Source organism: Dama dama, chromosome 30 (genome assembly GCF_033118175.1).
Source record: "Dama dama isolate Ldn47 chromosome 30, ASM3311817v1, whole genome shotgun sequence".
In the NCBI taxonomy this organism is placed as follows: Eukaryota; Metazoa; Chordata; class Mammalia; order Artiodactyla; family Cervidae; genus Dama; species Dama dama.
The window spans coordinates 82,920,540-82,992,628 of record NC_083710.1 but is presented as its reverse complement, the minus strand read 5'-3'; positions in this window follow the sequence as shown (position 1 = coordinate 82,992,628).

The window sequence follows — 72,089 nt, the reverse complement described above, 5'->3', positions numbered from 1 at the left end:
ACCATTGAGAGAATGAAAAGATTAGATGCAGACAGAGAGAGGAATATGTGCAGACGTCCTTTCATAATATTAAAGTGACAATCCAGAGAACATTCTAAACATTTATGCTTCAAAATGCTTGCCTACACAGTTCAAAAATACCTAAAGTGAAACTGCAAGGAAAAAAGGGATGAATCTACAATTACAGGAGTATATTTCAATATCCATTTAAAATATTTCATAGGACAACTATAAACTATAAAGATATTGATGATTTGAATGAAACTGTCAATCAGCTTTACCAAAGTGACATTTTAGAATAATTCATCAAACAGCAGTAGAAAATGTGCATATTTTTATTGCCCATGAGACATTTACCAAGACAGACCAAACATTAAAATAATACAGGTGATACAACACATGGTTTCTAACCACAGTGGATTTAAATTATATGTCAATCAGCAAAAGGTTTCTAGAAAATTCTCAAACACTTGGTAAGTAAATAAGATACTTCTAAATAGCTCATGAGGCAATACAGAGAAGACAAAGGAGAAATTAAAAAGGATTTGAAACTGAATGAAAATGATAAAACCACATAAGAAATTAGTTGGAAGTCACTGTAGAAGGCTACAAATCTCATCTGATAAATGACTCATATGCCCAAGATTACATAAATAATTTTAAAAACTCAATTACATTTAACAAAATATGGGAAAAAAAGTTTGAGTAGGCATTTTGTGAAAAACACAAAGATGGCAAATAAGCACATGAAAAGATGCTTAACATCTTAGATAGCAGTGAAATGCAAATTACAACCACAACAAGATACAAGTAGATGTCTGCTACAATGACTACATTTTAAAAATTGACCATCATTTTTAGTGATATTTGGGGGACCAGAAATACTCATCTATAGCTGACTTAGATGTTTCTACTGTTTTTGTTTAGATGCTAAGTCGTGTCTGGTTTTTTGTGATCCCGTGGGTCGGAACACACCAGGTTTCCCTGTCCTGCACCGTCTCCCAGAATTTGCTCAGGTTCATGTCCATTGAGCCAGTGATGCTGTCTAACCATCTCACCCTCCGCTGCCCCCTTCTCCTTCTGCCTTCAATCACCTCACAGGGCAGTTTAGCAACTGAGTAAAAAGTAACACATACACTTACCATTACATCACTTCACACCTATATACTTCTGGGAGAGAACATAAGCATATGTCCATACAAAGTTGTAAACTTGAATTTCATAAAGAATTTGCTTGTAATCCCCCAAAACTATATCACTCAAAAAATCCATCAGTAGGATGAATAAACAAATTGTTATTAATCTATATAATATAGTGTTACCTAGAAAATTTTTAAAAAATAAATAATTGACTATTGATGCATGCTAAAACATGGATGACTCTCAAAATAATTATCCCAGTGAAAGATGTCAAACAAGAGTCATTGATGTTTACCATGGCAAACGTTGGGAAGAAGGGCTGGTATACTTACAATTTTTATTATACTGATGCTTCTACAAATGATTATTTATGCCTAAAATAAAATTTTATACTTTCAATATTTTCAATTTCCTATCAATTACGCCTAAATAAAGCTGTCTGAAAGAGAAAAAAAAGTTGAGATTTGTGCTGAAAATCAGTGTTCTAATTGACAGTCTACTGCTTCCTTGACAAATCTGTGACTCTAGTCAAGTGACTTGCTACTCACACACTTCAGTTTTCTCATCCATAGAATAAGCCAAACAGTAGTTATCCTGCATTTGGATATTGTGTAGGGAAAACACTTAATACAGAGTGTTAAGGTTCAAGGTGTACCAGGTTTCACCATCCTAGACATTTAAATCCTTATCCTCTCCATCTCAAACTTCTGGCTAGAAGAAGTGTATCACTTAATTAAGTATGAGATATTTTTAGAGTTGCTTCTATTTTAATGATACCTTCAAATATAAAACACATGGCTTTTTTCAAAATGGGTCTAGGATTACAATCATAATTTTTTAAAATCCTTACACACTAGTGGGAAAAAAATAAATTTTACACAGAAATCTTCTTCATCAAGCCCAAGAGCCAATAGTAGTCATATGTATGCTGATTTTCTATCAATATTTATAAACACGGTGTGCACTTTACATATTAAAAACTCACTAATACATATCTGTTTGCATGCATGAATGAATGACAGCATCATTTTTTTGGTGCTTTTTATCGTGATTTGATCACTAGAAATCAAAACATCCTTAGTAAACAGGGTTCGGCAGAATGTGGCTAATCTAAACATCTTTGAAACCTTTATTGAGCGTGCATGTTGTGAATGTGAAATTTCTGGAAACTGAATCTCTAGCCTGCTGGAGCAATGGTGAGACAGATGGCCAGTGGTTACATAAGGCAGGAGTTGAAGAATTTGCCTCTCAGCAACCATCTTCAAGCTAAGAGTAAGCATCTGGTGGGTATGCACGAGCTATTAAGTGGACCACAGATCTGGGAGGAGAGCCGCTTGGCTGCTCTGAGTTATGCGGGCTTTCTTAAAGACAGCGCCATATGGATCTATATTGGGAGGAGGGTAGCTCAAATGGAAGCTGAAGAGAGAAACAAGCTAAAGCAAATGAGAAACAGAAGTTCAGTAGATTTGTGAAGAGCTAAAAGCAGAGGGCTAAACTTGAGTTCATAGTTTTTTTCCATTTATTACACAACTTACTTCATGACATTTCTCTGCCAAGGCAGTGCCATTTAAGGACTGACATAGTGTGATTCATATATTCCTACACGCGGAGCTATTTTCTGATCGTGTTGCATATCAGGGTCCATTTGTATATTTAGTTCTCTACATACATGTGTCACTCCAAGATCAATCCTGTAGTTTACAGTCTTTCCTTGACAGAAGACGAGGCCCCATTCTTGTTAAGAACAATGCTTGGCAATCAAAATAACATGCTTCGGATGGGCAAGTCATCAAGAAACACATGTAATACTTGGCCTGATTCAAATGTCTGTTTGGAGTTTACTGGAAAGACTGTTTCCACATTCTTTTAATTTCTTCTCCTCGCTAAAGTTTTACTGAGCATGTACTATATTTGGGGCTCTGGGCAAGGAGATGAAAACACGAAATTGAACAAGACGGTTTTAACTCTAGGAGGCACTTAAGATAGAGAAACATCTAAAGACCCTTATCTGACATGGTGGTGGTCAATTCAATAATGATGGCATGTATATAATACTGGAGAAGCAGATTGAGGCCAGTCTTCCTGTTGTAAACCTCTTTCCTCAAGAGATAAACTTCTAAATCTCCTTCTCAAAAGATGTAAGACATTTTTCCTTGTTCTGACTGCCTAACCCACTACAGGCTAGTTTTCTTTATAAACCCTTCTTTAGGAAGAAGTACCATAAAGATGGAGAGGGCCATTGAGAGGAAAGGATTGACTCCTGTTCCCCTCAGTGCACTTGCATCATCCCTGCCCACCCCCAGAACTCACTTCATAGCAACGCTACACAACAGAAATACAATTCAGCCACACAGGAAACTTCAAAGTGTCTAGAAGCCACATTCAGCAAGGAAAAAGAAACAAGCAAAATTAATTCTAATGATATGTTCCATTTAACCCAATATGTCTAAAATGGGGCTTGCCTGGCAGCTCAGTGGTAAAGAATCTGCCTGCCAATGCAGGAGACACGGGTTTGATCCCTGGATCAGGAAGATCCCCTGGAGTAGGGGGACCCACTCCAGTATTCTTGCCTGGGAAATCCCATGGAGAGCGGAGCCTGGTGGGCTATAATCCATGAAAGTGAAAGTGTCAGTCGCTCATTTGTGTCCAATTCTTTGTGACCCCCTGGACTCTAAACTGAGAGTATTCTGAGTATTCACCGGGCAGGGTTGCCATTGCCTTCTCTAAGGGACCTTCCTGACCCAGGGAACAAACCTGTGTCTCCTGCATTGCAGGCAGATTCTTCACCATCTGAATCATCAGGGATCCCATGGACAGAGGAACCTGGTGGGCTACAGTCCACTGGGGTCACAAAAGAGTCAGACACAACTTAGCGACTGAAAGGACAACAATATCTAGAATGGTCTCATTGCAGTACATCTTCAGTACAAAATTATCAGGGAGATATTTTGCCTTCGATTTTTTGTGCTTTATTTAAAATCTGGTGTGGATCTCAAAACTGCAGCCCTTCTCAATTTGGAATCACATCCAGGTGTCCAATATCCATGCTCTCACAGTAAAGAATCCACCTGCAATGCAGGAGATGCCGGAGACGTGAGTTCGATCCCTGGGTCTGGAAGCTCCCCTGGAGGAGGGCATGGTAGTCTTGCAGGAAAATCCCATGGACGGGGGAGTCTGGGAGGCTAAGGTCCATGTAAACTCAAAGAGTTGGACACAACCAGAGCAGCTGAGCACGCACACATACACAGAGGAAAAATAAGCAGGAAGAACATTTTAATAAGCCCTCATAAGCTTTAATAAGCCCCAGTAAGCCCCCATAAAGCTGGGGTTTGCCCAGCTTTACCTCCCACGCTCTTTGTCCCCTCCCAGTGCCCCCCAAGCCTCTCTGAGCCTCTGCCTACAAGTGACATGGGGACATCGTACATCTCCACGGAGGTACACGTGCCAACAGATGCCTACGGCTCCCCCTGCCCTGGTCATTTGCACTTTTAGGGTTTTATGCTTGTAAAGTTCTTAGGAATTGCATTGACCATGTGTTGGTGAGTCATTCATTTTGAAGATTTTCTGAAATCATACCATTTTTTTAACACATTTACTTTAAGTTCAGGTGGGTCTCATTTTGAGAGGGACAGAAGTGGGGAATCTGAACAAACAGCAGGCTCTCTTCGAGTTTGCAGGGTGATCACAAACTCACCCTGGGAAAACGCCAAGCTGAAGATATCGGAGCATCTGCAAAGTCCATATTTTCTCAACTCGCCTTTCACCTCGGAGGTGAGCTGTGCTTTCTGTTCTCTGATGCTTGTTATTGGCATTCAGCACAGGGCTGCCACGTGGGACGTGCCAATGGGAATTAAACTTGAAGATCCACCAGCTACCTGCTCCCTTGGGGCACTTTGAAATTTTCTCTCAGCACAACAAGGCACAAAGAGGGCGGCATTGTCAGCTGAGAATTTATTAACCAGAATTCAAAGCCTCAGTAAACAACGCTCAGCATCCCCCCCTCAGTCAGGACATCCAGAGGGGGAGTTCTGAAGGAACGCACAGGGGCTCCTGTGGGGAAATGGAAGCTTGAGATCTTTCTTCCCACGGTTTGCCCTGCATCTAAGTTTACCTGCTATTCTGAGATGTTCCAGACTAGAAGGAACCCTGAAGTCTCAGCCTGTGAGCCTTTTTAGATGGGAGAAATTTGGACCTAGTATCCTTCACTTTCCTGAAGGGGGTTTTGAAGAGCACATTGCTGTTGCTATTCAGTCACTAAATCATGCCCGACTCTTTGAGACCCCAAGACCGCAGCACACCAGGCTTCCCTGTCCTTCACTATCTCCCAGAGTTTGCTCAAACTCTTGCCCATTAAGGCAGTGATGCCATCCAACCATCTCCTCCTCTGCCACCCCCTTCTCCTCCTGCCCTCAATCTTTCCCAGCATCAAGGTCTTCTCCAATGAGTCAGCTCTTTGCATCAGGTGACCAAAGTATTGGCGCTTCAGCTTCAGGATCAGTCCTTCCAATGAATATTCAGGGTTGACTTTATTTTTTTAGGATGGACTGGTTTGATCTCCTTGCAGTCCAAGGGACTCCCAAGAATCTACTCCAGCACCACAGTTTGAAAGCATCAAGTGTTTGGAGCTCAGCTTTCTTTATGGTCCAATTCTCACATCCATACATGACTACTGGAAAAACCATAGCTTTGACTACATGGATATTATAATTTCCATTCAATATTCAAAGGACCTAGGCAGCCCCACATGTCATTTTGATTTTAGGTACTTAAAGATTTTTTTTTTTTTCATTTTTTGTTTTATATTGGAGGATAGTTGATGTTTTATTGGAGTGTAATTACTTCACACTGTTGTGTTGGTTTCTGCTGGGAAACGTGAATCGGCTCTGTGTACACACATATCCCCTCTCTTGCACCTCCATCCCACTCACCCTTCTCCCACTCTTCTGGGTCATCACAGACAGTGGAGCGAGCAACCTGTGCTATAAGAAGCTTTCCATCCTCTGTCCGTTTTACACACGGTAGTGCATGTGTGTGAGCCCTGCTCTCCAATGTGTCTCACCTCCTCTTTCTCCCACTCCCACTGTGTCCACGTGTCCATTCTCATCTGCATCTGCATCCCTGCCCAGCAAATAGATTCATCCGGAGGTACTTAAGGTGCTTCCCAAGTGGCTCAGAGGTAAAGAATCAGTCTGCCAAAGCAGGAGACCCGGGAGATGCTGTTTCAATCTCTGGGCCCCTCCACGATTGGAATTGGCAACCCACTCCAGGATTCTCGCCTGGAAAATCCCAAGGACAGAGGAGCCTGGAGGGCTACAGTCCATAGGGGTCACCGAGAGTCAGACAAGACTGAGCAACTGAGCATGCATGCATGTAGGTACTTGAAAGTTAATTTTCAAGGAGCATAGCATCCCAGAAGTGAAGAGTATACTGTCTGCTGAATAAGAGTCTTCTAGAATATTTGTATTTGGTTTAGAGAGATGTGGTTTAACTATACTATATTGAACAATTGAAACCCACACCATCTAGAAAGAGACATCAGGCAAAGAGCTTTGGTACTGGTAACAGACTATATTCCAAATAAGACATGCACAGCTACTAAAACTTTACTGTTGAAAAAAAGAGATGTTATAAAGAAAAAGTAGACAAAAAAATCTAATGGTCTATAAGGGTACAGAACTTTCCTCTGTTGCCCTCATACTTGTAACAAAATATGTTTTTAATTTATAATTTTAATAGGAAAGTACAAAGATATCTTTATCATTTACATGCATATATACAAACATATGTTTTGATATATTTAACTGAAGGCTTGTTAGATGTGGGTTAGGAATAGAATGAGTAGTTTATAAAATGTCTGTTTTTCTAAACTGAAGATTAGAAGTGGATTGTCTTAAATCTTTTGCATGAGAAGTCCTATAGGTTTACATACATTGTTCATGGTGGCAAAGGACAATATTTACTTTCTTAACTCTAAGAGAAGTGTAAATACCGTGTCTCCTTCTTAACACCAATGGCCGTTTTTGTAAAGTGATTTTAGAGTAGGAGGATCCAGAAGTCTTAGATGTGAAGGAATTCAGTCCAAGGCTGCATTGTCCTAGCCTCCACTCTGACCAAAATTTTAATCCTTGAAACACTGAGGCATCATCACCAGAGGACTTTAAGCGTTAAAGTGCAATGTGTTGCAGGAATTCAGTAAGACACAGCAAAGCACGGGAGTGAGTGAGGTCAGCATTTCAGAAACGATTGCACACACTGAGAAAATTCATCCGGTGACCTTCCTGAAAGAAGGCGCATGGAGGGACTTGCCTGGTGGCCCAGCAGTTAAGACTCTGTGCTTCCACCGCAGGAGGTGCATGTTCGATCCTTGGTCAGGGAACTAAGATCCTGCATACCACAAGGCACAACCAAATAAAGAACAGAGTTGAGAGTCATCAGAGCATTTTAAATACAAATAAATAAATAAATAAGGAGAAGGCACACAGAATCCCATCATGACTCTTATCCGAGTATCCTGGCTTTAGCTTAACCAGCCTCCGCCTTGGGTAACTCACTTAATGATTGAGAAATTCAATATTTCCTCACATGTAAAGTGATCAGAATAATAGCTTCCACATATTGAATATATTCCATGATTCTTTTCTCATGTTTGATACTTTATGTACCATATCTTTTATTCTTTCACGAACTAGTCACGGCTGTTAACTCAACTTTATAAATCAGATTCACAAAGGTTGAATGATTGATCCAAGTCCAAAGTACTCTAAAGTGGCAGAGCCAGAATTCAAATCTATGTACTTGCAAATTTTCTATATTATATTTAGTTTATTGAATCCAAAAGAGTATCATTGCAACATGGCATGTTAACCAAGCTTCAATTCAAGTACAGATGGCAAGTTACCACAGTACTGAATGTATCATTTTCTTACCATTCTCCAAAAAAGATTTAATCTCCATGACTTTGGTTATTCACACTCCATCTGCTTGAGCATCTAGCATCACCAAATCTAGATTTTTATAGAATCTTACAGATTTTGAAGGACTTTGTTTTTGTGTGTGTGTCTGTGTGGTTAGTTTCTCAGTTGGGTCTAACTCTTTGAACCCTATGGACTGTAGCCCGCCAGCCTCCCATGTCCATGAGAATTCGCCAGGCAAAAAAGCTGGAGGGCTGCCACGCCCTCCTCTAGGGAATCTTCCCAACCCAGGGATCAAACCCAGGTCTCCAGCATTGCAGGTGGATTCTTTACCATCTGAGCCACCAAGGAAGCCCTTTAGCCTCAGTCAAAACTCCACAGGTTACCAATATCCTCTGGTATGAATTTATGCCGTCTACATCATTGTCATTGAATTTTGTAGTTCTTTACCATATTTAACCTAGATTTTTTGCTAATTGGTTTTGCATTCATCAGGGTCACCTACTAGACTGTGAGCTATTGGCAGCCACAGACTGCACCTCACTGATCTATGTTTACTTATACAATCCCCGGTATAACATCATATATAGTGGGTAATCTGTTAACTGTCAAAGGAATCAAATCAAATTGCCAGATAAGGAAAAAACAGTAATGCATATTTGAAAAATGATCCAATTTTAGTATATGCTATTTGTTTGATATTATAATACTTAGATTTAGATGATACTTTAAGGCTGATATCCATGGTGATGCCAAATATTTTCTCATATTTAATATTTATCTTCTAGGACACAATGAGAAGAGGCTACAAATAAAGATATTTAAGGATTCTACTGCTAGTGTCCAAATATGCCTCTGAAAATCCATTATTTATGTGCTTCATAAGTGCCTGTATATTTATTTTGCTAACCTCCTCATAACTTTATCATCTGAAATGACATTTTGTGATGGCTATGTTATGCTAGGTAATAGAAATTACATCTATGGAAGGTAATTTCAAATGGATCAAGCCATCTGCACATTAAGAAATGAATACAGAGATAAGAAGCAACAAACCAGTAAATAGCTTATTCTTCCACCTCACTCAAAGGAATGTCATAATTTTTATGGCCTTTGACTGTAAACATTATGAATAATCACATACAATCCTTGTTATGGAGCCAAAAAAAAAGTAAAAAAGATTTTTCAATCAATAAGAAACAGTGAATCAAGCAAATATAATGACATTTTGATATCAAATGTATCTTAAATTATCTTTTTAGGTAAAACTCACAGCTCTCTTTCCTACAAGCATGCATTGAAGACATACTTTTGTTTATTCATTAAATCAAGATGACTCTTTTATACTAGAATTTGGGCTTGTTTAGGTTAAGAAAGAGAAGCATAAACTATTTTAGAGTTGACCTCTAATCATATAATGGACATCAACAAAATGGAAAAACAGATCCAAACACATTATAATAAAAGCACTTTAATTTTCACATGGTTTTTAATACCATAGATAAAAATAAAACAGAGGTGATAAAATACAAAATACTATTAATGAAACAAAATCTATTACTTTTCCAGTTACAGATGGCCATTGTTATAACTATGGGCATATTTCCATTTTCTTAAATTTGTGTGGTATATGTATTATTTCCAAGCAGCACTGAAAGAAAAGAGTCCTATGGTAATCAGAGTACTATTTAGTATAGCACTCCAGATTTGTAATTTTTTTCATATTTCCAAATTATATTCATAGCATTTTTATAGTAGATTTGAGGAAGTATTTTTAATATATCCATATATTTCTTTAACAATATTTCTAAGTAACTGAACTGTTTTTTAATTTTTGGTGGTATTGGGATTAATTTTATCCTCATGTCCTTCCATTAGTCTTTGTTATCAGGTAAAATAAACAATATTTTGTATATTTTTATGTACTCAATTATTTTACTAAATTTTCTTTTCATGTGCTATTACCTTCCCTTATTTTTTCTTCAATTGTTTGTCACTATTTATTGTTTTAAGTAGACACATAGGCACAGAGCTTTAAAGATCAAATTATTTTACATGATTATGGAGAATCTGCTCTCTCTTCCATCACTTGTACCCACCCACAAAAGTAATCTCTCTGAAGGATTTTCTCACCTGTGTCAGGCATTTAACTCCATAACTCAATACCATTTGTGTACCACTCCTTGATCTTTCAGTTTTGGGCATGACCTAAGGTTTTCAAAGTGTGGAAAGTGAGACTTGGCTCTGTCAAATTTCCGACATGATTAACCCTCTTTTTCTTCTCCCACATCCAAACCAGTTCTCAGTCTGGCTGGACACTCGGCCATGTTTACCTAGTGACTAGCTATGCAGCATCTGAGGCAAGACAGGTGTGTTCTAGGATCACAAGTCTCTTCCATCCCTTTGTTTTCCTTGGACTTAATAACAGTCTAATAATTGTATGTATTTAACTTTTATTTGTGTTCCATTAAATTAACTCCTAGCACTCACCACCTTTGAATAATTTCAGACATGTGGGCATTTTCTTTTTCTTCTGTATAAAATTCTCTGCTAAAGGCATCTCATATCTTCCTCATCCTTTGCTTTCTCCTTTTTTTTTTTTTTAAGATGGACGCCATCTTGAGAAAACAGGTGGAAATTTCAGGAAAGTCATGTATGAAACTATTTTGTGTAGACTCATGCTTAATTGACTGCTCTTGAATCAGTGTTGGGAATTCCTTTTTCTTCTGTAAGACCCTTTCTTTTAAAGGTATTATTTCCTGTCTATTTAGTTTCAAATTTTGATCTTGAGACATTGATTCTTAGTTATGTTAATATTTTTTCCAGAAGCCTGTAGGCATTATCTTTGTTCCCATTGAACTGAAGTTGGGAATAATGGCCCTGTTATAGATCTATTTTCATTAATTGTCTGGGAACGAGGTGACCCTAGTTGTCAGACAATTCATGTCCTTCAATTTGGAGAAATTTCCTGGACTTATTGCTTTGATAATTTCCTCACCTCAATTTTCTCTATCCTTTTTGTGAAGCTCCAATTTGAGATTTGGGGTCTAGTGGAATGATTCTTTAAAAATTTAATCATTTCTTTCTCATTTCATCTTTTTATTATACTCTCTGTATTGTTACTTCAACCTTAAATTCCAGTCATTTTCCTTTTTTTTAAAAAAATGGACTATTGTTATCTTGCAACGGTCATTCTTTATTTTCAAAATGGTCTTTGTATCCTATTTAAAAACACTGATGACTTACTTATCTAAGAATGTTTTCTCTTTTCATCTTACTGTTCCCTCTTGGTTATGCGAATGAGTGTCTGTGTGTATGCATGTGTGTGTATGTATGTGTGTGTATGTCTATGTATTTAGGAAGCTGTGAGGTTGGTTTTTGACATTGTACTCGGTAAACAACAACCACAGTAAAAGAACTGCATGCAATGTTTTTGCATTAATTTTACTTTGCTAAGCAGGAAACCGAGGATAGGCACGAATGAACAGTCCCCTTACCTTGTTTGTATGTAAAATAAAATATTTCTATGCAAAAACTAAAATATGTGAGTAGGTTAATTATTTTCAATAGAGTTTTATAAGCATTGAAATTAGCTGAAATTAATCTAGAAATCGGAAAGTGATTTTTCAAAATGTATCATTTAAAGAGTGCTAGTGGTTTACATTGTAATTTTCAAGCCCATATAGATTTATTTTATTTCATTTCATGTTATTTCCTGAGGAGGGAAAGTCGAAATGTATCATGCACCATTTTGGCTCACACAATCCCTACTCTGAACACGTTTGCTGGTGATTTAAACATAGTTATTTCTTTGAATGTTTCAGCCATATTGTCATAATAGCATTTAATCTTTAGCTTACATTTACTTTCTCTTAACATAGACTGTATTGGTAGCTTCCATTTTCTGTGTATATATTATTAATTACATTTATTTTTCCATGATTATGAAAAACAAAAATTTCCATGTATAATAGTGGAAAGATACAAATCTCTTGTAAGGAAACAGCAAGATAGAAAAGGCATTTAATTACAGGCTAACATTGCTGCTTTAAAGCAGGGGAAGCTTGCTTCAAGTGAAGACATTTTTATTTGGAGAGATTTTTCTATGTATGTTTATAGACTTTAATACAATTATTTTAATATTTCTCATTTGATGATGATTAATGTTTGCTAACAGATATTCTACTTTAAACAGAAAAAAGATCAAAGGGCTTACTGGGTGGCACCTGCCAGTACAGAAGACATGGAGACACAGGTTTGATTCCCTGAAGAAGGAAAGGGCAACCCACTCCAGAATTCTTGCCTGGAAAATTCCAAGGACAGAGGAATCTAGAAGGCTACAGTCCATGGGGTAGTAAAGGGTCAGACATAACTGAAGTGACTGAGAATGCAGAGCATTAAAATTTCTCGTAAGAGAACAACAATTGCAAAAATGTTTTTAAAGATGTCCTATCCACTTGAAACTGGAAACAGAAAGACATTACAATACTATCCATGCTCAAAAACGACCAGAGAAAGGAGTCCCAACCACTTCTCATTATCCTTTAGCATAAAATTTTCTTGATGGCTCAGCATATAATCAGTTTTAGCAAATGACCCAGGTGATCTTGAAAACTGCACATCTCTGATTGGGACTAAATAATCTATTCATGCTCAATGCATTATTAGTGTCATTTCATGGTCTCACAATTTTACCAATCTAATTAGTTTCTGAGGTAGGTGTGATTAAAAATCCCTCACTCCCATATACATTTGCCTAATTCTTTTTACAGTTATTCTATTGCGTGCTTTATCTATATTGAGTCTGTATTATTATGTACATACAAATTATCCATGTTGAATTGCCCCTTCAGCTTCATGACATTCCCCTTTATCTCTAATAAGATTTTTGCCTTAAACCATATTTTTTCTAATTTTCCTAGAGAAATGCCACTTTATTGTTATGTATATATGCTGCATTTTTTTGTCTTTATGATTCCAAAAGTCCTGCATTCTTATGCTGAATATCTGTCTTTTGTAAGCAAAATAGTTGTTTTTGTTTTTGCCCTGTTTTACCTTGCATTTCCCTAATCTGACAATGTTTGCTATTCATTGTAATATTTGGCCCCTTTACATATAAACTAAATATTAACATATTTGGGGTTACATCTACCATCTAATTATTTACTGTCATCTTATTATTTTACTGGAATCGCCTGTTCTGTGTCTTTCCTCTTTTGCCTTTTCAGTTTGAGTAAGCACATAATATTGTATCACATCTTATACATACATTTCATATCTTCTTGATCTTAATTCTCACACTGTTGAAGCAAACAATTTGGCTTCATGCATGTATGACTTGACAGAACCTTGATTCAAAGGTCTGCTTCATTCTTCTTCCTGCCTGGAGACTCAGATATCATGCAAAAACAACCTGGAAACAGGGATTACTTAAACCCCACAGTGGTATGTTTGACAACTGACATAAAATGTCTTCCCAAATGTTCTCTCACGGATGATTATCTTGGTTGTTCTATCAAGCAAACAACACAGACTAGTCAGTTATAGATGTGGGTGAAAAAAAAAATCTACATTGAATGGTGGAAGGTGAGGATAGATTGATATAAATACTTCAAAATTTTGTAGTAGTCAAGACATGGAAACAAGCTAAATGCTCAATGACGGATGAATGGATGAAGAATACATGATACATATTGACAATGGAATACTAATCAGCCAGAAAAAGAATGAAATAACACTGTTTGCAGCAGAATGAATGGATCTAGAGATTATCATACTAAGTAAAGTAAGTCAGACAGACAAAGACAAATATCATGTACTAACACTTGTATGTGGAATCTAAAATAAAAGGTACAAACAAACTTATTTACATAACAGGTATGAGCTCACAGACATAGAGAACAAACTTATGCCTACCAAAGCAGAAAGGAGAGGGACAAATCAGGAGGTTGGGATTAGCAAATACACATAACTATATATAAAGTACATAAACAAGAATCTATGTATAGCACAGGGAACTATACTCATTATTTTATAGTAATCTATAAGAGAAAAAAATCTGAAAAAGAATATGTGTGTATGTATATATACATATATAAATAAAATTTAATTAAAAAACTCTTCTAATAGAAGCTAGTAAATTATAGGTAGTATTGGTAGCAGTCTTATATCCAAAACAGAGAAGAAAAGATTTTACTATATTTTCAATTAGTCAGCAAACCTCTTGACTTTTTTTTTTTCCATAACTTAGGCCTCATATTTTAGGAATTTGAATGAGTATCTGCAGATCTCAGCACCTAATAGTAGATAACTGTAATCTTGTCATTGGGGAAACAGTTGAAGAAAGACAGGGCATCTGACTGAACAAAACAAGACCACAAAAAAAGATTTAGTTAAAGCCAGAACTTCAAACGTCTTATTAATTTCTTAAAGTATATAAAGTGAAAGAGAATGAGTTGTTGTTGTTGTTAAGTTAATAAGTCATGTCCGACTCTTTGCAACCCCTTGAACTGTAGCTATTCTGTTCATAGCATTTCCCAGAGAAGAACACTGGAGTGGGTTGCCATTTTCTTCTCTATGCGATCTTCCAGACCCAAGGATTGAACCTGTCTCTTGCATTCACAAGAGGATTCTTTACTGCTGAGCTAGTCAAACGTTTTATTAGTTTCTTAAACAAAGTATATAAAGTAAAAGAGAATGAATTATTGTATCATAAAAAGTGAAGTCTTTGAAAGGAGGGAGTACAAATGAACTCTTTCTAAATCATCCAATCAAAGCAAATTTGCTTTGACCACTATTTTATATTCACTCTATTATTGCATTTGAAAAGAGATATTAATATTGTTCAAATATTTAATTCTTTAATTAGATGTTGAAATTATCATGGATAGTTTTGTTCCCTATTCTTACTTCTATTCACAGATTGTAGTATTATATTTCGAGTTTGCTGCTGCTAAGTCGCTTCAGTCGTGTCCGACTCTGTGCGACCCCATAGACGGCAGCCCACCAGGCTCCCCAGTCCCTGGGATTCTCCAGGCAAGAACACTGGAGTGGGTTGCTATTTCCTTCTCGAGCGCATGAAAGTGAAAAGTGAAAGTGAAGTCACTCAGTCGTGTCCGACTCTTAGTGACCCCATGGACTGCAGCCTACCAGGCTCCTCCGTCCATGGGGTTTTCCAGGCAAGAGTACTGGAGTGGGGTGCCAGTGCCTTCTCTGATACTTGGAGTTTAGTGCAAACTAAATGAATGCTGGCTGAAGGAACAAATGAACTGATATTCTTAACCAATCAAATATTTTACATCAGATTGATTTTTCACTAAACCTGAAAATTTAATGTTACCTATTACTGAGAAGATAAGGGTGTAAAATATTATGGCTATTATGCATTGAATAAAATAGAAAGCAAAACAAATCTTAAAATGGTAAAGCAAGTAAAAGTGAGGAAAATCTAAACAAAATGGGTCCTAGGAGAATAGCAGGGAAAGAAGAAATACTTGGAGAAAAAAAAAAAAAATTAACATTATTTTGAGGGCTTCCTTGATGGCTCAGTGGTAAAGATTCCACCTTCCAACGCAGGAGACCCAGGTTTGATCCCTAGTCCAGGAAGATCCCACAAACCATGCAGCAACTAAGCTCCATGCCACAACTACTAAGTACGGGCCACAGCTACTGAGTCTGTGCTCTAGAGCCAAGAAGCTGCAATTACTGAAGCCTGCATGCCCTAGAGCCGGTGTTCTGCAGCAAGAGACGCGGCCACAGTGAGAAACCCTTGCACCGAAACTAGAGACGCACCCACTCGCCTCAACTAGAGAAAAGCCCCTGCAGCATTGAAGACCCAGAGCAGCCAAAAATAAATAGATAAATAAAAATCCTTAAAAAGCTATTTTGACCTTTCCCCCATATTAGTGATTTTATGAGTCAGACAAATAGATAAATATTGATAATTAAAAGAATAAAATGTGTTCTTAAAAGGACTAAAGTTTCATGTGCATCTAATTGACAAGTTTCTTGCACAAAATTAACTCATCAAACCTCTACTTAGATGTCAAAATTAATCAATTATTAATGGTAGCAATAAGTCATTAAATGAAATCAATTACATGAGACTAAAGTAAAAAAGCAAGCAAACAAAAAACAATAAGGGACATAGACGCATGTTTAAAAGAAGCATAAAATAGCCAAGAAATATTGCAAAAATAACACAGGGATTGTCGAAGATAAAACACGTCTCTCCAAGTACTCTATGTAATCTTTCTTTATCATCAAGTCTTTCTCACTAAAGGCTGGCATCTCAAGCTGTCTTGATAAAACCTAACTAAATCAAAACTCCATGTGGAAAAGCTTCTGGCATCTTTCTTTGAGCATTGAGAACTTTTCCTGTGCGCAGCATCTGTTTCTGCCATTTTCAGAGGAAACAATATGATAAGAAATAGCACAATATTCTCCAAGATGATTTTGTGGAGACACCAAACTCTCAAAGGAACTTTAAAAAATTTAATAAAGAATGACTATGAAATCAAAGTGCTTGATATTTACATTTACTATCCTCACTTAAAAAGTGTTCACATTCAGCACCTGAAAATGATAAAAATGTTGTTTCTCCTTAGCTTGGAAAAACTGACATATTTTAAGTAAGACTTTTAAAATTAGTATAAAAGGATGACTCTTTAAATCTCAAAATAAATGGAATCTGCAGTTCCCAGTTCGACACTGTTTCTAGACTCAAAGAAACATCTGTGATTATTTTTGAAGTACAAGGAAAGTCATCATGAAGTGAAAATAGTGTCAGCAAAGCCCTATCCATCAAAAAAGAAAAGTCTTCCTTTACTGATCATATTTAATTTTGATTGGAGAAGAATTAGTATTATAACTGCTTTTATGTTAGTCATTTTTCTGTCTTGTCCATCAAACCAAGAAAAATTCCCATGTCTACCCCTGAAACTCACAAATAGGTAAGGCCTCTGACCTTGCCAAGCTCCGACATCTTTGTCTCCCATTTGTCATTTGATCTGAGGTTGTCAGCAAACAGATGTCTCCTTTAGCCTAAGGTATCCTCAGAGTTGCTAGGGCAGCTGTTGCTATGACATTTGAGGAAGGTATGGAAACTGAGGATAATGTGATTTGTAGGCCCATCCGCAGTAAGTGCTTCAGCGTATAAGACCAGAGTGATGCATTTCTTGCTAATTTGTTAATGCTTATTTTAAAAGTGTTTTTAGTTAAATGCAATTTCCCGTGCCAAACATGTTTTTTTTTTCCTTTTAAGTGCCTCCTGAGATAATTTACAACGAGGTGACCTGTGCCTGGGAAATGCCTCTATTTAATGTCTGAACTCGAAATATAATTTGCATGAGAGAACATCCAATAGTCTTGTGAATTTAAAGGCAAATGTGTGTTAATTATCATTGTGTCTCCTCATGATGAATGTATATGTAAACAGGGGATAGTTTGTTGTACTAATATGAGCAGAGGGATTTCTAATATGCTTTAGTGCAGTTTGAAGTGTCAATAGAAATTTGGGGGGTGGGGGATCACCTTTACTTAATGCTGAATCTCCACTTGACATGCACAGCACCACATATACTTAAGAAGCATTTCCAAAGTGCACACAATCGTGCTTCAAGAAAAGTACCTAGTGTCCTGTTCCTTCCTTAGAAATCTTGCCCTTAGGATTAAAAAAAAAAAACCACATATTTTCTATTATTTTATATATATATATATATATATATTTTTTTTTTTTTTTTCTTTCACATTTGCGTTGGGGGAAAGATTGAAGGCTAGCGGAGAAAAGGGCAGCAGAAGATGAGATGGTTAGATAGCATTACCGACTCAGTGGAAAAAGAATTTGAGCAAACTCAGAGATAGTGAAGCACAGGGGAGCCTGACATACTGCAGTCCTAAGTCTCAAAGAGTCAGACAGGACTCAGCGACTGAACAACAGCAATAGTCGGTTGGGAAATGCAGATTAATTATGAATAAAAAGCTGTATTTCAGGATAATTTTATTTTTTGCTTCTATGAACAATAATTTTATTATTTAGTATATTCACATGGGTAATTGAAATGGATGCTAGTTAAGCTTAGAAAACACGGCCATGATAACTAGTTAAAAACTGCAGCATTATGATTGAATTTAGCATAGTTATTACAGATCTTTGGAAATGGGGGAAATGTGGAATTTGAAAGGAAACCAACATGATCTTGAGTACTCTGATAAAGGCAAGTCCCTTGACCTCTTTAAGTCTTAGTTCCTCTACAAATAAAGTAAGATTAATGAAAACTATGGTGAAAGATTATCATCACTGAAATTAACATTCATGAATCATCCAATGCCATGCCTCTTCTATAGTATATGCAGTAGTGTTATGTATATAATAAATGATCACTACCATGATTATTTTCATACTTAAGTATGTACTTAAGTGGCAACCCACTCCAATACTCTTTTCTGGAGAGGTCCATGGACAGATGAGCCGGACAGGCTGCATTCCATGGAATCACAAAGAGTTGGGAAGGACTGTGTGACTTTTGCTTTCACTTTCACTATGATTATTTTCATACTAAGGCTACATAATCCCAAGGAGAAAAGTGTGTGTTTATGCATATGTGCATATTTTTGTGCATGTGTGTGTAATAATGAATAAGTAGAAACCCTTATTGTGTCTAATAAACCTACTTAAGTTCTCATGCAAAAATTAATAAGTAAATTAATAACTTAATTAAATTTAATAAATACAATTTTTTAATTAAAAATAAAATTTGAGTACTCCTAGGTTAAAATAGGAAAACTTCTGGCTCTTTCCTTATAGTAAATTACTGACACATCTTATATCTATTGCAAATATTCTCTTCTTAATTCTACATGGGTCAAAGTAATGGAAAGATTATTCTTAAGTCCTTGTAACAGACAGATATGAGAATCATTGACATATTGCCCTTCTGTGTAGCAGGTCTCATGATGCTTTACAAAAATCATCACAAAAATATTATTACTTTTAATAGCAAATAGTTGCTGTTTAGTCACCAAGTCATGTCTGACTCTTGCAACCCCATGGACTGTAGCCTACCATGATCCTCTGTCCATAGGATTTAAAAAAAAAAAAATTTTTTTTAAAGGGCTAATTGAATGACAGTTTGAGAACTACTGGCATACTCAGACAGCACTCCTCTGTAAATGAATAAAGTTTGCTTTACCTCATTTTTTTTTAAATTTCCATGATGTGATCATCAAAAACCTGTATTAATCTTTTCTGTAAACTAATTTTCCTCCAAATGTGTGTTTAAACAGTTACATATAAGTACTGTGGGTTTAAAATAATTTGTTCTTTTAAATAATTAAATTAAATACATGCATTGAATAATTTATTTAAATATCCAGTTTCACATGACCCTTCTGACTGGTCATTTTGTTAAAGTTCACTCCAACGTAGGCAAAACACTCACAAATTATCTAAACTGATCTAGAGAGAATAAAAATGTGAATACTTTATAGGTGTCGAAGACAATTTTGTGAATGGGGATAGGATGAGTAACCATGTAAACTGTTGTTTGACACCAAAAACTACTAAGGAAAATTACTTTCAATTAAAAACCCTTGTGAGCAAAAACAAAATCGGAAGGCACATTTTTAAATGGAAGCATTGGGCACTCTTTAAAAATGTACTGATTTAAATTCATTAGAACATGTTCACATGTTAGCCAAAATAAAGGGGAAACGTTATAGACTTGGTGACTTTAAATTTTAGCAATTAAAAATTAGAATACAAGTTTCCATACAATTGGTATGAATGAGTTTTTAAAGTTTTAATTAGACTTTATAGTGAGTGCAGAAATGCTCAATTAAATCCACAGATTCGATCGAATCTCTAGCCAAGATGTTAAGAATGCAATCTCATAAAGTTGAATACACATTGCATTAGTAATGTTTTTAGAACCTTACATAGCAGGAATGAAGGAGCAGAAAGAAGGTTAATTCAGAACAAATTTGGCTGTAACAGTATTGTTATCTTGGAGGTAAGACTCCTTGAAAAATTGTGCTAATTTCTACTGAGAAGAACAACTCAGGAACTGCGTGCTTGGCATAGATTTCCTGTCTGTTATGATAGTAGACATCCGACTCACAACAACATTGGCAGTATTTAATAATGTGGGCATTACATGACCCTTGATGTAATGAGCATAGAGAAAATGATGATGAACAACGTGGCGAGAAGTTTAATGGATAAGCATCAGGAAAATGACTATGGCATCAACGAAAAACACACTCTGGATAATCTCTTATTGTTGATAAGTGATATAAAACTCACCAAAAATGGCACAACAGAAATCTTAACAGATGGTAAGTCATCTTAATCAAGCAAATTAAGGGATCATACATTTAAAAAATAAAATAGTAGGTTATCTGACATGCACTGTAATTACTTTGTATATATTGCTTTCAATAAACGTTAAAGGACAAATTAGCATTAGCCGTGCCAACTGCATTTCCAAATCTGCTTTTCAAGCTTATAATTAAAATCCTAAAGTATTACTGCCACAAATTAACAGTTTTAACGTAATGCAGACATTGTAGTCATCAGCGCTTCCTTGTTTTTAAATGGATTGTCCCAGGCAAATTTAGACAATATTCACCTCAGTAAACAGTAAATACTAAGAGCCTGTTCCAACTGACATCTCTGCTGTAGACCGTTCTCAACCAAGAAGAAAAGACTGACTCCCAAGGGGAATGGTGCAGTCCTTAATAGGATAACCATGTCTGCCTCACCCAGAGCAGTGACAGGCTTGGAACACAGTTGTTGAGAATCTTCTGTCTTATAAAAGCAAAGGAGACAGCACTATCTCGTCTGGATCGTGAGTGCTATGACGTCACTTCACGGGAGTCCTTTAAGTCAGAAGATGAACCCAGAGGCTGCCAACTCCGCATTCCAACAAGATCCTGATACTCTCATTGAACACATGGACTCAGCTAATTCTCAGCTTTCATGGTGATTTCTCTATTGTAGCAGCTGACAAGCAAATACACTTTAAGACCTTTATTATACATTTGGAGTCTTGTCAAATCCCACGTGACGCTCTCGGTGTCTAACTGTGTGGATGCAGAGTGATGCTCGGTACTGTCTGTCCTTACCTGTCTGTGTCAGATCGTGTGTATCCTCCCCACTCAGTGGTTTGGTATTGAACAATCAAGGAAATCCTGAAGCTAAAAAGTGTTATCACAACGAAGTGTCATTCAATCAGGCTGACTGTACGAAGTTTGGGGTCATAAAATTCCCTCTTTAATCACTATATATCGATAACAAGTGTGAAATAGGCAAATGAAAAATTATGTATAAAGGCATGGCTTTCTCTCTAGGAGAAACAGCTAAGAAATCTTTGTAAATTTTGGATTTATTTTAGCATTTGATAATAATCTAAGGAATCAGTGATATGAAGGAACTACTACACACGCACAGAATTATCCATATCATTACCAATAGTTCTTTGCATAGATTATTTTGCACAGAGGAGACTACAACTACAATGTACTTTTAATATCTGATACAGTTTTAGTTAAAATAATCTCAGTATGGGACTCCCCTGTTGGTATGGTTGTTAAGACTCCATACTCATGTTCTAGAGGGAACAGGTTCAATCCCTAGTCAGGGAACTAAGATCCCACATGATGTCTGGCATGGCCAAAAGAAAAAAAAAAGAAAGTAAAAATAATAATCTCAGTATATAAATCAGCAGTAGCTTATTTCCAGGATTTTTTTTTTTCATTTTATGACTGAAACCACAGGGAAAAAAATTTATTAACTTAATGAGACACTTAGAATTCTGAAGACAAAAGTTGCAGTTCTATTGTCAGCTGTATTTACCAATCTAGATATATTAATAATATAATGGTGTATAAAAAGATAAACTCATCAGCCTCTTTCTAAGCCTTCTTATTTATGTACTCTCCTCATGGGTAGTACATATTCAACTCAGAGACATCTTTAATTTGTTAGTAATTACCCTATCCTTTTGAAAATGAAGGGGGATGATGTGAGGATGATGATGATAAAGATACTTGTCTCATTTATTATGAAGGATTTTGGTGAGCATAAAATGAGGAAAATGAAAGTGTCTTTTAAGCTACAGAATGCATTGCACATCTATTGTATTAACTATTAGAAGCTGAAGTTCTTCTCTTAATATATTTTTATTTGAGGGTCACCAGATGAACTTAACTCCTATCTCAGCTATAGCATGTACCCATGTCTTTGTTAAAAATATTTCATAAATTCGAAATCCCCCACAAAGAGTCGGACACAACTGAGCGACTAACACTTTCACTTCAGTGCCAATACAAAAGGCTGCTGATCAATTTTTTCTTAGAAATAACCTCATGAAGTTGGAAAAATGACTGCGTGTAGATCCTTTTCTACAATCGCTCAAATTCTTATCACGGAAAATGTTTAATTAATAGCTATGCAGCAAACTTGAACCCTAGAAGCAAATATTGCCCTTGTTTTTGTCCTTGCATGGCTTGAGACTCCCAAGGCTGCATAGACCACATTCTAGAATTGTATGTTAGTCATTCCACATCCATGAAAGTTGACATACAGGAAGGCATTTTTTTAGCCCACTCCTTAATATACCACCTTTCATCTAGTCAATCAGTTCTCTGAAGTGAACTTTCCCTGTGAAGGGGCATTGCTTTTGATGGATTCTATACATAGTGCATTGAGCTTGTAGCACAATTCCTAGATCTCTGAAATTTTCTGATTTGCCCCTAGTTCCACATTTTTGAGGCCTCTCTAAGATATTCTGAATCATGTAAGGAAGGAAATGTTCACTCACCCACTATAGAACCTTCAAGAAAATTCTGTGCTCCTGTCCCTCACATACTCACACGATCATTCATTGATTTTTATTTTATTTTTTAAATTTAATTTCATTATTTTAATGAACACTTTAACAACTATTTAACAACTTTAGGTAAACTTAGTGAATGTGTGAAAGTCACTGTCATGTCCGACTCTTTGCAACCCCATGGACTATGCAGTCCATAGAATTCTCCAGGCCAGAATACTGGAGTAGCCTTTCTGTTCTCCAGGGGATCTTCCCAACCCAAGGAACAAACCCAGGTCTCCCACATTGCAGGTAGATTCTTTACCAGCTGAGCCACAAGGGAAGCCCATACTTAGTGAATATTAAGGAATAATGATTATTAATGGCTATTGCTAACCAAGATAAGGTCTGCTATGCCCATGTACTGAGTCACTGAGCCTCACATAGTGATTTTTTTTTTTTTTTGGTTTGCATTTTTGCTCAGTTTAGTTTAATCTGGTTCTTTCCACTTTATCCCACCTCCTTGGCCCCACACGTATACAAAGAACACTCATTCTTCTTCACCAGAGCAGCTCTATTCTTACTTCTGCCTGTTGGCCAACATCGTAGAGTATCTAATTCAATTCAGAACGTATATATGTAAACACCACTCCCCTGGGCTTACGTTCATGCAGAGAAATCATAGTTCGGTCACATGCCTCAGTAGGCATCCTAGAGGCTCAGGCAGGGATGGATGGATCAGCATGGCTATTCCTCACTCCCATCCATGAAGAATTCGTATACATACATGCTCACTAGCTTACACAAATTACACAAAGTACTGTGAAATATAGATTCAATGTGTGAACTCATTTACAGTTACAGGAATTCAGCGCACGTATCCTACAGTTATCAGCTGTGTGCTCAGATTCTGAGTCTGTCATTGATGGTGTGACGCCATCTTTCACCTCTTAATTCTTTGCACTCTCTGTGATTCTAACTAGGGTTGTCTACCATTGGGCTCCTCACGTGACATCCTCCACCTCACAAGCCTTGACATAGTATCTTGGACTTAGCAAAGGATTTGTCAGTCTTCTCCTGAGAGATTTAGAATGACTTCCCAGTGGCTTTTGTTTCCAGACCAGATCCCTCCAAATAAGTCAGAAGCTTTTTTTTTTAACTAATTTTTTTTTTTTTAAGCCTTAAGTAACTGTCAAAAGTGTCAGTCAGGAAGGTGATAGCTGAAAGGAAGCCAGGCATAATGCTGACGTGGCTAACAGTTTGTTGGAAGTGGCAACAGCAATGAACCAAGGATGACAGAAAGGTAACAATGAAATTTTACTGACTAATAGACTTTAATGGCCAAGAAAAATTAACATAGGGACCAAGATGAAAATAAGAAACTCCATCCAAATATATTATTATTTATAAGGGTTGGTTATAATATTTTAAATATTTACTCACAGCATAAAAGACCTGCCTCACAATATCATTATAAATAGAATCCACTTTTTAAGAGCGGCTCTTTATAATGAACTCTAGTTCTGTGAGCAACTTCATTATGGAGACTTATCTAAGAACGAATGAGCATAAAAGATTATCAGTAAACACGGATAATCATGTCTCAAATAAGCAATCAAACAACAGCAAGATAAGCAAAAAAGAAAATTTTAAAATATGTTTAAATATCTTATTTACATTAAAAGTTATGTATGTACATGTAGCCTCTATTGGTTTTGTTTCTTAGGAAAACATTGGCTAAGATGCAAGAGTTTCCTGGTAATAAATAAAAGTTCTGTAACTTTGAATTTATTTTTGGATATGAATACAAATGCTAGGAGAATCCCATGGACTGCAAGGAGATCCAACCAGTCCATCCTAAAGGAAATCAGTCCTGAATATTCATTGGAAGGACTGATGCTGAAGCTGAAACTCCAAAACTTTGGCCACCTGATGTGAAGAACTGATTCATTTGAAAAGACCCTGGTGCTGGGAAAGACTGAAAGTGGGAGGAGAAGGGGACGACAGAGGATGAGATGGTTGGATGGCATCACCGACTCACAGGACATGAGTTTGAGTAAACTCCAGGAGTTGGTGATGGACAGGGAGGCCTGGCATGCTATAGTCCATGGTGTAGCAGAGTCGGACACAACTGAGGGACTGAACTGAACTAAACAGTCACTAGGAGTATTGGATGCATGGAGCTCATAAATAAGCTGTATATTATAATTTCATATGCTTCATTTTTCACTGACAGAAGTCATATTTTATTTGACACATATGCTGGACTTCAAAGAGAATATTTCCTTACAACATGGAGTGATGAACATAAAATCTGTTATTATGTTCCCTAAATGCACTGAGTAACATTATTAATATTATTCCTAAGTTCAGCCTTGAGTCTGATACTATATTTTCTTCACCAAACATGAATAGCAGTTTTAGAAATTTGATATATCCAAAGGAGACTTGAACTCTCCTGTGCTTCGATTGTTGTAATGTCATTGCAATTATTTCTATCATGATCATCTAAGTGAAACATTACACCCTCTTTTCCTCTGAGGAAATGTCATTGTTTCTGTTTATAATATAAGGTACATGAGTTCTTAGCTTGAGATCCTACCACTATAAAATTTCAGAATCTGCTTTATCAACTTTTGTTCTATATATCTGATTATACAATGTAAGAGAAAGCCAACATATTTCTGTTGGGTGGTGACCACAAAACCAATCAGCATGCTATGAAAACTGATAATTTTATCTTTAGGTCAAATACCTTCTCTTTTAAAAGAAGGATTCATTATCTCAAAACTTTGATTTTGATATCATATTATCCAAGATTTAGTTTACTGTTTCAGTTTGTCTTGTGACAAAAGTATACAACAAAAATAGCAGAGTAGACAGAAACCAAATGTCCTACAAGAATAAAATGATACATAGACAATGGTGATACAATTATAATTTACATCTGCATGTGACAAAAACAACTGAAACTAGAGTTCTGTGATATTTTATGACACTGAAATTATTAATTTTCCCTGAATACTGTTCCCTGAAAATAAATCACTTTATGACATTTTATTTGTAATTGGTGGTTTGAATACAGTTTTAAAATAATAGAATAATTCTTTAATTTTTTGCCAAAATATAAATAAAACACAAACATGTAGTCAAAAATACTTAAATATTTCTCCCCCTTTAAAACCAAGCATTCAGCTAACAGTTTGACAAGGTTCGGTATCTATTATATTTGAAGGACACAATATATCACAATACTCAAGCAATTTCTTTATTAAATTGTGTGATTTCAGAGGAGAGAAATAGGAATATTAGAAATTAATGGTTTAAGTAAAAAAAATGAATTTGTTATCTCACATAATGTGCAGTTATGAACTTATAGGCTCTCATCCCCAAATTCACCCTTTCAGAACTGATTAAAACTAACACATGGATTTATTCCAAGGGCACCAGGATGATTTGATATTTGCAAATCAATAGTGTGATACACCATGTTAACAAGAGTGAGGATAAAAGTCACATGACCATCTCAATAAACACAGAAAAAGCATTTGACAAAATTCAACATCCATTCATGACAAAAATCCTCATCATGGATGAGGGATGTGGATGTAGAGGGAACTTATCTCAACATAATAAAGGTCACTTATGATAAACTCATAACTGACTTCATACTCAGTATTAAAAAGCTAAAAGCCTTCCTCGAAATTCAGGAACAAGATAGCGGTACACTCTTGCCACTTCTATTGAACATAGTGTTAGAAGTCCTGAACACAAAAATCAGACAAGAGGAAGAAATAAACATCAAAACAACACATAAACTGGAAGGGAAGAATTTAAACTGTCACAGTTTGCAGACAACACAGCACTGTATATAGAAAACACTAAGGTCTCTAACCCCAAAAGTCTTAGAACTAATAAATGAATTCAGAAAAGTTGCAGGATACAAGGTTAACATACAAAAATCTGTAGCTTTATCATACATTTATAATGAACAAACAGAGAGAGAGAGAGAGAGAAAATCTCAGTTAAAATCACATCAAAAAGAATAAAATACCTTGGAATAAACTTAACCAAGGTGGTTAAAGACCTATATTCTGTACTATAAAATACTGATGGAAGAAACTGAAAATGATCTCATGGTCTTGGAAGAGATCTTGGAAGGTCTTGGAAGGTCTTAGAAGAATTAATATTGCTTAAATGGCCACAGTACTCAAAGAAATCTACAGATTTAATGCAATTCCTGTCAAAATACTCAGGACATTTTCCACAAAACTAGAACAAATAATCCTAGAATTCACATGGAACCACAAAAGAACCAGAATTGCCAAAGTAATGTTCAGACTAAAGGACAAAGCTGGAGGTATCACATGCCACAGTAATCAAAACAGCATGGTACATGCACAAAAATAGAAGAATAGAGCACCCAGAAATAGAACCACACACCTATGATCAATTAATCTGCAACAAAGTGGGCAAGAACATTCAATGGAGAAAAGGCATGCATGTGTGCTAAGCCACTTCAGTCATGTCTGACACCCTGTAACACCATGGACTGCAGCCCACCAGGCTCCTCTGTCCATGGGATTCTCCAGGCAAAAATACTGGAGTGGGTTGCTGTGCCCTCCTCCAGGGGATCTTTCCAACCCAGAGATCGAACCCATGCTTCTTACATTTACCTGCATTGGTAGGTGGGTTCTTTATAACTAGTGCCACCGGGCAAGCCCCAGAGAAAAAACAGTCTCTTCAATAAGTGGTGCAGGCAAAACTGGACAGTTACATGTCAGACAATGAGATTAGAATATTTCCTTACACCATATACCAAAAGATCTAAAGGTAAGATACGAAACCATAAAACTAGAATACAGCCTTAGGTAGAATACTCTGACATAAATTGTAACAATACATTTTTGATATATCTCCTGAGACAAAAAAGCATAAAAGCAAAAATAAGCAAATAGCACCTAATTAAACTTAAAAGCTTTTGCACAGCAAAGGAAACCATTGACAAAATGAAAAGACAAGCTATAGGAAAAGATGCTCAACATTGCTAAGTGTTAGAGAAATGCAAACCAAAACAATGAGATATTACCTCACAGATGTCAGAATGACTGCTATCAAAAAGTCTGCAAATAAATATTGGAGAGAGTGTGGCAAAAAGGGAACCTTTATACAATTCTGGTGGGAAGACAAATTGGTGCAGCCACTATAGAACAGCATAGAGGTGCCTAAAAATCTTAAAATAGAACCATTATCTGACCCAGCAGTTCCATTCCTGAGTATACATCTGGGGAAAAAATGGAAACAGTAATTCAGAATTGTACATATACCCCAGTTCTCATAGTAACATTATTTGCAACAGCCAAGCTGTGAAGGCAACCCAAGTGTCCATCAACAGATGAATGGATATAGAAGACACGGAATAGTACTCACCCTTAAAAAAGAATGAAATTCTGCCATTTGCGACAATCTGGAAGAATCTATAGAATATGATGCTTATGAAATGTCAAACAGAGACACTTACATGTGGAATCGAAAATGTAAACACAAGTATATAGTAAAACATACACAGACTCACAAATATAAGAAACAAAGCTAGTGGTTACCAATAGGGAGAGGGATGGGGAGAGGAACAGGTTAGGGTTATGAGGTTAAGAGATACAAACTATTACATATGAAATCAATAAACAACAAGAATGCATTATGTAGCATAAGGGATTTTAGGAGAGAGAAATAGATAAATATAGAGAAAGAAATAGAGAAATAAATGTAACAAACATAATGTATATAGGCACATACATATATTTTTATTCAGGAGAGATGCTTAGAAGTTGGATTACTGACTCATACCTGCGTGCAGTTAAGACATGAATAAATGCTATCAATTTATCTTGGAAAAATTTAGCAGTATATATTTTCACTGATATTATGAGAGTTTCTTATTGTCCAAAATTATACAAGAATTCAGCTTGTCAACTCTTTCTCTAGAAGAGAAATAGTGTTGTCTTCTTTTAATTTGGATTATCCTGATTAGCCATGAAATGGAGTATATTTTCACAAATTTATTGACAATGTTTGCTTTTTCTTCTATGGTTTGCTTATTTACATCTTCTGTCAAAATATATTTCTTTTTATTTGCTTCTTTTAGGAGCTCTTTGCAAATAATGACTATTGATTGTTTTAAGTGCTAAAACTAATTTATCTCAAGCTGTTTTGACATTTCTTAAAAAGTCATTGAAAGATACTGCTATTTTCAGTTGATTTTTTATCACTAAATCTCTCCAACACTCCAGCAGGTATTTCTACTACCTCCGTGGGTCTTCTCAACCACTCACCTTATCAAAACAATTACCTTACTTCAAGTTTCAAATAAAATTCTATCATCTCTCTGCAATCTTATTTGTAGCTGTCCTTGATTTTCCATTTCTCTGAATGACTCATTTAGTAGTTATGTTTTTAGCATTTACTTTGTAGTGGTTATATTTCATTTTGACATCTGATACATGAAATGTATTTCCAACTTTATTAAGACATTTGACTTATTAGGCATCATTCGATTGCTAAGAACAGAGAAAAACTCAACCTTCCTAATGTAAAATCAGAACCCATTATATTAAACAATGAATATGCACAGGTTCCTAATAAAGTGAAATGAACAAGCCTTCTATCTCTTGCCCCAAGGAGACAGCACATCTTACTACAGAGCTCCCCGTGGGATCAGGTTGACTCTAGACAGCATGAGAGATTATGATCTTGCTTGGATTCATTCAATGTTCCATTCTTCCCTCTTAGGCTTTCTCTTAGACTTTCTGTTACACAGATGAGTTTGTGTCTTAGGCTCTCATGGTACAGAACGAACCCTGAGAAAGAAGGCAGTAAGAATGAAAACTAGGAAGAGATTTTGTTTTTTATCACAAGAAAAAGGGTTTACCACGGGTTCAATCCCTGGGTTAAGAAGATCCCCTGGAGGAGGAAATGGCAACTCATTCTAGTATTCTTGTCTGGGAAGTCCCATGGACAGAGCAACCTGATGAGCTACAGTCTATGGGGTTGCAAAGAGTTGGACACGACTGAGCGACTAAACAACAATAACATTACAATCTTACTGGGCGAAAGAAGGAAAACAAGTTCCCCTGTCTGTGTTTTTAAACTTGAAGTCAAGACTTTATTTTGAGTTAACTGGATAATTCTCTGATGACGCACAGGTAAACATAGCTTGTAAACTTGATATTGTTGCAGAGTTAATCTTTCCTTTCCATCCCCAAGAGAGTGCATATTAGCAAAATCTCAAACCTAAAAGGAAAGGTCACATAATGTTACAAGTATAGTTAGATAGATAAGGTTGCAATAAAGTTCATTTAAAATACAAGATAACACAGATGTATATATGCATATGCATGTAATGAAAAAGTTGTTTTCACTTAATGAAAAGTTTTTCTTGACTCTATGCTAAATATTTTATATATCTATTGTGACTATATTATATAATCAATTTAAGTGTGTGGATTAGTTGTGCAGGTGTGTCTGACTCTATGCAACTCCATGGACTATAGCCCACCAAGCTCCTCTGTCTGTGGAATTCTCTAAGTAAGAATACTGGAGTGGTTAGCCATTCCCTTCTCCAGGGATCTTCCTTGCCCAGGGATCGAACTTCAATCTGCTGCTTTACAAGCAAATTCTTTACTGTCTGAACCACCAGGTAATTCTCTGAATAAATTCATTCTCATATATTTCTAAATATGACATAGATCGGACTGTTTTGCTAGTAAAATAAATGAGTTTAAAGCTCAATTCAGAGAATTTATAGGATATTCTTATTTTCTCATCGTTAGACTATTTTTTCTCTTCAATAAACACAAGATATTTATAAAACCTTGAAAGTCTATTTGCAAGGTGATAATATGATTAAAAATTAATAAAGAAAAGGCTGACTCAAATATTCATTTTTTAAAAATTTTCAATAAACCTGTTTTTTTTAACTGAATAGACCACACTGAGCAGCTAATTTTGGCAACAAGTGGACACAAATACTGTGTTAAATACCATACAGAATATTGCAAAGGGTTTGGGAGACCAAGAATAACCTTACTAAGGTCCATGAGGACTGAAGAGCAAGGCCATGCCTCGGTATTCATTGTAAAGCATTCTTTGATACTGAATAACGTGTGTTTCTTAAAAGCCCTGTCTGTGAGAATTCCCCTGTATTATAACGGCACCTGGGCTTTCTTTTTCAAACAAAATGTAAGTGGGTAAAGAAAATGCAACGTGTATTCATTAAAAGAAATACGCTGCCGTATATCTGGTTGAGCCTCTCTCTATCTTTATCTGATCTACGTATTTTACTAATCTAACCTTAACTACTTTCCTTAATGCGTTTTCCTCTGCATTTGTATTCAACTCCCAGAAAAGTTAATTATGTGAACCTCTTATCTGAAAAGCTCCACTCTCTGAATTAGGCCATGTTTCTCTACATGCATCATGTACATTAAGAACTTCCCATTCTTATCTGAAAACCTTCATTATCCAAATTAAGTCTCTGACCTTCTTTCCATCTTGCTAATTGAGGTTTAATGATATCAGAATTCATATTCTCTGATTTATGAGAATAAAAGGGGGAAAAGTTTCCTGTCTAACTGGACCAAAATATAATCATTACTCATCTGTATGAAATGGTTTGTTTTGTGGTTGTGTAGCGAATTTCCAGTTCAGATCTATGTTTTTTTAAATCATAGAGAATCAAATAAAATCCTATCAGCTCATGATTTTAGGGGGTCAGCAAGTTCCTTTTTCTTTTGTAAGTATAGTTGATTTACAACATTTGTTGATTTCTGCTGTACAGCAAAATGATTAAGTTCTACATATAAGCAGAGTTGTTGTTGCCAAGTGGGAGGAGGGGAAGGCAGGAATGGACGGGGAGTTTGGGATTAGCAGATGCAAACTGTTATATATGGAATGAATAAGCAACAAGGTCCTCCTATTGGAGGAGGACGATAGTAACTTGGAGAACTATATTCAATATTCTGTGACAAACCATAATGTGTGTTAGTCACTCAGTCGTGTCCAACTCTTTGCACCCTATGTAGCCTACCAGGCTTCTCTGTCCCTGGGATTCTCCAAGCAAGAATACTGAAGTGGGTTGTCATGCCCTTCTCCAGGGGATCTTCCTGACCCAGGGATAGAACCCAGGTCTCCTGCATTGCAGGCAGATTCTTAACCGTCTGAGCAACCAATGGAAAAGAATATTAAAATGTATATATAATATAGGCTCTGATATCTTTGCCACACTTTTTTTGATGTGGTTCAATTTATCAAGTAGTTAAATTTATTAATATTTCTCTTTATGTTGTCTTACATTTGTGTTATGTTTCGAAAAGACTTTCTTGCTTAAAGCCTTTTTAAATCATTCATGATCTCTTCAGGTTTTTCCCAACCTGGGGAGCTGGATGAAGGCTCAGATCCTAGTAGATTTCTTTACGTGTTATGTAAATTTCTAGGTGGAATATTTATCCTCTTCCTTGTAGACATTTCCCTCAAATTTCAAAAATGTTAAAGGATTTTGTACACTCATCAAGCACTTTAAATTTATTATTTGTCCAGTGACTTCTGTAGATTCAGGGTCCAAAAATATGGAGATGCAGATTGTAGGTAAGAGCTAGGTTACCCTGGTGACAATGAGACTGATAAGGAGGAAGCAGCTGTAATGAAGGCTAAAGATAAGGAAGCCTGGAGTTGGACAGAGGTGGTGGGAGGCAGGGATTGACTCTGTGCCTAGCTGTCCAAATCCCTCCTTTCTGATATGACCGCTGGACCAATGCCTTAGATGACAGCAGGCGTTGGATAGAGCATGAGATGCCCACACTGCCTTGGTGCAATAATTATTATTGGTGGCCCCTTTCCTGGCAACCAGATCTGATTTTATGTTTATTTAAGTTTTATGAAATTCAATTTAGTGCCCTGTCCCCTTGAATCTATGGTTCTTTCCAGTACACCGTCATGGAAAGAACCATACTCAGCTGGTATATGGAGCTTTCTAAAATTCTAGGTTATAGTGATATTAAGATTACTTGTGGTCGTGTTTGTCCACTGCTGCGGGTGTTGATTTTGTTAATATGTTTAATTTTGTGTATAATCTCTTCTGTAGACCTAAGGTAAAACACTAGAATGGATGATGATAATTAAGCGAACTCTAAACATCATAAGGGATGGGGAAAGAGCTGCCCGAGCTATTATGCTAATTGGATTTGTTAAAACACAATGAAGTTACTGTAAATTAATGCTTGCAAATGTTCTTTTATGTAACATAACTAAGCTAACAGCCAGTGCTTTTACAATGACTTACAAAAGCCATAGTTAGGAAGCTACATGCATGACTGAAAATCTAATTTCTTAAATTCAAACTGCTAAAATGTATTTAGAGAATATGAAGAGAAGCTTAAGCTTATGTTGTGGCTACAAAAAAGAAATCAGGTATGGTTGCTTCAAAATCATGACACAGCAGCTTTTAAGTAAGATCTAGTCACTGGTAAGAAAATGCTGTGGAATATTTTAGTACTATTGTATTGCAGCATTCCTCTTGCCACAAATAATTGAGTTTATGACATATAAATTCTCTAAGTTGAGCATGTGAAAGATCTTATTAGGTATAAATATTTCAAAATTTAAGAGAATGGCATACATATAATTTCTAGAGATAAATCATTTGTTATTTCATAGTAAATCAAGTTATTGGGGTTTTTTTGTTTTGTTTTGTTTTTTTGCTAAGTATATGTTTAGTGTTTTTTTGTTTGTTTGTTTGTTTGTTTAAGTGATGCTTTCTCTGCTTAAGCCACTGCTAAAAATGCAAAATTGCTTTGCAGCGATCCTTTGCAATTTTTCATAAGGCAGTATTTTTTCGATCCTCTTTAAAAATCAAAAACTACTCTCAGGACCAGAAGGAAGAACCAGGGTCACACACGGAAATCTTCAGGAAGATGCCAACACACTAAAATCTCAGCCTCATGTGATCCTGATATATTGTGGGTGTATTTTTGAACAAGTACTATGTTTCTATGACATATATTTGATATCAACTAAAGATGGTAGAAGAATATTTTAAACCTGAAATTATGAAAAACTGATATTTTAGTATCTAAGTAAAAATCTGTACACTTACACATTTTTCTTAGGATTCTAGTTCTTTGTTTCTTTTTATTTATTTTTTGACTACTAAAGCCATTAGGGTACCTTAGAGTTAGTATATCTTGGCATTTTCACTAATAACAACATAAAAGAGTAATCAGGTCAATAAGATAAAAACAGATTTGAATACCTCTTAAAATTTTCGAAAACAAAAACTCATTCAGATTAATCTCAATAGTTCCTGGGGTTTTTTTGTTGTTGTTGTTTATTTTTAGTTGTTGAGAACTTGTATTTTCTTAAAACTCAGAAAGTATTTTCTCCCTTCATTTTCTTGAAAGGCATGTCTACTTAGGTCTTAATAAATGCTAAATCAATTTACTCATGCTTTCATAACTTTAAATTACATAAATATCTCAAAAATATTATAAAAATATATATTATTGTAAAAAATGCATTGTTATTATTACAGTTAGAACCGATATTCTCAATGACCAACAAAAAATATTTGGAAATATATTTGTAAAAATTTACATCACCTAAACAATGAAAACAGTAGTAATTTTCTAAAACAGTTGTTCAAAGGTATTTCATTTCTTTGTTGTCTGAGTTTTTCCTTAAATATTAAATGACTTCAACATTATCTATTCCAAACTGAAATAGAGATAATATTCTAAATAACCTTTCTTTTTTTTTTCATAATGAACATGAGCTTTTTAGACTATCTGGGTTCTAGATCCTTCTCAGTCATTTATTAGCTCTTTGAATTGAGAAAATTAAAATATCTTAAGCATCCATTTCATTTCCTCAGTTTAAAAATTCAGTGTAGAACTATTCAAAGGTCTCAGGACCTTTGAATAAATGATATGAAATAAACTATAAAGTATATGTCATTTCTGAAGTGCTAAGTACATAAAATCTATTACAAAGACTCATTTTTTTTTTTTAATATGAAATGGGAGACATTGATGTTTCCTTAGTTTTTACTTTCACATGTGAAATGAGACACCAATACATTTCTTGGTGGATATAAATTTAATGGTTACAAAACTGGATGATCGAAATACCAGGAGATGTGATTGCTTCAGCTTAGTTGTATGTCTGATTCTCTTTCCTGCACCCAGGATTTTTAGGCAAAAATAATTCCATCACTGAGATGTAAGGTATAAAATAGCTGAGAAAATGACTGAAGAGGTAGTTCTGTGTCCACATTTGATCAACACCCAAAAGTCTTACCATTAAATGTGTTGAGGTCAAGTTCTCCACTATCCCCTTATGATAAAGTGCTGAAAGGTCAGAAGCCATAGCGGGAGAAAAAGTTTTATAATCATAACAATTAAAAATGACCACTGCTACTGCAAATATATAGTGTTTTAAAATGTACCAATATCACAAGGAAGGGTTTTCTGATAATATGAAAATCTATTTGTATGCAAGTGACAAGAGAGTATCTTGAAATCATTTAGAATCTGCTTGCTATCAGGTCATCTGGGTTTTGCAAATTAAAGGTATATATACTTTTGTCTCATATAAAAATGAAATATTTGTTCCCACTCTTTAAAATTCTTAGACTAGTGTTCCTTCCTTGGTCAGGTGCCCTTTAAATATATAAGATTTTTATATCAAATAAAAAGGCAGTCACCACTTACTGAGACAGAAATGGGTTTAGATCCCAAATTTAATGAAACTTGCATGGTATCATTAGCTGTACTCTTGTGACAGACTAGCAAATATTTTAACGAGTGAGATAAAGCTCGGGCCCAAACCTCCAACATGTTAGCAGCACCTCATGGAAATGTGGAGAAAGGGGGTTATGCAGAGTTCAAGTGTGGGCCCGCCTCTTCCCCCACCAGATTAAAAGCAAAAGTAGAAGAGAAGGCCTTTCATATTTTGAAAAAATAAATAAATAAATGCAGTGCACGTGAAATAGGAACTAAAAATATTATGTGTGTAACAATTATTTGAAAGATTGAGTATAACATTTCAGGGACTATGACAGCTGTAATAAATTCAGTCGAATTGGTTCAAATATAATTATGTCAATTATACTCCACAGAAGCCTGTGCTCCAGTCCCATGGTCAGTGGCTTTATTGTTTATAATATGCCAGCCTGTGCTTTATCTCTATTACACAAATGGAAATTCTCTTCAGAATCTCATAAAGCGAATTCATGCTGAAGCTACATTCCTTGAACTCTAACCTAACAGGCCTATATCACCTTAAAACTAGATTCGGTGTTATGTTTTGGATTTGCATTATATTTGAGGATCTTGGAAAATAATAAGTATGATTCAGCATGATATTATGTGTTTGTCTCATTTCCATGAGTTGAGCCATCAGACTTGGATGCCGTTAAGCCTCTAAAAAGCAGGAAACTAAAGAACACGCCCAGAGAAAATTAGTTGTACTGTGGGACTGTTTCCTGTAACATAATTTAATTTGTTTGGTCTTAAAGCAAAGTCAATTAATAAGTATAGCAAATGGAAAGATTCTTTGCTACTACTAATATTTCATGCTACTGCAGTGTCCTTATTTATTATTATTATTTTTCTTTGAGATCTTTAAACAACTTATTTGCTATATCAATAGCCCAGGAAAAACTGCTAAAGGAATCAAGTGCTCATGTTACAGAGTGAAAAGATAAAGGTATATCTTAAAATCATCAGAAGCATCATTTGCCTAGCTAGCAATGTTTTGCTTCTATTGCTTGCATCTTACATTAAATGAATTTTATAGTGAAAGATGGAAGAATAAATGAAAGACAATTAGTCATAATACTTTTTCAGGTAGTAGATTTTAAACTTGATACAATCAATTAGGTTGAACTTATGAATATTTATACCATGCCCAATGTTGTAGTAAGTACAGAAAAAGACATATTCTCATATCCATGAATTTCAGTTGTGTGTCCTTAAACAGTAAATATTTATCTCAGTCTTAAATGCAATAGTACACATGTAGGTACTAACCAAAATGCTCACACATAGAAGATATTCTACAAAGCTTAGTTTCTTTTCACTTTCCATAGGAAATAAAAATGATGCTTCTATTTATGGTTTTCTAACCAGCCAGAAAGTAGAAACTACAGACTAATCAACATATTTCACATGGCTTCCACTGTGCTTTATTAGAAACGACCCATCCTGTGTTGAGCATGTAAAAATTAGTTTTAACCCAAAAATTGCTTGAGTAAGCTTCAGTACGCTTCTTTTACCTGCTATCATTTATTGTTTGGTCATCTTAAAGTTAACAACAACAACAAAAAGATCATTATCTTCAGTTCATCTCCCACCCTCACTCCCACCCCAATCTCACCACAGTTTAGGTCTCTACATCTCTACAATCTTACTCTTCAAGTTGGCTTTTGGGTTTGGAGATAAGAGAAAGAAAGGGTGTGTAGTTCCTTTTAAAAGCATAGACCTTAGTACCAATCTATGCTGTTTTTATACTTTTAGAAACAAACATAAATTTGTTAGGGAAAATGGCAGCCAAGAAACTGATTTCACCATTAGCACGCAGCCTTCCTTGCAATGGCCGGACAGCACTTCTCAGTATCAATTCTTTTTGGTGCTCTCCCCAATGAGCTGTCTCCAGACATTGGGATAAAAGTAAATGTGTTTCTAGCAAAGCTTCCAAGCCAGATAGGGACTGAGAGCTACACAGAGACCCGTACCATCCCCTCATTTACAAGCAGCAGACCTGGGGAACGGAAGGCTCCGAGCCACATGCTGAAAGCTTGGTGAGAGCCTCACTCGGGGCACCTTGACCTCCTGAACCAAAGCTGGCGGGCAGTCAGCGGGAAGCCTTCGGCTGTGCCCCAGTCTAGGAGCTGACATGTGAGCTTGAGCAGCAGTGACAGGCTGCTCTGATGTGGCTGTCATCTGGCCCATTTTCTACACAAACCATCAACATAATTCACTCTAAAGGGCTCTCCGAGAGGACCTAATGCTTTTTTCTTTCTTCCCTTGTACAGTGCAGAATTTAGGACAGCTTATTTTAATTCGATGACCTGCACCATGATCTAATAAGGGACAGCTGTGGCAGCTAAATCCCTGGGCTATTTATTGTCAATTAGAATGAATCCTAAATAAACTCCCTTCATTCTAAACTTGACCCATTCTTGAACGGTAGGCGAAAATGACGCTTACAAACGGAAATGCCGGGAAACGGAAGAAAGAGCCAATGGAATGTGAAAACCGTGAGAGAGGGGAGTCTTCAAACAAAATCAGAAGGACGAGTGGTGATAATGACATTTTGATGTCAAATAATTGCCATTGAAATGTTGGTATTGGGGAGCATAACCATGGGAGGGAACACAAAGAAATAATATCAAGATGTCAAAAAAAATGCACCATGTTATTAGAGTTACACCAAAAATAAATGCATTCAATTTGAAGAGAAAAGTCTTTATTCAAATACAGGGGTTAAAATGGCCTAGACCAGTGAATTATAATATTTTTCTGTCTGGTATTCATAATAGATAAAAATTTTCCAGCAAGACCCAGGACACCAGTACATAAATCCATATATATATGTGTGTGTGTGTGTATGTTGAAAGTCTCCTAAGATAACATTTACTTTGTCCTGTGTGACACACTCTTGGTCTATATCCCTTTATGTTTTTCTCATATTCAAAGAAATGCTAATCACAACTCATCAACTGCATTTTATCATCTCCTCAATCGCCAGGACCCACTGTTTGAAAAATTGTACTCCAGAACCAAGAAACACAATATGGAAATTTCTAAAGAAAATTGGAAGCATTTTGAAATACTGATAGTCAAAGAGAATTTATCAGCCCAATGGAGGCAAGTACATTGTGGGCCTATGCACATGGAACAATGGACAGGTTCGAAATTAGGGAAGGGGTACATCAAGGCACTGAGGACAGTTACTGCAGTCATGGAATTAAAAGACACTTGCTACTTGGAAGGAAAACTATGAAAAACATAGACAGCATATAAAAAAGCAGCGATATCACCTTGCTGACAAAGGTCCATATAGTCAAAGCTGTGGTTTTTCCAGTAGTCATGTATGGACGTGAGAGTTGGACCATAAAGAAGGCTGAGCACCAAAGAATCGCTGCTTTCTAACTATGGTGTTGGAGAAGACTTTTGAGAGTCCCTTGGACAGCAAGGAGATCCAACCAGTCCATCCTAAAGGAAGTCAACTCTGAATAGTCACTGGAAAGACTGATGCTGAAGCTGAAACTCCAATAGTTTGACCATCTGATGCAAAGAGCTGACTCATTGGAAAAGACCCTGATGCAGGGAAAGATTGAGGCAGGAGGAGCTGGTTGGATGGCATCACCAACTCAATGGACATGAGTGTGAGTAAACTCTGGAAGACAATGGAAGGAGAAGTCTGGCATGCTGCAATCCATTGGGTCTCAAAGATTAGGACACTTGGTGATTGAACAACAGCAACATGGGAGTAAGTGAATAATATATATAATAAATTCATATAAAGAAAAGCAATTAAACTGAGTGAATTTGATCTTCATATCAAAATGAATAAATTTTGAAAACTATATTGATTACAAAACAGGTTTCAAGAAGATATTTCTCTCATGATAGCATTTATATGAAACTTTAAAAAATGGTACACATATTTTATAGATACCAATAACCAATACAGGCAAAGATAAAATCAGCTTAAGAATGGAGGCTTTTGCTAGAAAAGGAAGGAATTGAATGGAAGAGAAAGAAGCTACAAAAAATTAACTGCATACAAAAGCTGAGATAATTACTCCACAGATTCAACCTTTATTTTTTCTGAGCTAAAACTGTGTGGACATCTTGTATGTTACCCTCTCTGCCTTTCTGGAGGTTTGCGATAGCTAGTAATACAAACAGATTCATACAATAAATCTTTAAAAGTTTAAACTAATCCAATATTCATTTTGAAATATCAGCTTACCATTCTTTAATGTTTACGGGGATAGTTCTAGCCCCTATCTGCAAGAGTATTGTACAGGTTGGGTCACATATGTGACGAATCTGTTTACAGTAAGTGCAAGAAAATAAGACGTTGTTTCTATTCTTACTATAAATCGAACCCAGATGTTTTCTCATGTTTCCTTTTGTTTTCTGAATGAAAAACATAATTGGGGCAAGTGCAGCCAGTTGCAGCGCTTGCAGGCCTGCCAAACTGATGGCCAACGGTAGACCGTGGAGCTTCCCTTGGGCATTCTGAAACCTGCCTTTTGTAAAGGCCTGCCTTCACCAGGGCTCTCTCCATCCGGCCTGTGACTGCTCAGTGACTGGACTGAAGCTGCAGCAGTGTGCTTCACAGACAGCAAGTCGGCCTTGGGTGACGGTGATGGGAAAAGAGAATCACCTGACAAGGTCATCTAGTTTCCTAAATTATTTCAGATTTTAAAACAAAACAATGCTCCAGACCGTCCAGTAAATGCACTACTGTGAGTGCCGGCATCCTTCAACCGCTCTTTTGACTTAAAGAATGTTATTCTAACTGCAGAAGCACATTATAAAAACTGCTTTGGACACTGGCCTTTTCCCAAAACAGTATGTTATAAAGATCTGAAAGGTAATCATTTTCCAACTCCTAGATATAATCGATTTCTCTACGAAAATGCCCTCATTTCACTTCTTGTTACATTAGTATTATCAGTATATTTGCTAATGTTTATGTTGACTGGGAATTTTGCTTGTTTCGGGCTGGCACCATCAGGAAAATATTTCCTAGAAAGGAGACTTGAAACTTAGAGAATACCATTTCTAGCCACCCTGTAGACAGGGCTAGTCACTTAATTAAATTCTGCCCCCAAATTTTCAAGTGGAAGTTTGCTGAGAGGAACATCTTTTGCAGATAGAAAGCTCAGTTCAAGGACAGACTTCAGCCCTCCCATACCTATTCTCTCTGGTCCTCAGGCTGACCCATGGAAGTCTGGCAGGAAACACGAGGCCTGCAACAGGAAGACCACAAGCGGCTGGCTCAGAGATGACATTCTTAATTAGCTGCACCTTCCTCGGTCTGTCTTTTTCAAGGCTTCCGGTTAGAAGAGAGACTATTATCTCATGTATTTAGACCTACCTCTTGACAGGGTTCTACTCCTGGTTGCTGTGGGTTAGTTGCTAAGTCACGTCCAACTCTTTTGCTACCTCATGGACTATAGCCCACCAGGCTCAGAAGAAGTCCATGGAATTCTCCAGGCAAGAATACTGGAGAAGATTGCCATTTCCTTCTCCAGGGGATCTTCCTGACCCAGGACTTGAACCCATGTCTCCTGCATTGATAGGTGTATTCTTTACCACCAAGCCACCAGGGAGGCCCTACTGTTGTTGGTAGCGGAACACAACCCTAGCTGATACACAAAAATAGCCCTCAGCCAATTTGTCAACTAGTTCCCTGTCTATGCCTCTGACATTTTTCTGTACAATAGATGCAAGCTATAATCATTTAGGTTACATCTGTCCATATCTTTGCTAAGCGCACCTGAGACATGTATTTTTTTCAGGACACAAAATGCTAGCATGAGCAAATGAAATTCCCTGTTTCAAACAGATGGGCAAGGTATGCTGGATAAAATGACCTGAAGTGGTCCTTTGTGGTGTCAGACCCTCCATCTATAACGCTAGTGTGATATCATATTGATAATGGAAAGACAGATGATGCTGTTTTTTAAATTTATTTTTAATCGGAGGATAATTGCTTTATAATATTTTATTGGTTTCTCCCATACATCAACACGAATCAGTCATAGGTGTATTTGTCCCCTCCGCCTTGAACCTCCCTCCCACCTCCCAACCCACCCCACCCCTCTAGGTGGTCGCAGAGCACCAGCCTGAGCATCCTGGGTCATAGGGCACGCTCCCACTGGCTGCCTATTTTACATCCGGTAGTGTACATATGTTCCAATGTTACTCGCTCAATTCGTCCCACCCTCCCTTTCCCCCGCTGTGTCCACAAGAAGGTTCTCTGTGTCTGCGTCTCCACTGCTGCCCTGAAAATAGTTTCATCAGTAGATGGCGCTGTTTTAAAGTGACTTTTCAGACGTTTTAGACCTGTGCCCACTCATCACTGCAGCCATGTCAATCATTGATAAATTTGGTCACATTTTTGTTTTCCATGCAACGCCTCACGGTGCCATGACTTCAATACAGGCAAGAGTTACCTGCTTTACTAAGAAAAGCGGAGCTGAAGTGGCCCCCTATCCATTCTTCTAGACATGCCTTCTCTCTAGTTTTCTTTCTGCCACTGCCTTTCCTCTCCTATAGATATTTGTCTCTCCATGGAGTGAATGATCTTCTGCTTTAAAAAATATATTGGTAAAGTTTCATGTAACAATCACCTTAGCTGTGTTGAGAATGAGAAGTCTCGTGCTATAAGATGATAGTGAGAGTTATAATTCCAAGCCAGTGACTACCTCTGGCACATACACTGCTCTTAATGTATTTTTGTTGCTTGTGGGGTCAACAGATGCCCTGGATTAAATCGCAGCCTCTGTCATAATGCTGACTCTGCTTTAGGATCCCTCTGTCTTCCAGTTTCTCTTGCCAAAGATAGAAAGGCAGCCCAGCCTCAGCAAAGAGAGCATCATTTCTAATTGACTCAATAAGAAATGTTATTTGCCTTGTTTGGAGCAATATGCCATGTGTAAGTGAAAAATAAAGTGATTACCAACTGCAGTTTAATCTTTATTTTATTTATTTATTATCAACTTTATTTTGGGGGGTGGGGGGACGGGTAGAGTGGGAAACTGCAGAATAGCACCAGGAGGTAAATTAGCGAAGGCTCTTAAGTCTTTTTCGGTTAGAAATAATCAAATTGCAAACAGAACGAATTGTACAACCACTGACAAGGAGCTACCTAAAAACATTATTCAGGTGCAAATTCCTGGCATCTCTGTGGCTCAGAAATGTTCAGATTGAACCACTTACATTACAGATGACACGTGTTCTTACAGTATAACGTACACCATTTTCCTCAATAAATACTACAAAGTTCATTCATTTGTTGAATATATTTTTATTTTCTCCTAATGGAAATTCCCATACCTTTCTCTCAGGATTAACTCAGATTACCTGCTATTAAATTTTGATCTGAGTTAGGTAAAGTTCAAGGTGATATATTAAACACTAACCTAAAATCAGTATTTTGTAGCATTTAACTTTACTACAAAAATATGCATATATATGATAGTGAAGTGCTTCTGAAAACTGACATTAATAGCATCAAGAAAAGATATTTCTACAAATACATGAAGTAATTAGTTTAATAAATGATAATTCATGAAAGTTTTAATATACAATAAAACCTAGCTATATTTTCAGTATATCATATTTATATCTTCTTGGAATTTATACTCAGAGTCACAGATGATGCCTGAAAGAAAATTTTTTCTTGACAGTTAATATTGTTGTCATATTTTATCATAAATTAAAATAAAAAGCATGATATATTTTCATTGATTCATCTCATCTTTAAAGAAATTGAATTCCTGGATTTCTCCATTCTGAACTGACTCTAAATGCTGAGAACTCTAATCAGCAGTCTAAACACTGTTCACAAATACTTAATCAGGACCAAAACCATCCCATGTCAGACACCTTATGGGCACTTACTCTTTCCTTCGATTTTGTTCAAAATGTTCAAAGTCTGGAGATTCTTTCTAGACCCTTCCTGAGCCCATAAACTAGTTTAGGTTTTTATAAGTTAGATTTCTGCATGAAGATTATTGTTGAGTTTCCCAGGGCAGAAGTGTGGGCTGTATGTTATTATTTAGAATGGCATTATTTTTTCTAATTGACTGCAACACTGCAATAAATCAAACCCCTTGAGTTTATGCTAAGTGTAATCTTATCTAAATGGAAGCAAAACTCAAGTTCTAATGGCAGAAGAAACACTCAAGTGAAAAAGCAGTACATCATTAAAATGACAAATGTTACACAGGTTTTCTGATGGATTGAACAATAAAAAGGAAAATAATAGGGAGATGGATATCTTCAAGAGAAAATAGGATGAGTTTGATACGTCATGCTGCTCATTGCTGGATAAAATATATAGTTCTATTAATTATATTTCTCAAATTAGCAAAGATGAAAGAGGTGGATGAGCACACAACAGGGAAACCAAGAACCCAACAATGGTCCTCTGAACAGACTTCCAGACTTTAACATTGACACCTGCTGGGTGACATTGGAGGATCATTCAGTCTCTCCTTGTCTATTTTTACTGAAGCATATCATTACTTTGATGAACGTGTTTCCATTTCTTACTGAGATATTGGGAATTAACTGTAATTCACAGAGAAACCAAAAGATGCCTATACATTTTTCATCTATTAATATACTGGACTTTCCCATAACTTTTATCCAGAACAAAGACTTAGGAGAACTGGTGCTAAGGTTTTCTGTTAATGAAAAATAATTTCAACATACTGAAGAAACAAAATCTGACCCTCAGGCATCCCTCTGCTCGTCAGTGGGTGAGACTCTTCCAGCAACAGAACTAGTGCTGCCTTGGTTTGCTTTTCAGACACTAAGACGTGGAGAAGCGCGTCCCTGGAGGTTCAGCGGTAAACAACCTGCATGTCACGCAGGAGACATGAGTTGGATACCTGGGTTGGGGAGATCACCTGGAGGAGGAAATGATAACCCACTCCAGTGCTCTTGCCTGGGAAATCCCATGGCAACAGGAGCCTGGTGGGCTACGGTCTACGGGGTCACAAAGGAGTCAGACACGATTCAGCCACTAAGCAGCAAGAAGCAGAGAGACTTCTTTCTGCGCAGGACCAGCCATCCCCTGCATCACAGCTCCCTGCCACATGGCGTTTTCTCCTGTTACTTGTTGGGTGTTGAGCTGACATAGTTTCAGTGGGCTCAGGAGGAAAAGGAAAATGCACGCTTTCCAAGGCTTCACTTCCTTCCTTCTCCTCCTCTTACCCTCGTCTTCTCCCTTCATGTCTCCTTAATCTTCTCAATCTTTTCCATTAAGCCCTACATGGATATTACAAAAAAATGTCACTCTCAATTCTTTCCAACTTGGAAAAAGTGAAGATGTGAGCAGTGAAGAAACAGACTTCAAACTTTTTTTTTTCTAACACCACAAATATCAAGACTTATATTTTATGACACACTTCAACGAAGAAACAAAACTTTCCAAACATCTGCAAAATAAATGCAAATAATTATCCTTGCTTTTATTTTTTTTTAACAAAAATTTTTTAAAACTTTATTAGAGTATTGTTGACTTACAATGTTGCATTAATTTCAGGTGTACAACAAAGTGAATCTGTTTTATATACACATATATATATTTTTTTCACATTACTATCGCATGTAGGTTACTATAGATTATTTTTTTTTTTTAGTGTTATTTCCATCATCACTTTTATTTCTTTTTTTTCTTTTTATTTTTTTATTTTTATTTTTTTGGTATTTCCAATTTATTTATTGTGAAGTAATTAGCCTCCAACTAACAAAAAAAAATTATCCTTGCTTTTAAATTCATTTATGTTTAACTAAAAATGAATTCACTTTCATTCACTTTATAATTGGAATTTTTACTTTTTTAAAAATTATGTGAAAAATATTGGGCACCTAAAAATCTCAAATTTTGCACAGAAATAGTGGTATTATGCTTTTATTTAACAATATTCGCTTTCTTTTTCTTTCCTTTTTTTTTTTTTTCCATTTATTTTTATTAGTTGGAGGCTGACTCTTGAGAGTCCCTTGGACTGCAAGGAGATCCAACCAGTTCATCCTAAAGGAGATCAGTCCTGGGTGTTCATTGGAAGGACTGATGCTGAAGCTGAAACTCCAATATGTTGGCCACCTCATGTGAAGAGTTGACTCATTGGAAAAGACCCTGATGCTGGGAGGGATTGGGGGCAGGAGGAGAAGGGGACGACAGAGGATGAGATGGCTGGACGGCATCACCGACTCGATGGGCATGAGTTTGAGTGGACTCCAGGAGTTAGTGATGGACAGGGAAGCCTGGCCTGCTGGGATTCATGGGGTCGCAAAGAGTCGGACACGACTGAGCAACTGAACTGAACTGAACTGAATTACTTTACAGTATTGTAGTGGTTTTTGCCATATCAAAAGTGCTAAATAGATGGATGGACTGAGACGTACGCCCACACACAGCACTGGAGAGACCCTATGAATCAGATATCCTCTCTCTTTTCAAAGTCTTTGACTATCTTCCTAGCTCTCAGAGTAAAAGCTATAGATCTACAAAGCCCACCATTTTCTCTAACCACACCCTCCGCCCCCCACCCCAACATTTTCCCTTGTCTTAACGCAGTGATTTCATCTGCTCCGACTGCATCCTCACTGCCCCAGGTCAGGACATTGATCAAGACCTTTTACTTAAGACTTCCCCGGTGGCTCAGACAGTAAAAAGCATCTGCCTACAATGAAGGAGACCCAGGTTCAATCTCTGGGTCAGGAAGATCTCCTGGAGAAGGAAATAGCAGCCCACTCCAGTATTCTTGCCTGGAAAAGCCCAAGGATGGAGGAGCCGGGGGGGCTACAGTCCGTGGGGTCGCAAAGAGTCGGACACGACCGAAGGACTTCACTTTCACTTTTTACTTAGCACATCCGGCTCCGTCCCCTCGGTGCACTGGTCCTGAGCGGTACTCTTCCTGTCACTCTTCATCCACACTTCCTCATTTTACTTAGCACATCCGGGTCAGTCCACTCCCCTCGGTGCACTGGTCCTGAGCGGTACTCTTCCTGTCACCCTTCATCCACACTTCCTCATTTCCTTTAAGTCCTACCTCAAGTGCTCCATGCTTCAATGAAGCCCTGCCAACCATCCTACTGTAAGTTTGAATATCCTTCCACATTCTTTAGGATGTCTAACTTCTTAGGGGCTTTCACTGTTTCCCTATGGGACTTGCATGCCTCTGTGGATCAGCCTCACTGTTTTCCATGGAAACAAGATGACTCAGATTCAAAACCATCTCGTCTGGAGAAAAAACAAACAAACAAATATATGGTCATCCTCCTTATAACCAATACAACAACTGACATGGTTGAAATATAAAGTGCTTTCTTTTGACTAAGGTCAAAAATGACAACTCCTAAATAATATGGGTATTGAATGAACAGACTCATGTGTTCAGATCAACAGATTTGCATTGAATAAAATCACCCCAAAACGTGGAATCTTAAGCAACAATCACGTCTTTCTTTGTCACTTAGCCCTTTGCCTACAGTGCATTTAGGGATAATTGCAGTACAATTATTCACCTGCATCAAATTTGGGGCTCCCACCTAATGTTTACGAAAAGACTTTACAAAGGATATTCAACTCATGATTGATGGTACAGTAATTATCAAACTCTTCAATCTTGTTCAAAATAAATAAGTGCCCATATAAACAAACATCAAAAATAGATCCAGTGCCTGCTAACTTTGGGCAGATGGCAAAGTCTTGGAACAAACAATGCACTTCAATTAACAAAAGATAATTTTAAAACGGGGCTTCAATATCCTTGAAACCGATCATAATTCCTATTTTATTCTGTGATTCCAATGTCCACGAAATTATTCAACTGGAAAAAAAAAACAACCAATTATTTAGCTAACAAAATGTTATACTACTCTGTGTGTGTGTGTGTGTGTGTGTGTGTGTGTGTGTTTGCACATGCTTGCTTACTCATGTCCGACTCTGCAACCCCATGGACTGTATCCCACCAGACTCCTCTGTGCATGAAATTTTCCAGGCAAGAATATTGGAGTGGGCTGTCATTTCCCACTCCAGGGAATCTTCCAAACCAGGGAACAAATCATCATCTCTTGCATCCCCTGCATTGCAGGCAGATTCTTTACCACTAGCACCACCTGGAAAGCCCCAGGTGTAATACTATTCTCTGTGTAGTACTGTATATAAAACTCTCCTCAAATACAAACTTAATATATCTCTAATAACTCAAGAATGTCATTTCTCACAAACCAAAGTTGGACTAGCATGGAAAAACTTTAATTACACTTGTTTAATTGTCTGCTTTCATCAATTATTTTCTGCATTTTTCTCTAATAAGGTAATTTCATATATTTGCATGGTCTCGCCAGTCGTTCTTACATATATTCATATCTTGTGCCTATAAAATTAACATTGATTTACATTTTAACTTGAAAGATAAAATCTATGCTGCATGTGTAATTACTGAATTTTAATTTTATATAGAGGTGTATTATTTATAATAGAATATTATACTATTTAACTTCGTGCATGTGTCTAGTTTTTAACAGAGAAATCACGTACCAAGGATGCTGTTTCGAAAACTCAAGTGACGATTTCATATCCTTGGTTACTGCTGAGCCAACCTCTTTTATCAGAGTCTCATAAATCTCACTGAAGAAGATTTAGTTACATCAATATATTGTTGATTTTTATATGGTCTTTTGGGCTTAGGATAAAGAATAACAAAATGATATTGATTTCATTCAAGCTAGGTAAATCTTATATGACCTTGTTGCTCAACCAAGTGTAATGTTCATGACTTCTAGATTAATCAGTTGCAGAACAAATCCACATTTGTTCTTAAAATTTGAATTACAAAGGGATAATAAGATGAACTTTATATTCTGGAGGATTAGATTATATATCCCATCTTATCCCCTATTTATGAACTCCCGTTTATTCATGTGCATTACTACCCCTCTATACAAATTTATTCATCATATGTGTTAAGTAATTTCAAGTTCCTCAAGAGACAATTTGATACAGACCTGTAACAAGCTATCAGCAGTGGAACCAGAATAGAACTGGATCAGTAAATGTAGAGATACAGAATACAGAAGCAAATATAAAATATATTGAAGAACTGACTTGGTAAAACATGGTGCCCAATCTTTGAAGGCATAAAAAATTGGGGCAGGGAGTAGGTGAGAATAACAGAGACATATTTTTGAGTGTATTGGTGATGATTAAATTAAGTGAGATAGAGAACACAGGCAGTGGGATAGATTTGAAAAAAAATAAATTTGGTTTTAAATGGAAAATAAGGTGTACAGCTTGGGGTAGAACTGTGCACATTTGATCGGGATGGGGAATATATGTAAATCCATGGCTGATTCATGTCAATGTATGACAAAAACCACTACAATATTGTAAAGTAATTAGCCTCCAACTAATAAAAATAAATGAAAAAAAAAATGCAGTATGGTTCGTGACTTGCGTTTTTGTGTGTCATATCCTTAGTTCAGTCCCTCTATTTATGATAATGTCTGTCAACATGGAATATTCAATTGTTCATATCAAAGAGCAAGGGTAACAGAAGCACGCATATGTATAAAAGGGAAAATAATCCAATATGATTATATTACTATCTATTCAATGAACGTTTGGCATCTATATCATCTCAGTAAAAGTTGAATGACTTATTCAAAACAATTCTAATGCATCCAGGGCTTCCCAAATGGTGCTAGCAATAAAGGGCCTGCCTTCTAATGCTGGGGATTGAGACACAGGCTCGATCCCTGGGTGGGAAAGATCCCCTGAAGAAGGAAATGGCAACCCACTCCAGTATTCTTGCCTGGAGAATCCCAGGGACAGAGGAGCCTGGTGGGCTACAGTCCACAGGGTCACAAAAAGTTGGACAGGACTGATGTGACTTGGAATGCACATAATACATCCAAATACTTTTAGAGCTAAAATTAAGGCTTTATTTTTTAACATTGGTCAAATATAGCCTAATGAATATATTACATAGATACTTCCAGTGTTATCGAAGAGAACCTTGTATGCTATACGAATAACAACTTGGAAATATGTATCACCACAGTTTACACTATATGAGTAAGAAAACATGTCTCTCAGTAACTGCCCATCTCCTGAAGCCACTGCTTTTATTTCTAAATAGTTAGCTCCTCCTTCCAAAGCACAAATGACTATTACACTCGGACTTGAGCTTCTGATCCCTCAATGGGATAGCAGTCTTGTCCACCTTCCATTCACCAAAGGGGCCACACTCTGAACGACTGATAAGGCTTGATTTGTCCATTATAATTCTGAACTGGATTTCTCTGGCCCCTTCTCTACCCAACGACTCAAGGAAAGATATTTAGTGCTTCCTATAGCCCATACCTATTATTCTTTAATTTTTGGCTTATTTTTAAGAGCCTGTCATTTACCAGAAGTACTAATAAATAGAATAATGGACTTCCTAGGTAGAGCAGTGGTAAAGAATCCACTTGCCAGATGCAAAGAGATGTGGATTTGATCCCTGGATTGGGAAGATCCCCTGAAGAAGGAAATGACAACCCACTCCAGTATTCTTGCCTGGGAAATCCCATGGACAGAGAAGCCTGATGGGCTATAATCCATAGAGTTGCGAAGAGTCGGACACAAGTGAGTGACTGAGCGTGCATGCAAATAGAGGAACATTGTTTTCCTCCTGAGTTAAATATTTACATTCAGCTATATATGCATACAAACAAACAAAAAGTAATGCTTCCAAACACAACACTACTATTTGTAGCTGGTTAATAAGTAAATCTTTTGTAAGTTACTTGAATAACTTACTAGGATTGGTTTAATAATTATTGCATATTGTACTCCTGGTCTCAGCATCCTAAAATCATGCATTAAAGTGTTTGAAATCCACAGACGGGGGATACCTGGGATCTTTCACCTGAATTCCTTCCTTCCAGTTAGGCCTTAATTGTCCCCAACTAAGGGCTCAGGTCTACCTAAGCGTTGACCTTGGTCTGGTTCACAAATCAAAGTCATTCCAGAGACTGACTCCAGGATCTGCTTGAATTCTTTCAATCTGTCATTTAGACATTCTCTGAGAATCCATTAGATGCTTTCTTATTTTTTTTTTTTTTTTAACTCTGGGTGACTTAAGACAATGATGAACAAGGCATGGCCAATGTTCTCAAAGATTCATGGTTTGATGGAAGTGAAAGGTAAGTAAAATAACCCTGACAAAATGAAATATCTTTTGAAATAGCTGAGGGAGAAGAGGAAACAGGTCACCTATTCATTGATGGGGTATATGGTAAATGTGCAGTTACAGAGAAGTTCCCAGAGGAATCACATCATGAAACGATCCTCAGAGATGTGCATGGGTGGCAGGAACAGTGCGTCAGACTGTCACCCGCCTTCCTTGCTCAGACCTCTGGGAGGTCCCTCTCCTTTCACTCAATGCTGATCTTTTGAACTCTCTACATGGGCATCTGGTCCTAATATAGACTCCTGAATCTTCACTGCCTTCCTGTCGGGGCCTTTACACCTAACCGGACTGTCAGCATCTATCAGCCCCAGGCAGCCCAGCAAGATGCAGATGAGACTTCCCCCAGCTTCTGGTTCTAGAGGGAAATGGGGATTCTCATAGGAAGCAGAGTCATTTCATCACTTTGAAAGAGCAAAGTTGCCTTAGCCAACACTTTGAGGCTTCCTTTCTTACTATAAGCTCCCTATGGTTATGGGGCCACCCAGGTGGCGCTAGTGTTAAGAGTCTGTCTACCAATGCAAGAGACAGACATGAGCAACATAGGTTCGATCCTGGGTGGGGAAGATCCCCTGGATGAGGGCATGACAACCCACTGCAGTATCCTTGCCTGGAGAATCTCATGGACAGAGGAGCCTGCGGGCTACAGTCCCCGGGGTTGCAAACAGTCGGAAACTTATGAGCACCGTATCTTTACCTAACAAATATGCAAGTCCTACATTGTAAGACAGGTTTTTCCATGTCCTCAACAGCAATGTTCCAAAACTAAGCTTTTTACTCTTCCCTTGTTCACTACTTTTTGTTTGTCAATGTTTTCTACCCCTTTCTCTCTTTGCAGAAACTACATGTCATCAAAACTGAATACAAATGTTACCCCCTCTATGAAACATCGGTCAAGTATCACCCTGCTTAGGACCCTTATAGCCAATGATATTTGGATATGGTTTTATCATCATCCGATTATTACATAAGTGTTTGCCCTTCCTACATAGGGCGGGAGAAGTATGAGAGCAGCCGTTATCCTCTAATCTTGTGTGCATCATCATACCTATAATTGTTCCTTAAACCTATTCATTCTTTTGTTCATTCTATTCATTCTTTTGTTCACTGAACAAGTATGAATTCATATATATATATACATACATATATATATATATATATATAGGCTTTACAGGTGGTGGGCTAAAGTCCATAGGTTTGCAAAGAGTTGGACACAACTGAAGTGACTTAGCATGCATGCATGTATCTTCCTGTTAGTAAATTGAATTAAATTGCAATCTCTACTACAGAAGGATATAGATTTTGTTTGCTTGTTCAGTTAAGTTAATAGGGAAGAATAGAAACATACAGGGCTTCCTCCCACCCTTTAAATCCAAAAATAATATACAATTAGAATTCTGGGCTCAAAGAGGAGAAGCAAGGGCTTGAAAATAAACCTTGTCATTCAACAGAATCATGCAAAATCACAAAACTCGGTGTTTTTTCATATCCCAATGCTTCTTGTTCAAACATCATTGTAATTCTCAAATCAATTCCATGTGTTAATACACAGGAATGAAATGGTCCCCTGGCTCAGTCCTTGAGGAGTTACGGTCACGTCCCTATTGCTTTAAATTCCAGACTGAGACCTGAAGTGTCTCAGAATGCCTTAAACAAAAAAGTCTGATGCAGCTGTGTTTTGATGCTTTAAAAAGATCTTGTCATTCGTCGTTTACGTTCAGGACATTTTAGAAAGCTTTCACATCGTCAGGCTTCACATCCCTGAAGAAAACAAAGGCCAAAGGTCAGAACAGCAGCTGCATAGAGGCGGAAATGCTTAGGGCTCCTGTCCTCCTCAGTTGGGCTGAAAATATCTAACACTGAACACGTTTTCCCTGACTGGCTACACAGAGAAGACGCCCGTGCATGTACACTTCTTATAAAGGTTTTGGCTTTCCCAAGTAAAGTTAAGAGGGAAAACATCTCCTAGGCATTCGAAGTAAGAAAAGTAAATTGTGGAATAATTTGAAACTTCCTAATATCAGAGGTTAACGCATAGAATGACAAAAGCCAAGCTACATAGAACAACAAAAGCAAATCATGGACATCAATTGAGTCATTAAGAAATGGTTCTCTTAGAGAAACACCAATACAGTATATTAATGCATATATAAATGGAATATAGAAAGATGGTAACGATGGCCCTAAATGCAATCAGCAAAAGAGACACAGATGTAAAGAACAGACTTTTGGACGATGAGGGAGAGGGCGAGGGTGGGATGATTTGACAGAATAGCATTGAAACATGTATATTACCATATGCAAAAATAGATGACCAGTGCAAATTCAACCCATGAAGCAGGGCACTCAAAGCTGGTGCTCTGGGACAACCAGAGGGATGGGGTGGGGAGGGAGGAGGGACGGGGTTCAGGATGGGAGACACATGTGCACCCGTGGCTGGTTCATGTTGATGTATGGCAAAAACCACCACAACACTGTAAAGTAATTAGCCTCCAATTAAAATAAATAAATTTTTTTAAAAAAGAAAAGTAATGGTTTTCTTCAGCAAACACAGGAAAAGTATGCTGCTCATTAAAAGTAGAGAAACTGCTCCTTTTTCTATCCACCCCCAGGAAAATACAACACTTGAATGGCTTTCCCATGATGCTAGGGAAGTGGGACTGATGAATTAGCACTTTCTTATCTGCTGTCTGTGACTTCCAGCTCATATTTTCGAGGAATATGTTTATGAATTTGGGATTTCACAATACAATTTGCATTTGGAGACCATCTTATAGAGAGAGTTCACTGGCTCAAGGAAGAATTTTCTATCTGTGATGGGAAAGTCCCCTAAAGATCATCTCACTGTAAGCAGGGCTTAATGCTTAGATCATTCATCATTCTCCCTGGTAAAATTTCAACCTATTTCTTGGTCTTGAATACTCAGAGATCTGAGTACACAACTTCTTACTCCTCCCATCTCAGACAAGAAATAAAAGGTGATAGTATCAAAGGAACATGAGTAATAGCAGAGTGCAAAAGCACTCAGTCTTTTCTCTGGACTCTGATTAGGTGACAAGTATATTGAGACAACTCATGTCTTCATAAACCCCAGGTGGAGTCATCGATATGCTCTGCTCTCTGCCTTCATCTTCAGATCTGATCTCCATCATCTGGTGGGCTTACTCTGCTCTTACCTCCGTCATTAAACACCACAGACATCAACAGTGACTTCAGAAATGTCTCATATTTCCCCTATTGATGCTGTTTGTCCCAGCTCTGCTTGCCCCATCATTTTCGCAACCTACAGCCCTCACGGTGGTTAGAGAAGAATCTTTTTCACTAAGTGGTACAAGTTTGTTATGTGAAAGGAGGCGTGACATCTCCCTGCTTTTGTGCCTGGTTTGTTTTGTTTCAGTGGCATCTCTGATACATCCCTTTTATGATGCCCACCTTGTCCCTGCTCTGCAACCCCCGATCCTAAGTAAATTCTGATGCTCTATCACCTACAATATGCACAATAATATCTGCATCGTTTGTAGGCCCAAACCTCAGCAAGCCTATTTCATGATGTCTCTTGGAGATTGCCAGCTGTCTCCTCACACAGCCTTCCTCCTAACACCTGCGTGCTCAGGTGATTATTTTCCACCTTCTCTGTCTCTAACAGGCTGATGCTGCTATGTTCTCAGCAGTGGAATGTGAGTGACAAGGACTGGACTCATCTCATAAGCTACAGGTTAAGAGGGGAGAGCTGCCTGCTAGCCCAGGTCCCTGAAATATTTTCAAGAGTGGAGCCCCACCCTCCCTAGATTGTTACTTTATGAAGAAATTACCTTTGCATTTGTTTGAAGGGCTGCATTTGGAGGCTTGTTTGTTATAGCCGCTCAGCCTCATCCTACTTAACGCACTGTAATTTGTACCAAATAAACCACCACCTTCTACGCAACTGAACTGACTAGAGATGAGCACACAGGACATATTTGAAATAAGCATCCTAGGAAAATCCTTGGGTAGCTGGTATTGTTTTCTTCATCAGAGATGATTAGAAGTATGGAAGACAGATTACTTCATTACTTAGAAATATCTGTTTATACATATGGGGCTTCCCAGGTGGCGCTAATGGTAAAGAACCTGCTGGCCAAGGCGGGAGACAGACATAATAGACTCCCCGGGCAGGAAGATCCCCTGGAGGAGGGCATGGCAACCCACCCCAGTATTCTCACCTGGAGAATCCCATAGACAGAGGAGCCTGGTAGGCTACAGTCTGTGGGGTCACAAAGAGTCAGAAACGATTGTTGCGACTTAGCATATGCAGTATATACATATTATTGAACTGAGATGCTTAATATTTAAGAATGAAAACTGGGACATAGGATACATTATCTGCAAACTGTTAAGGTTGTTGATATCATTTTAACTCATACTGAAAACAAGAGAGAATTATATGTGAGACGATAATATTTTTTAGATAGTAGAGTGTAAAAAGAAAATGAAAATAAGGGAGTTCATCAAATACGAACACTCAGTATTTCACAACTGTAAAGTATTCTGTTTCATTGACTGTGTTGGTTTTAAAAAAATAATGATAGTAATAGATTTAATTTTAAAATGTATATGTGCTTACTGCAGAAATTATTTTTTTTTTAAATATAGAGTACTGTAGTAAAACAGAGGACTGATTTAACACAAGCCCTCCTATCACGAGAGGCAAAGCAGCAACCTAGCAATGTAAGAAGCAGTTAAGAAAGGAAGGTCCTTTGCATTAAGAGAAATGATCTCTCTCTCTCTGAAAAAGAACTATAAAAGCTGACTGTCCTTCTGATAAGTTACAGCTCCCTGCTTCAACTCAACCCCTTCATTAAGATTCACCACATGTGAATTCAGGTTCCTTTTTCATCTACGATCATCCTGACCTGCTACTCTTAACTTATACCTAGTTTCACTATGAAATTTAATTGAAGACATTACATATAAACTGTCCTGTGCAATACCTTATCAATAAAACAGACAAAGAAACAAAAAGATAAATGTTCCTGGACTTTGGCCCTTAGGAAATTTCACAAGAGAGTTTTGCTTATGTCAATCAGAGAAGGCTCTAAGCATCACTCAATAATTGGTCTCTAACCATCTTGCTATTGCAGGAAGGTTATCTCTCTATCACATCTAAGTTATTGGAGGACTTGGGTAAATAATCTGAACATTCCTAAAGCTGAGAGGAGTCATGTCTCCCTCTCAAGAACCTACTGAAACTGTACAGCTGTCCCTACCTCCATTTTTAGTAATGATATTAGGACCAAGTCTCACGGCAATTTTACTGTGCAATAGGTAATAACAGCATATGACCCAACTTGGACTTGTAAAGAGGTAAATAACAAGGACATGTATGCATGCCTACTAAGTCACTTCAGCTGTGCCCAACTCTTTGAGAACTGTATGAACTGTAGCCCACCAGGCTCCTCTGTCCATGGAAATCTCCAGGCAAGAATACTGCAGCGGGTTGCCGTGCCCTCCTCCAGGGGATCTTCCCAACCCAGGGACTGAATCCGTGTCTCTTATGTCTCCTGAATTGGCAGGTGGATTCTTTACCACTAGTGCCACCTGGGAAGCCCAAATACCAGGTAATGTAAGGCAAATATTCTTTAAGGTCATCTATCCTAACACTAAAGTAGCTACAGCTACTATGGGCGATGATAACAAGAAAAATGGTACTAAGAGTTTACACCAGTAGAGTCCTGCCTATGCACCATGCAATGTTCCACGCGTCTCATTATAAGATCATTTAATCCTCATCCAAAGCAGCACTACGCTGTAGGTACAGCCATTCTTCCATTTAACATATGAGGAAAATGAGGCAAAAATATAATAAGTGAGTTTGGCAAGGTAATATCCGCCCTACTCATTACAAAGTCCTGGAAGAATCTGGATTAGGAATGGGCAACCACAGTCCAAATTCCCTGGGAGGAAGTGCTGAAGGAGAGGACAACAGCTAGGAGATGGAGCAGAGACCAGCAGACGTGGTCCCCAGCAGCACTAAAGTCACACATTCGGAAGAAAACCCAGAACACACTTGCCATTTTCCGTAGCAGGACTTGGCAGCTCAGAGATAGAGGAGGGATTTTGGTTGAATTAATCCTGGAAGCTACTCATTAAACAGTCTCAGATTCAGCCCACATATTAAAAGGTTAAGTTTTGCTGATCAAAAAATACAAGAATGTCAGAATTCTCTAAGGCTATCCACAAGTGATGCTTTATTTAGAAATTCAATTTATAATTAATGTTTTAATGGGTGGAGCTGGAAAAACATTACATTTTTCTGCCTATTTTGCCTGTATATGGTTTCAGACTGCTAGTTTGACAAAGCATGTACAGACTTCAGAATGATATGCTCTGGAAGTGTATACCTCAAGACATCTTAAGGCTCAATTTGTACTGACACCATCTTCTTAAAAAATTACACTTCACAATGATACGCTATCCATATAATTAGAGCCTATGCTTTTTCTCTAATAATGTAGAATGTTGAATCAGTTTTACACTTCATTTTGCACATGTAGACATTGTCCTAGTGGACAAGTAATTAGACAGATACCAATTAAAGCATTTTCTGTTGTGGTATATCTGTTCTTTGCCTGAATAACACTTAATGAGCAACATGGTTCACTGAGTGAATTCAAAATATGAAAAGGAATTATACAAATTAGAGCACATAGCTAACTGTTATTAAAATAATTTGCTTATCTTTTCCCACAGATCAATGACTATGGCAAAGGTTATTGGTATTTAATTTATAATAATCACTGCTAATTTACTTATTCAACAGCTGTGGGAAAACTCTCATAAGCTACATATAAGTACGGAATTAGACTGTAACATATGATACTGGGCTTCCCTGGTAGCTCAGACGATAAAGAACCTGCCTGCAATGCAGGAGACCCCAGTTCAATCCCTGGGTTGGGAAGATCCCCTGGAGAAGGGAATGGCAGCCCACTCCAGTATTTTTGCCTGAGAAATCCTATGGACAGAGGAGCCTGGCGAACTACAGTCCATGGGGTTGCAAAAGGGTCAAATATGACTAAGCAACTAAACAGCAACAGCATATTCTTCAAGATATTTAGAGCAATTGTGTCAGATATACAGTTAGAGAGCCATCCATAATTGAACTGTGAAGGTGTGCCCAGTTACTCTAGGAAAAAATACTAGTCAAGAAGTAAAAGACAAACCATGGCAAAGTACTGAAAACTCAATATTCAGTGGTCAGAATCTGGCAGAATATTCAAGAAAAATATACTGAGAAGGAATAGCCAGAGAGGAAGGCAGAAAACTGGCAAAAATGGCAAACACAGGATGAATTCAGTTTGCATGATGGGGCAGATTGTCCAGAAGGGGTTGGGAGAGGTTGGCCCCATGCAATTTTCCTCTAAAGGTTTATCTGTAGGAAGCCTAAAATACGTGTCCATACACTCACAGAGGCCCACACTTGAGCCTTTTCCAAAACCTAAATCTCTACTAGAAGACCCTGAAAAGTGATTTATGGAAAAAAAGAGTGAAAGTAGCCAGATAAATTCGGCTGGCAGGCCTCACAAGATAATGATCAAATAGAACCAACATATTTTAGTTAGTTCATATGTAAGTATGATCATTTAAAATAAAATGGAAAGCAAGATTGGTTTGGTTTGAGGCAAGACAATCCATGTACAATGACAATAATAAATGGTGAACTAATAATGGTTAACATTTACTGTGTACTTGTATATGAATGAAAATATAGTGATAGGTAGTTTTTCAGTAAATTTTTAATATAAATGTTTTAACAATACTATGATGTAGGGTTTAATATAATGCTTTATAATGCCTTTCTTAAAAAAAGAAGGGGTGTTTATGGAACTTGAGTCATTTATTCAAGATAACTAATAAGTGGAAGCAGATTCGGATGTATGGGGCCTCAAATATCACACTTTGAAACACATGTTTACCATTGTGTGAGCTAAATAGAAATAAAATGAGACTATGATATCTCTCCTTTGCAGAAATGGAGCCATAGGATAACCTTGGCAATGCGTGTACTGGACTCCAGTCAAATGAGATGACGGTTTGCCTCAACCTTTCAAAAACCGGGTGTGTAAAGCAATTAAGTTCAGTTCATATGGCAGTTCTATTTCCAGTTTTTTAAGAAATCTCCACACTGTTTTCCATAGCGGCTGTACTAGTTTGCATTCCCACCAACAGTGTAAGAGGGTTCCCTTTTCTCCACACCCTCTCCAGCATTTATTGCTTGTAGACTTTTGGATAGCAGCCATCCTGACTGGTGTGTAATGGTACCTCATTGTGGTTTTGATTTGCATTTCTCTAATAATGAGTGATGTTGAGCATCTTTTCATGTGTTTGTTAGCCATCTGTATGTCTTCTTTGGAGAAATGTCTGTTTAGTTCTTTGGCCCATTTTTTGATTGGGTCATTTATTTTTCTGGAATTGAGCTGCAGGAGTTGCTTGTATATTTTTGAGATTAATCCTTTGTCTGTTTCTTCATTTGCTATTATTTTCTCCCAATCTGAGGGCTGTCTTTTCACCTTACTTATAGTTTCCTTTGTAGTGCAAAAGCTTTTAAGTTTCATTAGGTCCCATTTGTTTAGTTTTGCTTTTATTTCCAATATTCTGGGAGGTGGGTCATAGAGGATCTTGCTTTGATTTATGTCGGAGAGTGTTTTGCCTATGTTCTCCTCTAGGAGTTTTATAGTTTCTGGTCTTACATTTAGATCTTTAATCCATTTTGAGTTTATTTTTGTGTATGGTGTTAGAAAGTGTTCTAGTTTCATTCTTTTACAAGTGGTTGACCAGTTTTCCCAGCATCACTTGTTAAAGAGGTTGTCTTTTTTCCATTGTATATCCTTGCCTCCTTTGTCAAAGATAAGGTGTCCATAGGTTCGTGGATTTATCTCTGGGCTTTCTATTCTGTTCCATTGATCTATATTTCTGTCTTTGTGCCAGTACCATACTGTCTTGATGACTGTGGCTTTGTAGTAGAGTCTGAAGTCAGGCAGGTTGATTCCTCCAGTTCCATTCTTCTTTCTCAAGATTACTTTGGCTATTCGAGGTTTTTTGTATTTCCATACAAATTGTGAAAGTCTTTGGTCTAGTTCTGTGAAAAATACCGTTGGTAGCTTGATAGGGATTGCATTGAATCTATAGACTGCTTTGGGTAGAATAGCCATTTTGACAATATTAATTCTTCCAATCCATGAACACGGTATGTTTCTCCATCTGTTTGTGTCCTCTTTGATTTCTTTCATCAGTGTTTTATAGTTTTCTATGTATAGGTCCTTTGTTTCTTTAGGTAGATATACTCCTAAGTATTTTATTCTTTTTGTTGCAATGGTGAATGGTATTGTTTCCTTAATTTCTCTGTCTGTTTTTTCATTGTTAGTATATAGGAATGCAAGGGATTTCTGTGTGTTAATTTTATATCCTGCAACTTTACTATATTCATTGATTAGCTCTAGTAATTTTCTGGTAGAGTCTTTAGGGTTTTCTATGTAGAGGATCATGTCATCTGCAAACAGTGAGAGTTTTACTTCTTCTTTTCCTATCTGGATTCCTTTTACTTCTTTTTCTGCTCTGATTGCTGTGGCCAAAACTTCCACCACTATGTTGAATAGTAGTGGTGAGAGTGGGCACCCTTGTCTTGTTCCTGCAATCCCACTTCTGGGCATACACACTGAGGAAACCAGATCTGAAAGAGACACGTGCACCCCAATGTTCATCGCAGCACTGTTTATAATAGCCAGGACATGGAAGCAACCTAGATGCCCATCAGCAGATGAATGGATAAGGAAGCTGTGGTACATATACACCATGGAATATTACTCAGCCATGAAAAAGAATTCATTTGAACCAGTCCTAATGAGATGGATGAAGCTGGAGCCCATTATACAGAGTGAAGTAAGCCAGAAAGATAAAGAACATTACAGCATACTGACACATGTATATGGAATTTAGAAAGATGGTAACGATAACCCTATATGCAGAACAGAAAAAGAGACACAGAAACACAGAACAGACTTTTGAACTCTGTGGGAGAAGGTGAGGGTGGGATATTTCAAAAGAACAGCATGTATACTATCTATGGTGAAACAGATCACCAGCCCAGGTGGGATGCACGAGACAAGTGCTCCAGCCTGGTGCACTGGGAAGACCCAGAGGAATCGGGTGGAGAGGGAGGTGGGAGGGGGGATCGGGATTGGGAATACATGTAAATCCATGGCTGATTCATATCAATGTATGACAAAACCCACTGGAAAAAAAATAATAATAATAAAAATTTAAAAAAAAAAAAAGAAATTCACACACACACACACAAAAAAAATAAGTTCAGTTCACTTGCTCAGTCATGTCCAACTCTTTATGACCCCAGGAATTAAATCACGCCACACTTCCATGTCCATCACCAACACCTGGAGCCTGTTCAAACTCATGGTCATTGATTCGGTGATGCCATCCAACCATCTCATCCTCTGTGTCCCCTTCTCCTCCTGCCTTCAATCTTTCCCGGCATCAGGGTTTTTTCCAGTGAGTCAGCTCTTCGCATCAGGTGGCCAAAGTACTGGGGTTTCAGCTTCAGAATCAGTCCTTCCAATGAATATTCAGGACTGATTTCCTTTAGGATGGACTGGTTGGATCTCCTTGCAGTTCAAGGGATTCTCAAGAGTCTTCTCCAACACCACAGTTCAAAAGCATCAATTCTATGGCTCAGCTTTGTTTATGGTCCAACTCTCACATCCATACATGACCACTGGAAAAATCATAACTTTGACTATATGGTCCTTTGTTGGCAAAGTAATGTCTCTGATTTTTAATATGCTGTCTAGGTTGGTCATAGCTTTTCTTCCAAGGAGCAAGCATCTTTTAATGTCATGACTGCAGTCACCATCTGCAGTGACTTTTAGAGCCCAAGAAAATAAAGTCTGTCACTATTTCCATTGTTTCCCCTGTCTATTTGCCATGAAGTGATGGGACAAGATGCCATGATCTTCGTTTTTTGAATAAGTTTTAAGCCAGCTTTTTCTCTCTCCTTTTTCACTTTCAAGGCTTCACCTAAGGGGTGAAGGTGGAAGGGAGCTTCAAGAAGGCAAGGATATACATGTACATATAGTGGGTTCACATTGCTATATAGCAATTATGCTCCAATTAAAATAAATAAATAAAAATAAAGCAGTGATTCTCCCTTGAAATCATCATGTTCTCAGTCATGCCCAATGATTTGCAATGGAAGGAATCAACCAGTTGGGTTTATATTATCTGACTTATATTATTCAAAAAACATGCTCTATGTATACAATATAACATCAGCTTGAGTTTCCTCTGTAAGATCTTCGTTGTTGCTGTTGTAAATGTGTTTCCTTTTTTTCTTTTTTTGTGGCATCAGTCTCCAAAGAAACCGCTAAGCATGTAAAAAATGTTTCTAGTTTGGGTAATAATAATAATAAGATGACATATTCTAAGATGTAATAATTTATTCAACTCCCTGAGAATAGAAAGGACTCTTACATTAAATGCTATTAGGAAAAGAAGAAGAATGAAGACATCATTCAAGATGCTCTGGAGAAAATGTTTTGCTTCATTTTAATATATCAAAATTAGAAAATAACCAACAACTGAAAGGTTATTTCCACAAATGAAAAATACTGTCTGCTAGAAGAAAGGGTGGAAGTTCTATAACTTAATAACAAGCTGAGTCTAATGGGAATATTTAATGTAAAAAAGAAAAAAAAAAAAGGTGGTTGACTTGTGATTTGTGTCTATACCTTTAGTGATATTTACACAAATTCAGTTTCTTAATCCAGGTAGAAAGAATTTATTTCCTTTCCATGATCATAATAACAATAAGACTGATCACAGAATTAAACACAGAATTGCACCTAACATTAGTTTCAAAGTCTTGTATTAAATAAATATTTTAAATGTACTTATAATCCATGTATCACCAAACTGCAAAAAACATATTTCCTTAAAAATCAAGCCTGATGGGAAGAAATAACATTAAGCTAATGTTTTAAAATTATTTTGAATGAGTTCTCCAAAGTAAAATTGAATTCTGTTAGCTAAAATAGCAATGCTTCTTTTGAGATTAAGACCTTGAAAAGAATTTATTTCTGTATTACAAATAAGAGCAGTATTTGAACCTGAGTGGAGACTTAAAAACACTTTTAATCTTAATTTATGTTATTTTGAAAATATATAAGAAAAAGAAGAAGCAGTGGAGGGAGGGATTAAGGCAGAAAGGTGAATGACAACAAATAATGTTATTTAGTAGTTGAGTCTAGTTCCTGCATGGCTGGATACAAGATTCATGGAACGATATGGTTTTTATGTTATCTTCTACAATATTTTCAGTTTTTTCCTTCGTAATTGTTAGATCCTTGATTAATCTCAATATATTCATCTTGTGTATCATATTTTATCACAATTATATCAATTTTGCAAGATGAAGACACTGTGTAACATTGCAGAAAAGAGGATTCAGGAAAAAGAAAGAAGAATGAAAATCTGTAGATCAGAACAATGCAATTCTATTTTTCATGAACCATAAGCTTTATTGAAACAAACAAACACAAAATGTCACTAGATGGGAGAAATTTGTCTCTATAAAATGGCACAAACTACCTTCCACTTTGTTCCAGCTATGGACACCCCAAGACTATCCTAAATAGTTGTGCCCACTTAGTATGACTGCGCTATGTAAATAAATAATCTTGATATATTAACAGTTAAGATCTCTGTTTGGTAGTAACTACTTTAGTAATGACTTTGTTAATTAGTATATTTAAATCAGGTGCAGTTTAAATAATTTCCTTAAGATAATCCCTCCTGAATCAGCTGGCAAAAGAGCATCCTAGAATTTCTAAACTTAGGATCTGTCCCTGAAGCCATGGTGAATGGCTCAGACGTGCAGGTCTCAGTGGATCGTCCCTCTTCTTGTCATGGAGGAAGCAAGCATCAACTTAGAAACACTAGTCTTCACGTACTCTAGTCTAATGCAATTTTCAAAAGGAGACAAGTTATTGTCAAAACATGAGAATAAGGCTGTGGTTTTTCCAGTGGTCATGTATGGATGTGAGAGTTGGCTATAAAGAAAGATGAGCGCCGAAGAATTGATGCTTTTGAACTGTGGTGTTGGAGAAGACTCTTGAGAGTCCCTTGGACTACAAGGAGATCCAACCAGTCCATCCTAAAGGAGATCAGTCCTGAGTGTTCATTGGAGGGACTGATGCTGAAGCTGAAACTCCAATACTTTGGCCACCTTATGTGAAGAGTTGACTCATTGGAAAAGACCCTGATGCTGGGAGGGATTGGGGGCAGGAGGAAAAGGGGACGACAGAGGATGAGATGGCTGGATGGCATCACCGACTCAATGGACATGAGTGTGAATAAACTCCGGGAGTTGGTGATGGACAGGGAGGCCTGGCATGCTGCGATTCATGGGGTCGCAAAGAGTCAGGCATGACTGAGCAACTGAACTGAACTGAACTGAATAGAGCCATATAGCATCATAAAGAAGCTTGCATGTAGAAGAATTGATGATTTTGAACTGTGGTGCTGCGGAAGACTCTCAAGAGTCCCTTGGAATGCAAGGAGATGAAACCAAACAATCACAAAGGAAATCAATCCTGAATATTCATTGAAAGGACTGTTGCTGAAGCTCAAGCTCCAATGCTTTGGCCACCTGATGTGAAGAGCCAACTCATTGGAAAAGCCCTTGATGCTGGGAAAGATTGAGGGCTGGAAGAGAAGAGGGCGACAGAGGATGAGATGGTTGGATGGCATCATCAACTCAATGGGAGTGAGTCTGAGCAAATTCTGGGATATGGTGAAGGAGAGGAATGCCTGAAATCCTGAAGCCTGTGAGGCCACAAAGAGTCAAACACAACTAAGGAACTGAACAACAACTTTCTAAAGATGTTTGTATCAGTCAGTTCAGTCACTCGGTCGTGTCCGACTTTTTGTGACCCCATGAACTGACCCCAGGCCTCCCTGTCCATCACCAACTCCTGAAATTTACTCAACCTCACATCCATTGAGTCGGTGATCCCATCCAACCATCTCATCCTCTGTCGTCCCCTTCTCCTCCCGCCTTCAATCTTTCCAAGAATCAAGGTCTTTTCCAAGGAGTCAGTTCTTCACATCAGGTGGCCAAAGTATTGGAGTTTCAGCCTCAGCATCAGTCCTTCCAATGAATATTCAGGACTGATTTCCTTTAGGATGGACTAGTTGGATCTCCTTGCAGGCCAAGGAACTCTCAAGAGTCTTCTCCAACACCACAATTCAAAAGTACTGATTCTTCGGCACTCAGCTTTCTTTATGGTGCAACTCTCACATCCATACATTACTACTGGAAAAACCATAGCTTTGACTAAATGGACCTTTGTCGGCAATGTAATGTGTCTGCTTTGTAATATGCTGTCTAGGTTGGTCATAGCTTTTCCTCCAAGGAGCAAGTGCCTTTTAATTTCATGGCTACAGTCACCGTTTGCGGTGACTTTTCAGCCCAAGAAAATAAAGTCTGTCACTGTTTCTGTTGTTTCCCATCTATTTGCCATGAACTGATGAGACTGGATGCCATGATCTTAGTTTTCTAACTTTTTCACTCTCCTCTTTCACTTTCATCAAGAGGCTTTTTATTTCTTCTTCACTTTCTGCCTTAAGGGTGGTGTCATCTGCATATCTGTGGTTATTGATATTTCTCCCAGCAATCTTGATTCCAGCTTGTGCTCCATCCAGCCCAGCATCTCTCATGATGTACTCTGCATATAAATTAAATAAGCAGGGTGACAATATACAGCCTTGACGTACTCCTTTCCTGATTTGGAACCAGTCTGTCATTTCATGTCCAGTTCTCACTGTTGCTTCCTGACCTGCATACAGATTTCTCAGGAGGCAGGTCAGATGGTCTGGTATTCCCATCTCTTGAAGAATTTTCCACAGTCTGTTGTGATCCACACATTCAAAGGAGTTCTGTTTTGCATTATTTATTTCTTAAATGTTTGATAGAATTCACCTGTTTCAGCTTGTCCCATGAAGCTACAAATAAGTACATGTTTATTTAGGAACACTAATTTTTCAGATATAGCTTTGTGAAATACAAACACACATACACATATATTTCTAGGTATAGAGAACTCTCTAAACTATTTAATCTATTTAAATGTTTTGTCAAAGTGAAGTTTAATAAAACTGTAGCACAATCTAAAATTGAGAGCATGTTTTTTCATTGATAAGAACATTTTGATATAATTATGTATTATTCTCTTCATGAGTTTTTAAACTGTAATTTGTTTTACATAAATAAGATTGATAATCTTATAAACACACTTCTATATAAGTATCCCCATTTTTCAAAAGTTTGCTTTACACTTCTTCGCTTTTATGGAAGACTTTCATTTGTATTGTTTTTGCTAACTGAAAGAAATTCGCAAAGGATTTTCAACTTTAGGAAAGAAGTTGAAAATAGCAGTCAGCTTTTGTTTTACAAGCGGTGGCAGGAACTTGAGTAGAAAGAGGAACCATGGAACTTCTCCCAGGGAAATACATTGAGCCTTTCAGCATCAAGACCCCAAAGCTTTGAACTGTGTCTACAAGCATCTGGATTTTAACTTGATACATTGTGTGCATCCATTAGCAAGATGTGCTGTGAGTTAATTGCTTCTTCCCTTTAAGCCATTTCAGATTATGGAAGGTTTCATAGAAATGCTCTACTTTTGGATCGAGGTGGAAACCTGTGCTGGATATCCACTTCCAAAAGGGGCCCATAAATGCACTGTCTTGACTCAAAAGAAAGATAGAAATGCCAACTATAACATTAGTACAGCAACAGTTGTTTCTTTCTTTTACTTTCACTCTTTATTCCTCTTTCCTCTCTTTTGCTTGTTAAGATGCTTCACATTTGTTTTATCTGTGTTAATGCTATGCTTTCTTAACTTTCTCTGAATTGCAAAAAATGTATAAAAATAATTTGTTGTGTTGAAAATAGCATCAGTTACACATGGCATTATGCCATAAAAACTCAAAAAACCAAGGCATATTCTCACATTCCATCTCTGCCAAATTGGTTTCCATGCTGGTAAATGGGGAATGATTGATCTGTCACTGCCTAAAATTCTACAGCCATTTCTTGTCCTGAGGGTGACAAGATGTCTCTATAGCAAATTCTTATGAGTAGTGAAATAATGCAGGAACTAGAAGAGGAAAGATCTCTGGTGAGAATGACTTCACTAGACGAGAAATCAAACAAATTGCTGTGGAAGGGGGAATCAACGTAACAGATGACTCTCAAAATGCAAATATATCATCCATGCAAAATATGTCAAGGAAAGGCCAGTAGCAGCTGGACCTACACAGTGTCAGAAAAGACACTTAAATCAGGAGAGTGTGATAAAAGAATACTTTTACTCTACTTATCAAATAATGACAGAATTGAATTTTCAGACATGCACCCTAAATGTAGAGATGATATGTGAAAAGGCACAAAACTTGAGAACACGGGGTCATGGTGCAAAGCCAAAGACAGATTTGAAAAGATCTTCACCTCACAGAAGGGGGATGAAGGGTGATGCCATGATGATCATGACATCTTCATTGGAGTCATATCACCCTGACATATGAGAACTGGCTGCTTTGCAAGGAACCGATTCATAGGGGTATTTTTTTCCCTTAAAATAAATGTAGACTTTTTGAGGGCTTCCCAGGTGACACTAGTGGCAAAGAACTCCCCTGCCAATGTAGGAGACACAAAAGATGGGGGTTTGATCCATGGGTCAGGAAGATCCCCTGGAGGAGGGCATGGCAGCCCACTCCAGTATTCTTGCCTGGAGAATCCCAGGGACAGAGGAGCCTGGAGGGCTACAGTCCAGAGGACTGCAAAGAGTTGGACATGATGGAAGCAACTTAGCACTTAGATTTTTTGATGGAAACCTTTTCCTATGAACACATAAAAGAAGAATTTTTCAAAAGCAATTGAGGAAAATATCACCAGAAGAAAAGAAATCTGTAATTACTGTTTTTCTCCCCAGTGCATTTTTAGATCTATTTTAGCAAAATTATAAAATAGGGAAATTGGCATGATCATATTAAACATAGGCAATATTTGCTAGATTATCTTTATCTAGTAAGGATTAGAGTTGCTGTAAGAAGTTGGATACTAGAGACCAGATACAGGGAATATTAGGTGATGTAGCAATACAGTTCTACATACGGGCTACATTTGTCTCTCTACCCTCATCTTTTCTTCCAACAGAATATGTTTAAAACTAATTTTGTTTTCCTAAGACACTTGAATTTTGAGTATCCTAGTCAATCGCCTCACTTTTTGTGATCTCACAAATATCAAAGATGAATAAATAAATAAGCACATGCCTACTGATATCTGTACATTTATTACAGACCTAAAAGAAATGCAAGATTAGAAAAGATTTAAACATTGATGTGTTCTAAATGACTTACAGAAACTATCTATACACCATGAAAAACATTCATTTATATAAAGATCCTTTCCCAGGGCCAGTGTAAGTAGTTTCTGAAATTCAATATAATGCAAGTGCCTGGTATTTTAAAGAGCAAAAATTAGTGTGTATGTGTCAGAGCACTTTAATAGGGACAGTCTCTGGCACCAGTGGTAAAGAATATACTTGCCAATGCAGGAGACAAAAGAGACGCAGGTCCGATCCCTGGGTTGGGAAGATCCCCTGGGAGAGGACACGGCAACCCACTCCAGTATTCTTGCCTGGAGAACCCCATAGACAGAGGAACCTGGCGGGCTATAGTCAATAGGTCGCAAAGAGTCAGACATGACTGAAGCAACTTAGCACACATGTTTAATAGAAACAAAATGTTTCAGTCCCTTCAAATGAAAAAAAAAAAAAAAAAGACTAGAAAATAAATCTAGGTAGTGAATCAGAATTTCAAGAGGAATGAAACATATTTTAACATAGGGTTTCAAAGTTTGTTTTGCAGAACTGGAGTAGGGAAACAAAGATGTATTATTAAAACAAAATAATTTTGGATAGGGTCATAATTCTTTGTTTCCTCCCCCCCACCCTCCCTGGAATGTTTGTGAATTGTGCTGATTTAGATCTGGTGTTTTTTTGTTCACATATCCTGCTTCTTGAGTATTAAAATACCACCCTCTAGTTTTAGCCTCACTGGACAGTTTCTGAATATTTTAGGTCATGATAGCTGTATCTTCTGGGTTCTATCAGGCAGATGCAGTTGTATGGAAGAAGGTCAAGAGAATAATCAATGATGACTCTTTGAAAAGGGTTCTTTCAAATCGATTACTCATTTCAATTATGACTTAACTGATTTAAAAACAAAGGATATCCATTTATCCTCATTAAAGCTGTACCACATTTGTTGTCTCAAAAGAAACATAAGGAAATTGAATGTCTTTCCCCCACAACATTCCAATGTTAAACACTAAGATTTCCGTATTTCATTTATAAAGATAACAATTTTTACTAATCTTCAGTTATAAGTTGCTATGTGCATGACTGTCAGTTAAACATAAGGTTATTTGTTTTATTGGAGATAATTGAAAGTCGCAAGGTACTATAATTACTGATAATCACTTAAATAATTTTATTCTCTCTGCCTGAAAGCTTTTCCTCTTGCCTGTCAGTTATCCTAGTGACTGTTCCCTCACCTCATTTAGGACTTCTTTGCAAATGTCATTTTATCATCACTGTCTTTCCTGAACTCTCAGTTTAAAATAATAAGCTTACTTATATGATGAAGAGTTTTCACATGATGTCCCTTTTCCGTGGTTTTCTCAATCAGACATCTTTGTTCCCTAGTACATTCTGTACTTCATTGAGGCAAGTCTTGCATCAAACACAGGCTTCCTCTTTAAAGTCTTTTTCCAAATTGGCTTTAACTGTGTTCACCACCTCTGTGGACCTCGCCCCTCATCAGGGATAAGCCCTAACTGGGTGGGAGATGTCAGCGGCTACTCATCAGGAAAGCCATGATGCTCTGTTTTCCATGGATGCAAAGCCACAGTTACATGCACTTTACATGTTTACTGGGCTTCCCTGGTGGCTCAGATGGGAAAGAATCTGCCTGCAAAGCAGGAAACCTGGGTTCAATCCCTGGGTCAAGAGGCTCTCCTGGAGAAGGGAATGGCAACCCTCTCCAGTGCTCTCCCCTGAGGAGTTCCATAGACAGAGGAGCCTGGTGGGCTACAGTCCATGGATCATGAAGAGTCAGACATGACTGAATGGCTGACGCTTCACTTTCACTTTTACATGTTTATCAGCATTGACCAAAGTGAAGTTCAAGTGTCCTTTCCACATGATACAAACGAAACTTCAGCCAATATGATACTACGTGGACACATTTTTCCAAACCGTCACCACCATTCCAGTGCATAATAGTGTGAATGTGACCTGCCTCTTGAGAAATCTGTATGCAGGTCAGGAAGCAACAGTGAGAACTGGACAAGGAACAACAGACGGTTCCAAATAGGAAAAGGAGTACATCAAGGCTGTATATTGTCACCCTGCTTATTTAACCTCCATGCAGAGTACATCATGAGAAACACTGGGCTGGATGAAGCACAAGCTGGAATCAAGATTTCCGGGAGAAATATCAATAACCTCAGATATGCAGATGAGACACCACCCGTATGGCAGAAAGCTAAGAAGAATTAAAGAGCCTCTTGATGAAAGTGAAAGAGGAGAGTGAAAAAGTTGGCTTAAAGCTCAATATTCAGAAAACTAAGATCATGGCATCTGGTCCCATCACTTCATGGCAATAGTTGGGGAAACAGTGGCTGACTTTATTTTTGGGGGTCTCCAAAATCACTGTAGATGGTGACTGCAGCCATGAAATTAAAAGACGCTTACTCCTTGGAAGGAAAGTTATGACCAATCTAGAGAACATATTAAAAAGTAGAGACATTACTTTGCCAACAAAGGTCCATCTAATCAAGGCTATGGTTTTTCCAGTAGTCTTGTATGGATGTGAGAGTTAGACCATAAAGAAAGCTGAGTGCTGAAGAATTGATGCTTTTGAACTGTGGTGTTGGAGAAGCCTCTTGAGAGTCCCTTGGACTGCAAGGAGATCCAACCAGTCCATCCTAAAGATCAGTCCTGAATATTCATTGGAAGGACTAATGTTGAAGCTGAAACTCCAATACTTTGGCCACCTGATGTGAAGAACTGACTTATTTGAAGAGACCCTGATGCTGGGAAAGACTGAGGGCAGGAGGAGAAGGGGATGACAGAGGATGAGATGATTGGATGGCATCACCGACTCAATGAACATGAGTTTGGGTAAACTCTGGGAGTTGGTGATGGCTGGGGAGGCCTGGCATGCTGCAGTCCATGGGGTTGCAGAGAGTCGGACACGACTGAGGGACTGAACTGAACTGAACTGAGTAGTGTGAATGGAAGAAGTAAGTCAAGTGTACGTATATTAACATATATTTTCAGATAGACGGGGAAAACTATACTCAATATATGTTTACAATACCTGTACTCAATTTTTCCTCAACATGAGAAATAATCTCATGGTGGTTTGTTGTTTTGTTTTTTCTCCTTATCAGCATTGATTCACTTGGGCTTCCCTGGTAGCTCAACAGTAAAGAGTCTGCCTGTGATGCAGGAGATGTGGGCTCAATCCCCAAGTTGGGACAATGCCCTGGAGGAGCACATAGCAGCCCACTCCCATATTCTTGCCAGGAAAATCTCATGGCCAGAGGAGCCCAGCAGGCTATAGTCCATGTGGTCGCAAAGAACGGGACATGACTGAAGCGACTGAGCGTGCACACATTGATTCACTTGCTGCTTTTATTTATTTTTTTAAATGAAGATCTCCTGCAAATTTGAAAAGGAAATACATTTCTCAACATTGACATTTGAAGAGGCAAAAATGATTCTTGCTGCCAAAACTGACAGGGAAGCATCCTGCATGAGATGAATTTTGAACATCATTTTGAAAGGAGCATGTATTAGAAAGAGAACTTTAATATTAATCTTCAAATGTTTCCATATTTCACTCCGAGTTTGCCAAGTAGACAGTTACACGCATTGACCAATGTGTCTGAAATGTTACTCAGATAGGCATAAACTTGCCTTCAGATTCCAGTGATCAAAACTGTATCAAAGTCTCAGCTCAGTTCCTTTCCTTCCTGTCCGACTCTTTCATGACCCCGTGGAC